We start from the raw sequence: 71,410 nt of genomic DNA on the forward strand, positions 1-71,410 counted from the left end.
AAGAGGAACACGATGGTTCCAAGAGATACAAGGCAAGATTGGTGGTCAAAGACTTTCAGCAAAAGTAAGGCATTGACCACATAGACATTTTTTCCCCCATTGTGAAACTGAGTACCATTCACTCAGTTCTTAGCATTATTGCAACAAAGGGGTTGCACCTTGAGCAGTTAGATGTCAAAACTGCTTTCCTCCATGGTGACCTTGAGGAGGAAATTTACATGCAACAATCGGAGGATTTCTTAATCAAAGGGAAAGAGAAACTAGTGTGCAAGTTGAAGAAAAGCTTATATGGTTTGAAGCAAGCCCCGAGGCAGTGGTACAAGAAGTTTGATGGTTTTTTGAAGCGACATGGCTACAACAAGTGCAATGCTGACCATTGCTGCTACTTTAAGAGGTTCAAGTCAAGTTTCATTATCCTTCTACTTTATGTTGACGACATGTTAGTGGCAGGTTCTGATTTTGAAGAAATTAGCAAATTGAAGAAGCAGTTGTCTAGTAAATTCGAGATGAAGGATCTTGGTGCAGCGAAGCAGATTCTTGGGATGAGGATTAGCAGAGATAAACATAAAGGTATTTTGCAGTTGTCTCAGGTTGAGTACATTGAATGGGTTCTGACGAGGTTCAACATGAATAATGCTAAGGTAGTGAGTACTCCCTTAGCTAATCACTTCCGCTTATCTCAAGATCAGTGTCCGAAGACAGAAGATGAGAAAAATTTCATGGGTAAAATTCCATATGCCTCAGCCATTGGAAGTTTGATGTATGTCATGGTGTGCACAAGACCAGACATTGCATATGCAGTGGGAGTAATAAGCAGGTTCATGAAGGATCTGGGCAAGCTACATTGGGAAGCAGTAAAGTGGATATTGAGATATCTACGGGGTACCACGGACAAATGTTTATGTTTCAGAAGGGATGAAGTGAAGCTACATGGTTATGTAGATTCAGACTTTACTGGTGAGGTGGACCACAGAAGAAGTACTACCGGGTATGTGTTCATGGTGGGTACAACTGCAGTTAGTTGGGTTTAGCAAATATAGAGGATTGTAACGTTATCTACTACAGAGGCAGAGTATGTGGCGATGACAGAGGCCAGCAAGGAGATGATTTGGTTACAAGGTTTGTTAACAGAGTTGGGATTTGAATAAGTGAAAAATGTTTTGCGCAGTGATAGTCAGAATGCGATACATCTGGCAAAGAATTTAGTATTTCATTCAAGGACCAAACATATAGGACTTCGGTATCACTTTATCAGATCTTTGTTAGAAGATGGGGTGTTGATACTTGAGAAAAAACTTGACACCAAGAATCCAGCTGACATATTGACTAAGACAGTGACCATGGAGAAATTGAAGTTGTGCGCAACTTCAGTTGGTCTTCTAACTTGAAGACAGAAAGAAGCGCACCGACATGTATGGGACATGCATGAAAAGAAGATGGAATGAGTTTATAAGTGCTCTAGACTCAAAGTGGGAGATTGTTGTGGTTTTGTGGAGTCTGATTAGGTGGAAGATTTTTAGGAAGATTTAATTATATGGAAACTTCAAGAGTACTGAATTTTAGGGAAAATTCAGTTTCATAATCTGTTAGGGAAAATTCAGTTTCCTAATCTGATTTGACTTCCTTATTGGTTTAAGGAAAATTCCGTTTCCTGATCTGATTTAATTTCCTTATTAGTTTTGGATTCTACAAAAGGCAAGTTCTTGTAGGACAAGTTTTGGACTCTATAAATAGGGGTGAAAATTATAGATAAATTTGTGCCAATACAAGAGAGAGCAATTGAGAGAGATTGAGAAAGAACTCTCCTTGTAATTCTTCATCTTTTTCATAGTGATTTTGTTCGGTGTGCTCCATGGACGTAGCCCTAAGATTTTGGTGAACCATATATATCTTGTGTTCTTATGTGTGATTTTTTTTTTATTCTTCGTGATTGCTTGTTTATTTCTTGAATAATGTTGTTTATTTTGCGTTTCTGCCACAACAACTGATATCAAATCCGGTTGATTGTGTAGTGCAACTCTAACAATATGAACCAAGTTGGGTGTGCAGAGTTGGGTCTATGTCTCCCTCGGGCCACTTTGTTATTGTACATGTTTGGCCAAACCCAATGGATGGTATTCTGCATCAATTTCATATGGATCAACTTCGAATCTTCATATGCAGTGAGAAAAAATTTGTGTTTATTGTACTGTACAACTTTTGTTCTTTGTTCAGGATGCTTGTAATTTTGGTTATATGTAATATATAATCTTTTTATGATTGTCAGGGGGAAAAAAAAAAAACTCAGCCTTCTCCCGGAAATGCTTTATCATTGCTTTGAACTCATCAAGTCGAGTGACCATTGACTACAAGAGAGTGTATTCACTGATAGTATAACATTGCTTCGAGCTCGTCAAGTCGAGTGGCCATTGACTACAAGAGAGTGTATTCATTGACAGTATATCATCACTTTGAGCTCATCAAGTCGAGTGGCCATTGACTACAAGAAAGTGTATTCATTGATAGTCAAACATCGCTTTGAGTTCATCAAGTCGAGTGACAATGTGAGGCAAATGTTGTCAATTTTTTTTTTTTTTATTTTTTTTTAATAAGGTGGAGGCAAATGTTGTCATTTATCTCACTGTTAATATAAAATATAATATTTAGACTCAGTTTGTTTTGATAATTTTTATTTTTTTATGCTTGATAGAGGTCTAAGTCGAGGTTGAAGTCAAGTCCTTCGGATGCCTCATATAAAATAACTTATGAAAAATTTGTTGGATAAGTTTATTTGTTAAGTTTTAAAATTTTACAACAATCAAACACCAAAAAATAAAAATATATTTTTAAATAAATATTTTACATCTAGACAAATGGATAATTATAAATTTTAGCACTTTGCTGAGGGTTCATAATTTTGGGATTATAGAAGCTTTGGTTCTAGAGGAATGCTAGTTACAGTTGCAACTGTAGAAGAACAATCGCACCTCTGATTGGTTGAAAAACCAATCATAAAAGGTATATTTAATGCATCTTTTTATTTTCATGGAACTTTAAAACTTAACATTTGATGACAAAATTAGCCTTTAAACTTAATATTTTCCTCTCATGCCATACACATATATAATGTTCCTTCTTTAATTTGTTACATATATATTATTACCTTCATTCTTGCATTTATTTATTTTTATTTATTTAATTTTTTTAATGGTTCTTAACTGTTTATTCATATTGGTAAAAAAACAAAAAAAAAAAACCGTCTATTCATACATACACATATACATATATATATATATATATATAAACTCATGTGAATGGATTATTTCCTTTCCTTTTTTTATTTTTATTTTTATTTCCTTTCCTTTGTTTATGTATGTAATATATATCTAAACACATATATAGTTAACGATATATTAAACCATTCTCATTTCTCTTGTACACATTAACTAAAACTCAAATTTCACAACACTTCAATTAAAACTTAATAATAGTGAAAACTAAAGATACATATATGTAAATATATACAAACGGGAAAGAAAATAAAGACTAAGAATTTTAAAGGTTAATTTGGTCATCAAATGTTAAGTTTTAAAGTTTCGTGAAAAATAAGAAAGATTTATTAATTATACCTTTTTATGATTAATTTTTTAACCAATTAGATGCGCAACTGTCCTTCTACAATCACATGCACGACTGAAACTAACAGTCCTCTTGATTCTAATGAAGGGACTGAAATTGTTTCTTTAGTGAGATACTCCTCCGACCAATGTTGAAGGTAATTGGCAATGACCCATGGTTTTAGACCTCCCATCAATTTAGGAGTATCCCTTGTTAGGCATTAAAGTCTAAAGATGGTGGAGATTGTGAGGTGGAGATGTGGTCCACTTGGTTAATTCAATGTTAGTGTCACTATTTCATAAATAATAATAATATATCTTAGCACTTAAACAATCTTGTTTCTTATTTGTACTTTGAGAGTTTTTGTCTACATTGTACTTATATCCATACAAGGACACAATTTCACTTAATAACTTAAACTTTAAGTTAAACGATTAGCTTAACACGTCAAGTCCCGAATATAGTTACAAAAAAAAGAAAAAGAAAAAGAAAAGGCATGCAATATATCTATATTTTTTAAAAAGGTAAATTACACTCACACCCCCTTCAGGTTTGGGTCAACGCTACTCAGCGGACATTCAATGCACTAGTTTACATTGACATTCCCTGAGGTTTCAAAATCTTGAATGCACACCCCTTCCCAAGCTAAAAAAGACTTAAATACCCTTTAATTAGTGTCAACAATTCATTTTTAATTATAAAATTACCTTAATGCCCTTTACCCATTAATCACCCTTCTTTCGTCCCCTATTCCCAAACCCAGATCCCTATCATTTTCTCTCTTTGCACCCACCGCTCCATCTCCTCAACCATAACCGCCGCCATCATATCCCTCCTTAACCACATCCGCAGCCACCATCGACCTCGATCTGAATCTTTTGCAGGATATATATATGTATATATACGTGTATGCGTGTGTGTGTTTTGGGACCCCGATCTAAATCTTCAAAGCGCCGAGGACATCTCGATCACCACCGTCGTCGAAGAGAAGAAGATGTTGCCCTTGTAATTGATGGCGTCGAGCGATGGTAGTTGGTGACTGTTGTAGCGATGGCAGATTTGGCGATCTTGGCTTGGTCGGAGTTGGTGACTTCAACAATTGCTTCGCCGCGAAGTTGGGGTGGTGTGTGTATGGGTGTGGCGGTGGTTGCAGTGGGTATTGTGTGGCAGTGGTTGTGGCGGTGAGTGTTGTTGCGGCGACGGCTACAGTGGGTATGGCGATGCGCAGTTGAGGCAGTGGCAGTGGCGTTGGTGGTATGGTTTTCTTGGTGGTGGTTGTGGTGGTGTGTGAGGTCAGAGTTCGGTTCGCCATTATAGAGTTCTTGGTGGTTGTGGCGGTGTGTGTTTGTGTGTGGGTGTGGCGGTGGCCAAGAGGGGATGACTGTGGCGGTGCTTCAAAGGAGATAATAGGGTAATTTTTGTCAATTACAATGTCGAATATGTTTCTAGGGGTAAATATGACTTTTGAAACTTCAGAGGTGTCAATGTAAATTAGTGTGTTGATCGTCCGCTAAGTGACGTTGACCCCAACCTCAAGGGGTGTGAGTATAATTTACTGTTTAAAAAAAAAATGTATATATATAATGTAAATAGTTTCGTGCCACATGTTAAATTATCTTAATAGAACTATAATCAACTTCTCTCTCTTCTTCAAGAATTATAATTATATATTTTTCTATCATGTACAGAAATTCAAATTTGTACTCTGGATCTTCAATTTTATAAAATGAAAAAGTATCATTGGACCGTTGTTTTGTGAATTATTTGTCAAGTAAAAAAATAAATAAATAAAAAGAAAAAAAGATAAAACACGTGTTAAATGGATGAACCAGTGGTTCTCTTCGCTTGTGAACTGCGAACCGCGAGCTTTGGAAGGACTGGTTCACAGGTTTTTTGGTATTTCGGTTCAGTCAACGAAAAATGAAAAAAAATATATATACACACACATTACACACCGCTCATAAATGTAAATACTCGCACAGGTGAACAGGTTATCTTCGATGGCGTCACTTCCTAGTTCCTCTCTCACTCTTACTCCTCACGATAAGGTAAATTTATCAACCATCATCTTTGATATTGTTGATTTGTTATATATGATATAAAGATTAAAACTTTATTCTTTTTGGTAATAGAAAATTCAATCTTTTCTTTTGGGTATTGGAAAATTTTCAAACATATCTTTGAGTTGCCGATTGTTTGGAGATAGTACTGAGAAAGCTTAGTTGGATCATTTAGGCATTTCTATAGTGGCAAGAAACTGGGGTGAATAAAATAAAATAAACATTTGAATCTCATAATTTCTTAACCAAACAAAATAATTGTACGAAGCTCAACTAAGGTAATTTTGATGAAAATTTGAATTTGAAAACTAATATTAACACAGCAAAATAGCTGCTACTAGACTGAATATTTTACTTCTCTGCATGTTCCCAATAAATGAAGAGTTTCTTTTTATGGTCTATCTAATTGGAAGAAGATTAAATTGAGAACTTGGGTTTCAAATTTATAGAAATTTTTGTACTAGTATTTTTTCTTTCCCGAGATTAAGCATCAGTTCTATTAACCATTACTGTTTTGATATTTGACTGTTTTCATTTTTTTTTTTTTTTTTTTTTTTTTTTTTTGTGTGAAGAGAACAACTGGTGTAAGTGTGTATTGCTTAGAGTGCCTGCATTGATTAGAAATGCAAATATGATGGCCACCATGTTAACTTGCTAAATTTAAAATCCTATTCATTTGTGAGGCAATTCCAGAAAATCAATATGCCTTCTTGTCGTGAACAAGTGTGATCCTTCGTAGGGCTGGTGCAACCATAAGATCAAGAAGAAAACAAGCAGGAAAAGGAACCCAAAATGGTGCAGACATAAACAACACTACAAGTGAAAAGGGTGGAATTTTGATGGTTGGGATCTAGGATGTATAAACAACACTACAAGCCTACGTAGAATAAGAAAAAATGAGAGGAAAAAGACGAAGAGAAGCGAAATAGAGAGAGAACTTCAATGGTTTCCAGTTTAGCTTGTGCAGGATATAAAAATTAGAGGGTGAATTGATGTATTATCTTGTGATAAGGCTTATGATAGGAGAATGTGATAGCATACTTTGATTTCTTATTCTCTCTGTATTTTGTCCCATTGAAGTTATTAAATATAAGCAGTGTGTTTTTGTATTCTCAACTGGTTTTAGTGTTGTTAATATGTTTTGGATTTGATCTTCGTTAATGTTCCCTAGATGACTTTTGGCTGCTTTCTCTCTCAGGTGAATCGTGTTAGTGTTGGCACCATGGCTACAAATACACCACCAGCCAGAAATTTCCAGCCTATTGTGAGCAATGGTAGAAGTCATGGATATTATTTGCTGACAAGGGCTAAGATGTCTGTAGAAACAGACGTGCTTGTAAAAGATTCTATTCGTGTTGAAACTGTTGATAATGGTATTAATTCTTCTTCATTTCTTACTTTATTAGTCAGTATTTATCATGGACTAGTTTAGTAGGACGAATCATTAAAATTTTATGTGCCTCGTGGACAAGCACGTGCTCACATCGCGATTGGAGAGAGAAAGTAAGGGTGGGAGTTGATGAAGGAATAAAAGAGAGCGACATGGGAAAGAGAGTAGATAGAAAGAGCTATGAGTAGAGAGAAATGGGAGAGAAGTCAACTACTATAATCCACTTGTTTATGTAAACCCAAATTTATCATTTGACCAAGCTCTATTTTATTCTTATTTTCATTTAGAAGAGGGTGAGGCTGATTTGAACCCTTCACATAGAAATCCAGCTAGAGTGTAAATGGCCTCCTAGTAAAGTGTAACAGTATAGGTATATTTAATGATATATCTGCTGATATTGATACAGATTTTGGAGTTGTTAGCGTTCACCATGTGGGAATACTATGCGAAAATCTTGAAAGATCGCTTGATTTTTACCAGAATGTTCTCGGTATGTTACCTCTTCTGCTCTGAAGTTAATATATTATTATTTATTTCTCGAAAGAAGATTCTAACTCCCAAGCTTAAGATCAGGTCTCAAGATAAATGAAGCAAGACCAGATGATAAGCTCCCTTATAGAGGTGCTTGGCTGTGGGTGGGTTCTGAGATGATTCATTTGATGGAGCTCCCAAACCCTGACCCCTTAACTGGTCGGCCTGAGCATGGTGGCCGAGATCGTCATACTTGTGTTGCGATTCGAGATGTCTCTAAGCTGAAAGCTAGACTTGATAAAGCTGGTAATTCTTCTATCCTCAATCTGTGCTTTCCATTTCTTTACCTGTAAACACAGAAATATCATTAAGGCGCGGCAAAAAATTTTCCAGCTGTGTTGTTAATAGAAGGAAATGTGGGTTTCCTATGGTTCTTTTTTACTTCACAGGGATTCCCTACACCCTTAGCCGCTCCGGGAGGCCAGCGATCTTCACAAGAGATCCAGACACAAATGCACTAGAATTTACCCAAGTGGACTGCTGAATGGTTTGATATCTAGCGTACAATTGTAATTAATGTATTTATAGTTCTGTAATTTGTCAAGACTCCAAACAGTACATGTGTGTTGTATAAAATGGTGTATGAAATGGATTGTGCTTCTGTCAATCTGTTGAGTCTGATGTGTGATTGTCATACATAAATGCGTAAAAGGAGGATTTGATGTGCTGGAGTTGCCTTTTGTTTTGTTTATAATACTGATTAGTATTTCCCTTAGTGGGAAGTGCGTTAATAAACTAAGAAAAGTGAATACATGAAGGAACAACAATTGCATTTGGTTGACTATTTCTCACTGTGAGGCATTTCTTCACTCACAATTGACATTCGTTCGCTAGTGACCAGTTTTCCTAAGATATCTGCATCTATGTACACATCCTGGGATCGTCGTCCACATCCTCTTCTTCTTTAGATGCGTCTGGCTTGACGCAAATGGACTTTCCATTGCCCTAGCCCCCCATTCCATCCGGATCAAAATGTTTGATTATGTGAACAACATATCACATGCATTATCAACTAAGGCACTAGAATCCAACTTACACCACATTGACAAAAACCCAACCAGGGGGTCAAGGATACATTGAAATTCCATCTCTCAAAGAAACTTTGTACTTTGCGAAACTTCAAGTAAAAGCATAACAATTACAAGATTATACAAATTCCAACCAGGGTGAGAAGAAAATTTCTATCAACCAAAGAATCTGTCAACTATGCAGATTTTTATGACAAAAGCATAAGAATTACATATTACAAGTTGAATTACTGTTATACACAAGCAGATGAAGATACATTTTGCAATACAAAATGATCATTACAAGACTCTTTTCAGGGCATAATGTACATTGCAACAAATTAAATAAAAATTGTAAAGACGAGCACTGAAGTGAACTTTAGTTGTAGAATAAAATGCTTGCTTGAAGTTGTACAAGCAACCATATTTTATAAATCAGGTACTTGAGGCTGCACACGCGAACTCCACTCTTGTATGGCAGAACGTAAAGTGTGGTTTGGAGTCAGCATTGTATGCTGCAGTCTGAGCTTTGTTACTGGCGATACTTTGTGTCTCTCAAGCCATGCCTTTATTGCTCTATGCTCATATGTAAAACCATCAGCCGCAATGTGCGGATCATCCATTATATCCTGTATAAGCCGTGACCGGATGTGCAGAAAAAAAGAACATAAGATGCATGGCCCCATAAAAATCAAATGCTATTAATTTACAGATCATCACATGGAGTTAAAAAATTTCACCTGAAGGATTGGGCAGAAGTAGTGGCTAGGTGCATTAATATTGTTTCTTTCCAGCTTTATACTAGCATCTGCAATATCAGCGAGTTTCCTCAAAACTGGCAGAACTTCAGTTTCAAGATCTGGCCTATCCCTGCATCTAAGTCCGGAGCATTTCAGTGCCATCCCAGCCAGTTCCTCAGCCTCAGCAATTGGCCAATCTGTAACTGACCTATCCAGTATGTCTGAGAATGATCCATTGTTAATAGCATTTTCAACTTTCAATAAAAGCCCATTGGGATGGCAAGCAGCCAGCAATTGGAGGGTTATGATTCCAAAAGCATATAGATCAGATTTGGGCCGGAGGGTGCCAGTTCTTTGATACTCTGGATCCATGTAGTAGAGAGTACCAGCAAGAATGGAGTCTCTATATTCTGTGATGTTGTCAGGCACAACATCTGAAATGAGTTTTGCCAGCCCAACATCTCCGATTTTGCTCACATAATTTCTGTCTAGCAAGATATTTCCTGGTTTTAGATCCCGATGAACAATAGGCTCTGGCTTTGAGCTGTGTAAAAATGCAAGTCCACAAGCTACTTCAAACACTATCCGGAATCGAACAAACCAAGGAAGAGAAGGTCTACCGCTCCGGCGGAAAATTTGATCCTCCAGGCTCCCATTTTCCATATATTCATAAACCAGGCAACCACTCTCTGGACAGGCTCCAAGAAGTAAAACCATGTGTGGATGGCGTAGTTGGCTAAGAACTTCAACCTGCAAGGAACTGAAAGATGAAATCAGCAAGTATTGCAGCTTAGTTTAAATCTTATGTTACAACCCTTGAATTGGGCAGAACAAGTCAGTACTGGAATTAGTTCCGAATTTGGGAACAAAAGCAATATGCATTGTAATACCCCTAATTTTAAAAGGATAGTCTCGGTATTTATTTATTTGTTTTAATTGTATTTTTAATTATTTAATTGATTATTTGACTAATTGCTTATGTGTTTAATTGAATTAGGTATTACTTGATTATTTGATTATGTGTCTATGTATTATTTGTATTTGTCTATGTGTTAATTGTTTAATTAGATTATGTGCTTAAATGGTGTTTTGAGTAATTGTAAATTAAATGTTTTCTTTTCTTTTATTATTTTATTTTATTTTTCTTTTATGGTTTTAGTTAGTAGTAATGGGCCAATCAATTGGGTCCCATGGACTACTTGGATAGAAGGTTAGATTTGTATGGATTATTACTCATGGATAGTTGTGTATGTATATATATAGATATATATTATATACATATATAAAAAAGAAAGTAATTTATTAATTACTTTTATGGTAACTTGGGTAATAATATTTAATCTGATGTATATGTTTTATATTTAAATAATAAAAATATACATAGATTTGATACGTGTTATGTTTTAAGTTACTTTATAATATTATGGTAACTTAAGTATTATTGGATAATCCATTAATAAATATTGGAATGTGTATAATTTATTTATTTAATAAACATATACATAAATTATATACGTAACATATTTTACTTACCTTTTTTAATATTTTAATATATATATATTTTTTAAGTTGACTTGGATTGGGAAAAGGATTAGGGTTATTTTATTTAGCCTATAAATATATAGCTATAGGTTGTAAAAAGGGGCTAGAAATATTCACGTGATATACTTTAGAGAGAGAAAGAGTTAGAGAGGGAAGGAAGAAAAGAAAGGAAGGAGGAAAAAAAACCCTGTAGAGAGAAGATCAAGGAAGCAGAAGTTTAACTTTCGATCCGAAAGTTTAAGGCAAATTCTTCTTCTATCTCTTTCCCTTTAATTCATGTTTCTATGCATGCCTAGGAAATTCCAGGATTCATTAAACACATAAAATTAAATAATTATGCATGTTTAATTGGATTAGAACATAGGTTTAATGAAATTGGTTCATATCTGTTCTTGTGTTATGAATTGATAAATGCATGATTTTGATTTGATTTCCAGCGTGAATTTTTATATGTTTACATTATGTATTTTTCATATATGTGGAATGATGGAACGTAGAAACATACCTAGGATTCCTGAACATTAAATAGGAACTAGGTTTGGGTTTAAATAAATTTAAATAAACTCAATCATAATGATGCTTGCTATTTGAATGTTTTAAACAAACGAATGGATTTAATTTTTTAAAATGTTTTAGCAATTAAGATTAAATGTGTAGGATGAATTGGATATGGAGAATGCTTATTTGACGGTATAATAAAATATCATCATGTATAAGATTCAGTTTGTGTAGGACATATGATATAGGAAGCTTAAATAAATAATTAGTTATTCCTATTTTGTGATAACTTGATATCATATTATCATAGTTATTTCTGGATTGTTTGATGTATTTCCTTAATCGTTACATTAATTGCTGGATTGTGTGGTTTAATGCACTGGTATGGGACGGTGGCATTCTAAGGACGGATTAACTTATCAGTTAAGTCCAACCTATTCTATATAAGGGAATGGATTAACTAAAATGTTAAGTCCTACTTATATTTAAGTCAGGTCAGCTGAACAAGTTGAATGACTTATGAAGGGTTAATTTATTATATAAGGGAATGGATTAACTAAAATGTTAAATCCTACTTATATTCAAGTCAGGTTAGCTGAACAAGTTGAATGACTTATGGAGGATTAATTTATACTGAATAGGATGGTTACTAGATTTTATATATATAAGTATGGTGCCATGATATGAGTTTGAGTCTCAGGATCAGTGGTTAGGGTGCGTATACCGCCAGGGATGTGTAGCTAGATATAGTGCAGTTGTGTACCCTGGTAGGTCTAGGTACTCGTGCCCACTATATGTGTGTTTTGCATGTTGCCTACTATTCAGGTTGAGACAACCCTAAAATCTAGTGAGGTTCCTTTAGTGTGTGTATATATATATACGGACTACTAGTTACTGTTAGATTGACTAGGATGTATACGTGTATCGGATCTCTGTTTGGACTGTAGTACAGTAGAACTTGTTTGTGGGCCTGACCTACCATTATTTTTCAGGTGTTCGTCAGGAGTAGAGGTTGTTCGTGCTGAGCGGGGATCAGTCTACTTCATTCTTCCGATGCTACATAAGAGTTCCTTTATGATTCAGTTTCCTGATTTAGACAGTTATTGCTGTCATTTGCTTAATTTGGATTTTCTAGGGGTCCACACAGTATGGATTCCCAAGTTGTATTTTGGAGAATGAGTTGTATCAGAAGAGTTTATTAATTAATGGAAATATATTCTGAGATTTATTATTAGATTATCATTTTAGTTTCTTGTCAGCATTTTATTTATTCTTCTTTATTCTTTTGTACTCTGTGTTCGTTTATTATCAATTTGTTTTGATATCCTCGGGTATTCGGGCGTGGGCCTGGCCAACCCGCATTCGAAAATCCGGGGGTATCACATGCATCATGTGAAAAGTCAATCAGACATAGGTTATACTTCTTATGATAACAGTCAACTAAGATTTAACAAAGAGTGGCAAGATACAGTAATGTTGTGTTTGTGTGTGTGTGTCCGTTCATGACAAAAAGAGGGAGATTCTAGGATAATACTGAAGATTTCAGGAATAATAGTGAGTTATTAGGGAGTTGTTCGCAAACTTCACATATTTAGTAAAGGTTCTATAACTGTTAACCCAAGCATGATAAAGGCAGTTTATTACTCACTAGACAAAAGAATCACAAAGGCATGGAAACTTAAAACGAGAAAAAGCAATTATAAGATAAGGAAACACCTCTCTCAGAAACTCTTCTTTCTTGTCAGATGCATCGGGCCGAAGAACTTTGACAGCTACTGGGGTGTGATCAAGACTGCATCTGTAAACTTTTCCATATGCCCCTTCACCAACCATCTTAGTCTCAGAGAAGAAATCAGTAGCGATCTCTATTTCCTCCCTAGTGTACCTCTTGTACCGTCTATCATTTGATAAGAGTGCGTCGACGATTTTCTGTTTCTCCAAGGACTCTTTGAGGGCTTTCAGTTCGGCTATCTGCCTTTCATAAGCCTCTTTAGCAAGCAAATTTCTTGCCATCTCAACTTCCTTAACAGCTTCCAAATGCTTCTCTTTCTCTTCAGCAGCGTTTTTCCTGTGAGTTTCTTCTCTTTTCATGGCAGCATTGACTCTTCTTGCCTCATTGAGGTATTCAGAAGAAACCAAGTGGACCTGCAAAATGGAGCATTGATGCTCAAAGGGCTAGAGTTGGTATAATACATGCCCATCTAAAATTTTCAACCATGGATAGAACCATTATAAGATGCATCTTCACATTTTCAAGCCTCGTCTATCGTTCCTTACAACCTGTGCATCAGTCTCAAATTGATATCAAGTATTCAATTCATCTTCTAATTCTATATTGAACTTGATCATTACAAGAAAGCATGAAACTGCTTTTATTATTATTATTATTCTTATTTTTCATCATCATCATCCTTGCCTTTATTCCATATGGAACCGTTCATTACATGTGTTAATAATTTATAACCTTTAACATGAATCAAATGTTTTGGAACATTGTAAAGTGACCTTATCTGACCTTGTTTTGGGCAAGGACCAGGTCTTCACAAGCTCTATTGTACATGGCAACAGTGTTCTGTAATTCTAGGCGCAGTTGATCTACTTCAGCCTGTACATCGGACTGCACAAAAATAGCTTAATTAAACATAAGCACTGGTTGGTCATTTTCGTGCATCCATTACAATATGTAAAAAGCAATTAGTTAACAAGTGGCTCAAAATAGATTTGCCAAATAAGTGTATATATTAAATTCTTAAAACAAAACACGTGGCTGTATGCAAAGCGATCTTTTTCATACATTTTATTTCAATGTGTAAGAAACATAATTAACAAGTGTTGAAAATCCAACTTCACCTAACAATTGGATATATTTGTCAAAATTCTTACAGCAAAATATGCAACTTTAGGCAGAGTAGCTTAAAAAAATCATCCACCTGCTCTGTGGATATAGAAGCCACAGAAGGGCATCCCTTGATTGTCTGAATCTCCGAGATACTATCTCCCAAGCTCCGATGATTTATTTCCTGGACTGCACTAGAATGAACGGGAGAACTCTTATGCTTTAAGGCTTGAGAATTTAGGAAACTAGGATTCGACATTGATGATGCACCAGAAGTGGTCTGAACTTTACATCCCGCAGAGGAAGAATAAAATTCAGGTTTTATATTCTTAATGCTTCGAGAACCACGTTCTCTTTGAGTAAACAACCAGTGTTTAGAGCTGTTCTCTGTAAAATATTGGCAGAAAAAAAAAAATAATAAAAAATAAAAATAAAAAAAAAAAGGAAAAAAAGAGTGGCATAAACGAACAATTAAGGACAAGAAAAATGTTGACTGCAAAAATTCTGTTCAATATACCACTAGTTGACAAGCAGTCAGCTAAATTTGTGATGAGCCTTTGTCTTGACAGTATGTAGATATCACACGCGTCAGGAGCATGTTTCATAACAGTTGATGGTACCTCGGGGCCCTTTAGCTTCCTAAAATTAGGTAGAAGTACAGGCAGATTATAAACATATGTAAGAACCTCGAGAAAGCCCATAAGAAGTCTAGTCACAGCTAAGAGACCACAATTACAGAAAAATGTAATATTATGTTTTAGCCAGATTTCTGAATTCTTTGCATAAACATGGAAACAACAGAAGAGAAGGATAGTAAAAACATTACCAATATGCATTGAAAGTCAAGCAACAAGTCATTAGTCATTACATAATATCATCTAAATGACAATATAATCATGAGGTGAGCTATAACTTACAAAGAGAAAAATAATACCAATATAAAAACCACTACTAGTAGTAATAAGAGAAATGAATTAAACAAATTATTGCTTAGATTGACACTTCATGCCGTACCTTGTAAAGCAATTGGACGAGCAAGAGCCTAATACTAAACTTCTTATGCCCGAGTCAGATATATATCTTAGAAGTGTTGCTGCAGGATTGTCACCTTCCAGGACCACAGTCTCCACCTAGGAAAAAGTTTAATTTAACTTTTATACTTTCAACACCAACTCGATTAGAGCGGAATTTAGCCACAGAGAGAACAACAAACTCACATTTCTTGGTCTGCACATTTTGATGAATGGTAAAAAGATCTCCTCAAGCTTTACTTTCACGTCCTCCACATACATCGACACCGCATTTGTATTCAGCTCCTCAATAGGGATACTATCTCCTGCTGTAGAATGCATGATGACCAACGGTAGACATCAAAAGTTACTCAAAAGTGGCATGATTTGGCAGAAATGACAACCAGGGACCAATGGGTGAATTTTGATCGAGCAGAGTTGTACACTCTGAACTCTAAGGAAGAGCCCAGAATAGATACTTTATAAAAAAAAGGTAAATTACAATCACTACCGCTGAGGTATAGTATAATTACACGGGCATTCCCCATTGATTCAAAATTATACCAACCTCTCCCGTTGTTAGTTCACAGTAACAAATTTCTTCCCTACTCTAATAGTCAACAAAATCAAAGGGTGGAAATTGGAATCTGCTTATGGCAGCAAAATTAAATTACTAGTACAAAACACCATATTTGCATTAGTCCTTTCACTTTAAATCCACTTTTCAACTAAAATAATATAATATTACATTGAGGGGGAAAAGGTGAAATCACACTCCCTCTTAACTTCACATAGGAGGTCAGTGTAATTTTTTAATCAACATGAGAGACTGTGAATTATGTTGGATTTCAGTGGAGCTGAGAGTAATTTACCCTTGGCAAAAGTTTTATCAACCAGATGGCAATAGAAATTTGTGAATTTTCTTTCGTATGAATTTTAACTTTCTTCAAATTGAGTTCTACATTGGTTGGGAATTTAGATTTCTGCATTTCTTGCCCTTTAAAAGTTCTCAAGTACCGAACATAAAATAATTTTAGTAAAATAGTTCTATCACAAGTTTGCCTATTTCTTTACAATAATTCGTAATTTAGCACCATTTGGGAGATGAAGATCGTATTCACCACACTCTCTAACAATATAAGAGAACTTTGATTGTTTGGCAGAAAACTAAGGAAAATTAAAAGAAACAATAATAACTTGAAATATCACAATTTCTGCTATTTATTTCCTAAAATAACGGAAATAGTCAAATTTCGTCAAATAATAGTACTAGCATACAGTCAATACAGATATATAAGCAGAGATGTGTAAAATTTGCTGACGAAAAAAAAAATTACATGGAGTTGGGATGGAGGTGATGGTGGGCATGACGTGAATTAGAACAAAACGATCGGCTTTAGGCATGAGATTTTGCACCGCCCACTGGACTGCTCGTCGGCTACCTGATCCCCCCAAACCGCCGCCTCCGCCTTTTACGGCCACCGCTACCGACTCCATCGCCGCCGGAGGACAATCGCCGTCGACGCTCATATTGATTCTCACATGTAGTATATAATTAAACTTAAATTTAAAGCTCTCTCTATATATGTCTAATGTCTATATAGAAAAATATAGATAGAGAGCAGAGGAAGGATTGTTTTGACTTGTACTTCGGAGGGGACGACGACTTGGAAGCTGAAGGTGGCCCCACAGGAATTTTCCGTATGAATTTGCATAGTTTGCCACAAGAATATACTTTGAGGCTTGGTTTGGTTACATGAAATTAACTTTAATTAACCTTCGGGGCTTAGCTGTGATGGTTGGAGCTTGACACTAAGTTTAAAATGGCCGGTGTTCGACTCTTTTCAAGCTATCTATTCCTCTCGATATTTACTGTTGCGCGTGTTGAGGGGCCGGTGCGCCTGGCACAGGTTTGTAACTTGGGGTGGGTCCCTAAGGGGCCCTACCCAGGAGAGTTCCTGTTTTTAAAAATTAAAAAAATAAAAATAAAAATAAAAATAAATAACTTTAATTAAAAGAAAGGAAAGAAAAAATTTTTAATTTTTTTTTGAGTTTGGATAGATGGACTACTTTCTTTCAAAACTTTTCTCACACAAAACACTGGAAATAATATTTTCTCGTGAAAACCAGTTCTTTTTATTTGAAGTTTCTATTTTAACCAACAACTGAATTATGTAAAATAATTAATTTCTTTATTTTCTAACTAAGTTTCTTTTCTACTAAAGGCAAGTTCTTTAACAATTTATATTTTAGTGGACTTCTAGAAGGCTCTCTAAACATGTTCTATTATAATACTATTTGGACATTTTTTTTTTTAAATATATACATTGTATCATATATATTATACACCTCTATTATATAGACAGAGAATAATTTATATATTTTTCTCTTTTTGTGTTCTCTGGTTGAAAGTCCATGAGCCCAATTTTTTTAATTTTTATTTTTAAGCTTCCTTATTTCTCTTAAATGAATAGATAGTTCTGCTTCTATGGTTTTACCTAAGATGTCTTGAAGTATTGTTTTAATTTAAACAATATAAATAATTATATTATTAAAATTTAATAATTCATCATTTTATTAAAACTTTGAATAAAATAAACATCATTAAACACAAATTTATTTATTTTTTTAGTATTGGAAATCATAAGGGTAATTTTGGTATGCATAATCACTTTTTTTTCATTTTCATGCTATCCAAACTAACAAACTAATATTTTCATACAATTTTTCTTAATAAATTTTCATGCTGACTAAATGCTTCATAGAAAATAACTTTTCTTTTCATTCACTTCTCTTTTCTTTCATTTTCCATTTCTTTTATTTTTTTGCTTATTTCTATCTAACCAAACGAAACCGGAATGAAAATGAGTAACTTCTCCCAAAAATTTGAAATACTATAATCCCAATAAATACCATGTTTAATATATATATATATATATATATATATATATATATGATAAATGCTTAAAACCAAAACCTTCTAAAACTTTTTATTTTCACATTAAATGGCCTTATACTATTTCGTTTTCCTTTCGTTAAGATAACGTTTATCATTCAAAAATGTCGTGCTAAACATTTTTTTTTTTGGGTAAAATGCCAAAAAAAAAAAAAAAAAAAAAAAAAAAAAAAAAAAAACCCTCAACTATGGGGGTTTTGCAATAAACCCCAAAACTACAAGAAATCCCCACGAACTTTCAAATTGTTACAATTTGCTCACTCAAGCCACCAGAAAAAAGACGAAGTTGCCCTTCCAATAAAACGATGCAGTTTGCTTATAATCTCAATTTCACTTATTGACGTGGCAAACAACATCTAATCAACCAATAGGATTGCCACAAGAGATGAGGATTACCACACAACAACCAAACCCTAACCTACCTTCATTTATTTAAGGCAAACACAGAGAGCAGAAAGGAAGCCACTTTGATGCTGCTTTGAACACTTCATTCATGGTGATGTACAGTTCTGAACACTTCGATCGCGATGGAGTTCTCGATGCTTGGAGCTCACCAATATGAGCTGTGTAGCCGACGCTTGGAGCTCACCAGTGTGAGCTTGGTGTTGTCGATGGGTTTCAAAATGAATAGCACTAGTGATGAAGAAGAATATCGAAGTTATTGGGTTTGAAGTTGGCTTGCCGAAGTTGATGGTTGCCAAAGCTCAATGGGTCTCGCCGGAATTTGTTTAGCCGATAAGTTCAGTTATAACGCTGCCAACCTTTTTGTTCATCACCAGTGAGGTTCATTTTGAGTCATGTGTGCTCATCGTTGTATCCTTGCTTCCCTACCATTTCGAGCTCATTGTAAGCCTTCTTTGCTGCCTTATTGGGCATCCTTACGAGCTTACCGACATTCTCGCCGTCATTGTGGTCGCTAGTCCATTTTTTGTGGCTCATTCATGCCGTCCTCTCCACTGTGCTTACTGGACAGTCATTTCATCAAGTTCCCTGCCATCGCCGGCCATACCTAGCGAGCGTGCTCATTGGTAAATCCTTGTGCTACCGTCTTCTGTCCTCGTCGATGCTGTTTCTGGGTTCGTCGGCAGCAAAACGGGAATTGAATTTAAGGAAATGGATATGATCGACCAATAAAAAATTGAGTTATGTGATTTGGGAAAATTTGGTTAAAGCCATGTTTGGGGTTAAGGGCACTCTTGTCATTTCATGCTTCTAAGGGCAGTATGGTCTTTTAAAATAATTCAACAAAATTTAACGGCTAATTCTCACCGGACCTTACTCGAATGGGGTGATTTGAAACTTTTTTGCATAGTTCAAGGGGTTTCTTGCATTTTTTGTAGTTTAGGGAGTTAGTTGCAGGTTTCCCATAGCTCAGGATTTTTTATTTTTATTTTTATTTTTTTATTTTTTTATTTGCATTTTACCCTTTTTTATATATTTAAAAATGCCTATTAATTCATCACGTGACAGTCACGTAACTTTACAAATGACAAAATAAAATTTTTTTAATTTAATTTTTATTTTGGGAAAAAAGTTTTAAACATGGTATATATAATAAGTTTTATTTTAATTAGTGAAATTTATATAATTTGTTGATCATTTTAGAAAATTGTTAAGTTTGGTAGCAGTCAAAAACTTATAACTACATATTTTATTTTCATTGTAATATAATAATAAATTGACCAAATATAAAATTAATTAGAGGAAAAGATATAATTAATATTTTTTATAAGAGAAGGATACTAATTAAAGTTCTATTAACAAGAAAGGGCAAAATTGAAAAAATATTAATAGTAGAGTTGTAAACATTTATAAGAAGTAGATAAAATTACAATAATAATAATAATAAATAAATAAATAAATAAATAACCCTCTTGACTATTTCAAATTGGCAAAAATATAAAATAAAATAAAATAAAAATAATTCTAAAGTTTGACCTAAAACCTCCATTGTTGCAACTTTGAGAACATAGATCTTTGGAAACTTTAGTAATATTATAATGACAAATATGCCCTAAAATAGATTTTTATTTTTATTTTTCCTTTCATGATGGCAATAATGTTTAGGCTTTAGGGGTTATAACTTAGAGGGAGGGTGTAAGGCTCGGGCTCTCGGGTCACAGAGAGCAACTCAACCACTGGGGCAACACCGTACTTGCTCACAAAATAGAAATTTAAGAAAGAGTAAATTGCATAAACCGCTTTTGATTAATAAATTTTTGCACAAAATCAATATATGTTATCTTTAAAATGATTTTGATTTTAGTTTTTCTTTTTCTTTTTAATTTCCAAAAAAAATAGAAATTTAAGAAAATTTTAAAAATTGTTCCAATGTATATTGGTCTTCCTATAGATGCATTTGATATATATATATATATATATTAAAAAAAGGGAAATTTATAATCCATTTAAATATTTTTTCAGAAATAATTTTTAACAATACTATACTGAAGTCATAACTTATAATTAAGCTACTCTAGTGACTTAAAATGTACATTGATTAAGGTATTTTCATTCAAAGATTCAATCTTTACACAATAAAACACTTTTGTGATTTTAAAGGGAATTCGAATAAGTTTCCTTAAAACTCTTATTTTCATTCAAAGATTCTATTATGATTATATGTGATCGCTGTTTCATGATCTTTATATATAATTTGATGATAAAACCTCCAAATTTATATACTCCCTCCATTTCAAAATGCATGATCGATTTGGGAACTGTGACTCATATCATTATATATAATTTGATGATAAAACCTTTAAATCTATATATATACTTTTTTCTTCCCAAAATACATGATTACTTTGGGAACTATGACTACGTCCTCCATCTCAAAGTGATAATGTACATATTTTGGGATAAAAGAAGTATATAGATTTAAAGGTTTTATCATCAAATTATATATAATGATGTGAGTCACAGTTTCTAAAGCGGTAATATATTTTGAGAGAGAGAGAGAGAGAGAGAGAGAGGAAAGAAGCATTTTTCTTGCATAGATTGTGCACTTGAACTTCATGGAGAGGATTTACATATGTCCGCTGAAGTGACTAAAGAAGCATTTTTCTTGCATAGATTGTGCACTTGAACTTCATGGAGGGGATTCACATATGTCCGCTGAAGTGACTAAAGTCACCTTGACCTTTTTCTTGCATAGATTGTGCACTTGAACTCCATGGAAAGGATTCACATATGTCGGCTGAAGTGACTGAAGTCACCTTGACCAATTAATTCCTGTGGCAATTGATGGACTTGAACCTATTGGATCATACACGTAGTATATACGTGTGAGGATGGCATGGGTCCTCATGTGTGCGGATGGGACGCACGCCCTCTGGCCATATAGCAACTATTGGCATCCTATGCTGGATGTATCAGCTAACATATATATTCATCTTAAAACCAGCTGAAAGAAATATATAGAAATATTGGCACATATCATGTGTAACTGTAGTATATATTTATATATATATGTATGTCATGCGACTCATGCACCGTAGGTGACAGATAGAGAGAAAGCACGCAGTCTTTCAAGCACGGCCTCCATGCAAGATCAAACCATGTGTGCTCACTATCTTCTGTCACGTACGTACGTACCTTCCTTACCACCTGTATGTTGTACCAGATCATAAACATTCTTCAAACTGTATGCACCCAGAAAGGGTTAAGACTGTATCTTACATGCAAAGACAAACTTGATTTGATTATGAAGAAGTGGTGGTTTCTCGGAGCTTAATTTATAGAACTAGACCTGAAATGGTGGTGGCCACAGTACACATATGTGGAATATTATGTGGCAATTTAAACACTCATTGGACCTTTATATGCTAGTTCAGTTTTGTTTGCAATAGCACAACCAACCAGGTGCACCAGTAGAACGGCGACAATTACTATGCCACTAATAATATTCTTCTCATCTGAGTTCGTGTTTAAGTCCACCTCCCCTAATTTGTTAGGATTAGAACAAAATAATACAAAACTATACTTATATAGACTTGAACATAATTTATTTGAAAATATTAATTAATTAAGCATTCATCATCCTTTATATGTCCCATTTGGATTGGGTCAGCCCACATGTATGTGTGTGTACATATATATATATATATATATATATTGCTTTTCATTTTTTAATTAATTAAGCATTATCTTGTATTAATTACTAATGTTTAGATTCAAGATACCTACCCAAGAAAATGTATATATATAAACCTATCTAAAAAAATCTGTAAAATCAAATATTAGGTCAATGTTATGTAGAACACCTTAGATTTACTGGGAAAAATAGTGGGGAATCTATAAAATTTATCAAGTCAAAACATTAGGTCAACGTTTTATAGAACACCTTAGATTTGCCGGCAAAAAATGTTTATTATGATTCTTAATTTCTAGAATACAATCAACAAAAAAATTATATAGAACACCGTAGATTTGCCAGGAAGCTTGAACTGAATTGAGCAGTGTGTCTTTTCTCTCCAACGTTGACAAGGAATACGTACTGTTTAATTTCCAATATGGCGGACCTTGCTTAATAGAAAAATTAATTGAACAAGAATAATCTCAAAAAAGAAATTCCTTTATATTGATTAGCTAGGTGGAAACCAACCAATGAGTGTTCCTGTGCTTGACAAAGTTCTGTTTTAAATTAATTTTGTGGACACACAAAAGATTGACTGTGTCATAAAGTAGCACAAAGTATATATGCTTTATATTGATTAAACACAGCAGAAACCATGGAAGATGTGTCTATATATACACACACACCAATCACAACAAAAGCTTGGTTACAAAGACGTCTTGCCTTTCAATTTCCACATTCCCTGTTTGTAGTATTATACGGAGTACTTCTTTTGTTATATAGCAGATATGATTCTCTCATAAAATGCAATTAAACTATATTTAATGTATTCCAATGGCCAAAGCATATCCATTCTCCGACGCATCCACAATGCTTGACCCATTAATCAAATATATTATTTTCAGTGGTTTTAGGAAGCTTCTTCAAATTTGATTCTTTTTGTTTATGGGTGGCAACTGAAACAGGTTGGACCGCTGGAAGTATAACTGAAGCTCACGCACCAACGCATGAACAAATAAATTCTAATTCAAGTCTGATTCCACTTTCAATCTTAATTATTTAATTCGAATCTAATTCATCTTTGAATATTTTAGATTTATTGAAATTTCAGACTAAAAAATTCAATTACTCACATGACCAATCTTTCATATTAAAAATTTAAAATATTTTTTAGTTAGTTATTATATTACTCCTCAAGTACAAAAAAAAAATTTAAAACTTAATGCAAAATTCTATTACCACCTACCCATTTCTCATTAAATTTCTCATTTTTATTTATTATTTTTATTATCTTTTTTCTTATCTAAATATTAATTATACTATTTATCTTTATTTTATTTTTAGTGTCAATTTATCATAAAAAATGAAAAAATAAAATAAAATAGAGATATAACAAGCTTGAAGCTGTGTCCTCCACTCTAAAGTCCACGAGCCCCAGGCCTTCGCCCAAGGCCCATGATCAAACTCTCCGTTTGGATCGGGCAAGCCAGCAAGTAGGCCCACAAGCCCTACTCGGGCAACCCGGCGATGGTGGTCCATTGTTTGAATTAGTCACTATGTGAGGTGGTCTGCTCTACTCCTCTGAGATTTTGTAGATTGAGATTTGTTTAGTTGATGGTTTGTTTTTGTTAAGGTTTGGGCTTCAGTTTATTCTTGTTGTGGTATTGTATTTAGTTTTCTTGTGTTGGTAAGTCAACCTAACCCCTCTTAGGTTTTAGAAAATTACTGTAATAATCAAACACGACATCGCTCTACCAACGCCGATTCGACGACAGTTTGATGTTACCTAATATCACTGGACTTTCCCAAGAAGGCAAGTAGACAAGAGAAGTAGATCCTGCGAATGGGCGGGGACTGTAGGAAGTGGGACGAAGACGCCTATAGATACAATATTTTGCAGGAGAGAGAAATTCAATCTCGAACCGTCTTCAGAACCGCATTCGCCCCCTCTCCCAATCCCAACCCTGACATCATCGTCGCCGCCTCCAGCGACGGTTCAATCGCTTCTTACTCCATTTCTCACTCTCTCTCCTCTCTCGTAACTCCCCTACTCTCTCTCTCTCTCTCTATATATATATATATATATAACATACACATATATATTTTGACTTCTTGTTTATTCTTCTGGCTGCAGCCATTGGATTATGCTAGGGCTCAGAAGTAAGTGTATTTAGTCATGATAGATTTCTTTAATTTTGTGTGGGGGTCGATTAGGGCTGATTATGCTCAACAATGTGGTGGAATTTGTGTAGCTTGTTGGTGGTGACCGAACCTAATTGCTTCATTCAGGGGCATGATGGACCTGCTTATGACGTTAAATTCTACGGAGACGGCGAAGATTCTTTGTTGCTGAGGTCCGATTTAATACTAACACATATCTCTCTCACACACACATTTGCATGTTAAATTTGTGTGCGTGTGCTTATTTTTTCTTTTTTAGGAGTTCATTTCATCCTTTCGTCTGGTCTTACTATTAGTTCATCATGTCGAGGTCAAATTACTTGTGCGAAATAATGTGGTATAGAATACACATGTTTAATTAATATTGAACTGACTATTACTTAGGAATTGATCCGGACAAAGCATAAGTTATTTATGGTGAAAGAGAAATCTTTGCTAACTTAGGCATGCATTATGTAGTTGTGGCGATGATGGTCGGATTCAAGGATGGAGATGGAAAGAAATTTTGAAGTCAGAGGTTCCTTTCCAAGGTAAAGACTATGGACTCTGTAATTTTTCTATGAAATGATATGCTTAATGAAACATTCAGCTGTTTTTTAATTACGTTTTAAAGCTTCAATTCTCATTCCTTTTGTTCTAATTGTTTTGCGCTTTTACTTGCAGGAGGCCATTTAAAGCCAGTACTTCACTTGGTGAATCCTCAACATAAGTTAGTCATCCCAAAACTTGAAACATAGTACTATCCATTAGTCATGACTGCAGAAATTCTTCAGTTTTCATGTTCTTCTTTTTGGATGAGAATCCTTTTTGCCTGCATCACTTTTATCGTCTATGGCTTGCAATTTAGATGCACTTTTTTTTTTGCATGTGTAGTTTCTAAGATTATTAGATGCATTCCCATTGCAGTTGCTCAAGTATATTGAAAAAACCTCAAGTGTGAAAAATTTGATACCATACGTAGTTCATATAAATGTGTATATTGGCAGTTAGTATGTTAAACACAAGTGTCCGCATGTGTCAGTTGAACACTTGCTATATATCACAAAATGAGCAAAAGAATCTGTGTATATTCCCTTTAAATTACAGGTCCTATAATTTTCTTTCTGGTTCTTTGGCATTGATGTCACCTCATCAGTCTCAATCTACCGAGATATGTGCAAAGCTAAATGTCTTCTCTTATTAAATTAGAGAGGAATCATAAAAAAGTCTATTACGCATAAAAAAAGTCTATTACGAAGGCCATACAATTGATGTCATGACTCACCACTCACCACTGATACAGATTTGTAAAATCTAAGTGGCTTCTCTGCTTAAGTTAGACTATAATTGTAAAAATTCTCTGAGTTTTAGTATTATGCATGTAGTACTCCATCCTAAAAAGTCGAGTATGATTATATTGAATCCAAAAATAATCTTGGACATTGTATGTGAATTCAGTTCATATGGTTTGGATGGTCGGATAGATGTGAGTTTCATACTTGGCCAATTGTGAAGATGCTAAATATTGGATATTTCCGGTCTATGCATCATGGTGTTAATTTTCATCACTCATTTAAGGGTTAAGTGCATAAAACACCCCTATAGTATGCTTATAGTGCATATCACACCCCTCACGTGCAAAAAACACCCCTAAAGTTTCAATTTGGTGCAAATAGGTCCCTCTGACAAATTGAAACCTTATTCATTGTACCATGGCTCGTGATTGTTGGGACTTGGTGATTGGTTTGTTTGGGATTCTCTGGGTTATGCCAGGAACCGTTAGAAGGTTTATTGAGGCTTGGAGAGGTAGCCATGTGGGGGCTCATATTCAGGATGCTTGGAGGGCTACGCTTCTGTGTGTGTGGTGGTGCTTATGGCTTGAGAGGAATAGGAGATATTTTGTGGGGAAGAAGATGTCGATTTCTATACTTAAGTTTTCTATTTTTTCTACTCTTTTTTGTTGGGTTTCAGGGAGAGATCATAGATCTTTAGAGGAGATTGTCGATTTTCTGGCCTCTCTGAAGGCTTAGTGGCCCTTTGTGGGTTTTTGTATTTCTTTTGGGTTCCGCTCCCCTTCTGAGTGCTTTTATTTAATTTTACTTATAAAAAAAAAAAAATTAAAAATAAACCTCAACTTGACTAAATTATCCTTACTGAACTATTTTATAAAATATATAAAAATAAACAATTTTGTAAAATGACCGAAAAGGACGCTATTGGAGGACACCCTCTCACATGCAAAAAAACACCCTTAAAATTTCAATTTGGTGCAAATAGGTCCCTCTGACAACTTTAAACCATAAGTTGACTAAATTACCCTTACTGAACCATTTAATAAAATATATAAAAGTAAATAATTTTGTAAAATGACACTCTTGGAGGACACCATTTCACATGCAAAAAACACTTCTAAAGTTTCAATTTGGTGCAAATAGGTCCTTCTGACAACTTTAAACCCTAAGTTGACTAAATTACCCTTACTGAACCATTTAATAAAATATATAAAAATAAATAATTTTGTAAAATGATCGAAAAGGACGCTATTGGAGGACGCCGACAATGGACAAGTAAAAATAAAAATAGAAAATAAATATAAAAGTATAAAAAAAAGTAAAGATAAAAATAGAAAAAAAAAAAAAAAAACAAAAATAAAGTGCAAACTAAAGAAAACAAATCTGTCCCAAACTCCAAAAATAGTGTACACTGATATTGAGATTTCTTTTATTTTTATTTTATTTTATTTTTTTTAACAGTATTGGTACGAAAAAAAATAAAATAAAGAAAAAAAAAATTAGTAGAAAACAATAAACTGAAATAAAAAAAAATTCAAATCTTTGTTCCACAAATTCTCAGAGTTTAAAAAAAAAAAAAAACAAAAAAAGTTTAGAGATATAGATAAAGATTTTTTTCTTTTTTTTTTAAAAAAAAAATATAAGGTAATGTGCACATAACACCCCTATACTATGAGATTAGTACTATATATAGTTATATACCCTCTTGGGCATTTTCGGAAGAGTAAAAGGGCAAAACGGACATTACAACACTAATTTATGTCAGATTTCTGATTGAGGGGTATTTTTGCACAATTTGAAAAGATTAGGAGTGTTTTTTGCACACTTTTTCAAATAGGAGGTAAAACTGCTACGCGGAGTATACTTTTGTAATACCTCTAATTTTAAAAGGATAGTGTCGGTATTTATTTATTTGTTTTAATTGTATTTTTAATTATTTAATTGATTATTTGATTAATTGTTTATGTGTTTAATTGAATTAGGTATTACTTGATTATTTAATTATGTGTCTATGTATTATTTGTATTTGTCTATGTATTAATTGTTTAATTAGATTATGTGCTTAAATGGTGTTTTGATTAATTGTAAATTAAATGTTTTCTTTTCTTTTATTATTTTATTTTATTTTTCTTTTATGGTTATGGTTAGTAGTAATAGGCCAACCAATTGGGTGCCATGGACTACTTGGATAGGAGGTTGGATGTGTATGGATTATTACCCATGGATAGTTGTGTATGTATATATATAGATATATATTATATACATATATAAAAAGGAAAGTAATTTATTAATTACTTTTATGGTAACTTGGGTAGTAATATTTAATCTGATGTATATGTTTTATATTTAAATAATAAAAATATACGTAGATTTGATACGTGTTATGTTTTAAGTTATTTTATAATATTATGTTAACTTAAGTATTATTGGATAATCCATTAATAAATAATGGAATGTGTATAATTTATTTATTTAATAAACATATACATAAATTATATACGTAATATATTTTACTTACCTTTTTAATATATATGAAAGGGAAAGTAATTTATTAATTACTTTTATGGTAACTTGAGTAGTAATATTTAATCTGATGTATATGTTTTATATTTGAATAATAAAAATATACGTAGATTTGATACGTGTTATGTTTTAAGTTACTTTATAATATTATGGTAACTTAAGTATTATTGGATAATCCATTAATAAATAATGGAATGTGTATAATTTATTTATTTAGTAAACATATACATAAATTATATACGTAACATATTTTACTTACCTTTTTAATATATATGAAAGGGAAAGTAATTTATTAATTACTTTTATGGTAACTTGAGTAGTAATATTTAATCTGATGTATATGTTTTATATTTGAATAATAAAAATATACATAGATTTGATACGTGTTATATTTTAAGTTACTTTATAATATTATGGTAACTTAAGTATTATTGGATAATCCATTAATTAATGGGATGTGTATAATTTATTTATTTAATAAAGATATACATAAATTATATACGTAACATATTTTACTTACCTTTTTAATATTTTAATATTAATATTTTTTTAAGTTGACTTGGATTGGGAAAAGGGTTAGGGTTGTTTTATTTAGCCTATAAATATATAGCTATAGGTTGCAAAAGGGGGTTAGAAATATTCACGCGATATATTCTAGAGAGAGAGAGAGAGTTAGAGAGGGAAGGAGGAAAAGGAAGGAAGGAGGAAACAATCCTGTAGAGAGAAGATCAAGGAAGAAGAAATTTAACTTTCGATCCGAAAGTTTAAGGCAAGTTCTTCTTCTATCTCTTTCCTTTTGATTCGTGTTTCTATGCATGCCTAGGAAATTTCAGGATTTATTAAACACATAAAATTAAATAATTATGCATGTTTAATTGGATTAGAACATAGGTTTTATGAAATTGGTTCATATCTGTTTTTGTGTTATGAATTGATAAATGCATGATTTTGATTTAATTTTCGGTGTGAATTTTTATATGTTTACATTATGTATTTTTCATATCTGTGGAATGATGGAACGTAGAAATATGCTTAGGATTACTGAACACTAAATAGGAACTTGGTTTGGGTTTAAATAAATTTAAATAGACTCAATCATAATGATGCTTGCTATTTGAATGTTTTAAACAAACGAAATGATTTAATCTTTTAAAATGTTCTAGCAATTAAGATTAAATGTGTAGGATGAATTGGATATGGATAATGCTTATTTGACGGTATAATAAAATATCATCATGTATAAGATTCAGTTTGTGTAGGACATATGATATAGGAAGCTTAAATAAATAATAAGTCATTCCTATTTTGTGATAACTTGATATCATATTATCATAGTTATTTCTGGATTGCTTGATGTATTTCCTTAATCATTACATCAATTGTTGGATTGTGTGGTTTAATGCACCGGTATGGGATGGTGGCATTCTAGGGATGGATTAACTTATCAGTTAAGTCCAACCTATTTTATATAAGGGAATTGATTAACTAAAATGTTAAGTCCTACTTATATTTAAGTCAGGTCAGCTGAACAAGTTGAATGACTTATGGAGGATTAATTTATACTGGATAGGATGGTTACTAGATTATATATATATAAGTATGGTGCCATGATATGAGCTTGAGTCTCAGGATCAGTGGTTAGGGCGCGTATATCGCTAGGGATGTGTAGCTAGATATAGTGTAGTTGTGTACCCTGGTAGGTCTAGGTACTCATGCCCACTATATGTGTGTTTTGCATGTTGCCTACTATTCAGGTTGAGACAACCCTATAGTCTAGTGAGGTTCCTTTAGTGTGTGTGTGTATATATATATATATATATACGGACTACTAGTTACTGTTAGATTGACTAGGATGTATACGTGTATCGGATCTCTGCTTGGACTGTAGTAGAATAGAACTTGTTTGTGGGCCTGACCCACCATTATTTTTCAGGTGTTCGTCAAGAGTAGAGGTTGTTCGTGCTGAGCGGGGATCAGTTTACTTTATTCTTCCGATGCTACATAGGAGTTCCTTTATGATTCAGTTTCCTGATTTAGACAGTTATTGTTGTCATTTGTTTAGTTTAGATTTTCTAGGGTCCACACAGTATGGATTCCCGAGTTGTATTTTGGAGGATTAGTTGTATCAGAAGAGTTTATTAATCAATGGAAATATATTCTGAGGTTTATTATTAGATTATCATTTTAGTTTCTTGTCAGCATTTTATTTATTCTTCTTTATTCTTTTGTACTCTGTGTTCGTTTATTATCAATTTGTTTTGATATCCTCGGGTATTCGGGCGTGGGCCTGGCCAACCCGCATTCGGAAATCTGGGGTATCACAACTTTAGGGGTGTTTTCTGCACTTGTCCCTTCATTTAATATTTGCTCTTTTTATAAACTCTAGTCTTTGCTTCACTAGTATGTAAGATTTATTAATTAACGAGAAGCTTGGTTTAGGTAGAAATTAGAATATCCCACCTCCTTCCCCAACCCCAACCTCCTCTTGTCATGGAAGGAGATGAAAAATCAAATTGGAGAAACTTGCTCTCTCTCTTTCTCCAAGAAAAAGTTTTCATGTGGGTTTTGTTAGGTTTGGATTTTAAAATCTAGCTCAATTTGATGGAATTGTTTGATCTTAAATGACATCTTCTATAATCTTGCACGTGATGGGATATTTTTTTGGTTTCGCCCAGTCAAATATGTATTTTTTGTAATGTGCTCCCTTCAAAATGGAAGCTCAAGTGCAAGATTGTTTATATTTGTTCATTCTTTTACATTTTCTATAGAAAAAAAATCTTATTGTTGATGATGGATTGGTTATATGGAAGAGAGTGATTTTTTTTATTTTTTATTTTTGAAAAAAAAAACTTCAATGATACTTTTATTTGCTATATGTCTGTCAAACACTTTCTTTTATACTTAGCCAAGGTTTCTTTATGTATTTCACTGTTCTTGTCTTTGTTTTTCATATTTTTGTTCTAAGTTCCTGTTACAGCTATTATGATATCCTTTACTTTATGTTACCCTAATTTGGGTATTCGTTTGCTTTGATATTTGGTCCATGCTTTCATATTCACCCTTTATCATCTTTCTTCTTACCCTAAATAAAATTTCATTTCTTGTTTGTCTCCCAGAGGTCCTTGGGGTGCTCTTTCTCCAATCCCTGAGAATAATGCCATTGCAGTTGATAATCAGGTTTGTAATTTGGTTTTCTTTTGGGTTTTCCATCATGTCTAGTCACTGAATATGGTTGTTCAGATCTAGATGCATTACTGTAGATACTCTAGTATTTCTTACATTTTATATTATTCTGCTGCTCCACCCTAGTTATAAGGTTTATCCTTTTCGTACTTCTATTAGTATTTTTCTTACTTTATGTTGTTCTGCTTCTCCACCCTAGTTATAAGGTTTATCCTATTCTTACTTTTATTATTATTTTTTTCTGCTTTTTGATTAATAATAGAACTCTCTGGTCTTTAATAAGTTTTGGTTCAGTTGGCAGCTTTGCGAACTGCACAACCGAAATCTGTAATTGAGTGTATGTGAGCGGGAACATTATCACTCGTAAATATAGAATTTGTCAAACCTTAATATCTGGTCGCAGTTCCCACTCACCTCAGCCAGATGAAATTTCAAGCGAAAACTTCTTCAGATCACAAAAGCAAACACCTCCACATCCTCATCTGATCTTAGAAGCCTTAGAGAAAATAAGAGTGTCATCTATTCACAGCACCTACTGGGTGATTCATGTAATTCCTATTTCCTACTGAAGCTTCTTAAATGGATGACCTAGAAGGTCTTTGTTTTGGATAAAGTGTAGTATGTCTATGTCCTGCAGGACGGCACTGAGAATGATGATTGTACAAATTAAAGATAGTTTTCCTGTATTATAATTGCATGCAAAATCATCTGTTTTACAGCTTCCAAGAAGTGTGGTTGTATTTGTATAATAAAAAAGAAGTATGATCGTGCCAAAAGAATCACATTTACAGTCTTATGACTCTTATCATCCTTACAAGGTTTTTCACATTAATCTTGTCACGATCAAGTTGATTTCCTGGCATAATCCATATAATTAATTGTCTAGAATTACTACTTTATATATTTCATTTCCAATATACTGAGTTTATAATTTTTCCTTTCTTCTACAATAGAGGGGATCCATATTTGCAGCTGCTGGCGATTCTTGTGCGTATTGCTGGGATGTGGTATGTATACATTATGTTGAATATATTACCTGTTGATGTTTTTGCTCCATAGAACTTCTTAGTTTTTCTTTTCCTCAACATATACATTTAATATTCTTTTTTCTTCTCTTGCTGATCTGATTCTTCACGACCCCTCTTCTCTTCTCTTTATGATGATGAAGTGCTCTGATTCAAAATATGTCTTTTGAAATTTTTAGGAGAAAAGTGAAATTAAAATGGTGTTCAAGGGACATTCAGACTATTTGCATAGTATTGTTGCTCGTAATTCCAGCAATCAGGTCTAGTCTTCTGGATACTCGTTATTCTTCTCTTTTATTGCTCACTAGGATCAATTTCAAATTGAGGTGTGGGAGTATATATATTCAATTTTTATTTTGTTTTTGTCACTTGCGACTATCGTTGTGATGTTTTAAATTGGTTGACTGGCTCTATATAAGTGGAATGTTTCTTCTCTTTGATATCCTCAGTTGATTTTAGTGAAGAAAGTGTGACAAATTTCAACAGCCTGTAGATTATAAGTGCTCATTATTTTACACTTCAAGCATGACCTGAAGTAGTCTGAACTTCTTTAAGAGTGACTTCTTTCCCCCCTATTGTGAAAATGTTGATATGGAAAACTGATGAATGTTTAATTTTGTCCAATTTCTCAAATGCATCGTACATATCTCTGGATAAATGTATTCCTACCCAAATATTTGTATAAATTTGTGGTCCTAGAAAAACATAAAATTGTATTTTTTAATTAATTTTCTGGGCCTATATGTTAAGAGGTGCTGTGTTATCTGGGTATTATATAGGGCCTTGACCACACTCCTGCAAGATTATCTTCATTATTTATGTTCTTAATATTTTTCCTCCTTTTTTGTCATTTTCAGATCATTACTGGTTCAGAGGATGGGACAGCACGGATATGGGGTAAATTTGATATATTGTTTTATGAGTCCAAAATTTAACTAGACAGCTGATCATCTTGTTTAATTCTTCTTGTTTCTTCTTCTTGTTTGTCATATTCTAATTGACACTCACTTCTTTATATATATATATATATGTATGTATGTATGTATGTATGTATAATTATACATGTATTCTGTGCTTTTACGTAGACTGTCGAAGTGGAAAGTGCATTCAGATAATAGACCCAGGGAAGGATAAGAAGAAAGAACTCTTTCCATGTGTCAGTTGCATTGCCCTTGATGCCAGTGAGAGCTGGTTGGTAAGGTTTCATTTAGTGAGGATGTTATTTTAATTTGGAGGAAATTTTGTCTGGTGTGTCTTATTTCTAAGTCACTCGCAATCGTTATTACATTTGAAAGCATGGCTAATTGCACTGGTAATCTACTGAACATTTGCCAAAAATGTGGCCACAAGAGATTTTCTTTTACGGATCAAGGTGTTCATTTAATACTTCAATTTGCTAATTAAACTTCTCAATCTCTCTTCCATTCCATAGTCGTTCGTTGCTTCTTTTCCTTTTTCCTTATTCTGCAAATTTTTACTTTTCCAATTTACTATCATAGGCTTGTGGTAGTGGTCGGACTTTATCAATTTGGAATCTACCTGCTTGTGAACGCATTTCGAGGATTTCCACTCGTGCTTCCATCCAAGATGTAGCATTTGATGACAATCAGGTAAGTTCTTGCATTTTCTTGATGCAAGTCAATTTTTGTCTCTCTACTTTGATTAAGATGTTATTTCACATGTAGTTTTCATCATTCTTGAATTGACTTTTGGAAGGTTGAAACCTCTAATTCTCCTCCTTGTCCTCGTCCTAATTTCACTTGGGTGATTCAATAATGCAATATATTGTCAACTTATTTCGGTAAATATTTATACCTTCTATTTGACCGCTTCGTCATTTTGCTGTCTAAGATTTAGTTTCCAACTACAAAGTTTAGTTTTTATTTATTTATTACTATTCAATCCATTGATAATCAAGCTTTCATTAACAAAGAAACCATGGATGCGTATCAACATCCACATTTCAGCTACGCTCATTGTATGATTTCTTAACTACATAACTTTAGGTTCTATAAAGTGATTCTTTTACATTTCAGAAGCATTCATCCTTCCATGTAAATCATCCTGATTTATTTTTATAAGCAGTGTCATCTTCTATCTCTCCTTCTCTTCCATTCGATCTCTATATAACATTAAAATGTTTTCAGATCCTCTTTTCACATATTTTCTAACTCATTTGAGAATTTCTAAGTTCCCAACCCCACCTTTTGTAGTTGTAAAAAAGATTTTTCGGAGCTGCTTTTTTTTTTTTTTTTTTCTTCCCCTGAATAAACCATGTCAATTAAGCACTTTCGAGATGACCAATCCATTAACTTTTAGTTCCATAGTTATTGAACTTTTCTATTTTAAATGATCTTTTTCTTTTTCTTTTTTTTTCTTCGGGAAGTTCAAGCAAACACTTGTTAATACTACCAAGGCTCGGACACTGAACCTCTCTCCATTTGGGGAAGAGAGCTTATACCAACTGGGCTAGTGCCTATTGGTCTATTATAAATGATCTTAGTATTGTATAAATGTGCTTTTTCCTGGCGGGCCTGCTTATTATGCCTCCCTCCGTGTCCCTTCCTTCAACAAATAAAAGACCTTGTTTTTGTTATTGGCACATTTCTCAATGTGGTGTTACTCTTCAGTTTTAAGTTTCGTTATTCTCTCTCTCTCTCTCTCTCTCTCTCTCTCTTTTATCCCTGCTTTCAAATTTTTTCTTTTTTGAAATATGTTTTATATGCTTTTCAGATTTTAGCAGTTGGAGCAGAACCATCACTCAGCCGATTTGACATGAACGGGGTCATTCTTTCACAAATACAATGTGCTCCTCAGTCGGCATTTTCTGTATCCTTACATCAGTCAGGCGTATGTTCTACTTTTATCTTTTGTCTATTCATTTTTTGATTTATAATTTTCTTTCAACTTGTTATGTTGTTCCAACATATCTGCTTAAGGATTTGATCACTTAATTCATCCATTTGTATGGCTATTGTCACTTATTATTTATGTGAAAATCTGAACTGAATTAAAATTAGCACATGTATTTCACTGAGATGGAACATCTTGTGCTGAACCTGAATCCTTAATAATTATTGGAGCATAAGAGCCTCACGTGGACGCATATTGACACTTGTTCTTACCTTAATTCCGAGGAGTCAGCTTCATCGATTTCCTCAACACATGCGCACAAACTGAAAAGGAAGAATTGATTTTGTAATAACATAAAAACTCAGCTATATTACAGGAGGCATTGTTTCAGTTTAGAACAATACTCTTATCTTGTTTGGATCATGTATTCTGTAATCATTAAGAACGCGATTACTTACTAATCAGTAGTGCTATACTGTGCTTCTCATGATGTTGAACTTTTTCAGGTTGTCGGAGTTGCTGGCTACGGAGGTCTAGTAGATGTTATCTCACAGTTCGGAAGTCACTTGTGCACATTCCGGTGCAATGAAGCTCACTGACCTTTCGGAGATATATATATATATATATATATAAGGGAAGTTCACTGAGCTTGTACTTGTAAATTAAGTTCATTTGAATGGAGTATGCAGTGTGACTGAGGGAACAGAAGAAAGGCATGCAAAGCAATTTACAAGTTAAGGGTGATGAATGTCCAACTAACTATTGCTATTTGGACTCTGTAGATTATGGAAGAACCCTTTCTTAATTTATGTGTAACATAATTTGTGATTGTGTACACAAGTTTTGGATGAACAAAAATTGTTAAATTATGTAAGACTGTGCAAGATTAATGAAAGATTGTTGTTATTGTAATACTTGAAATGCTGAAACATTTTCTATTCTTATTTTCCAGTACTTGGAAGGATTTTTTAAAAAGTGGAAGAATTCAGGGCACGATTTTATTATTATTTATTTACTATACATATTTATGAATTAAGGAGCTCTGGTATCAAATCTGTGCCAATTTTCAATAGTTTTGTGAAGAGGTTTGATTGCCTTTACTAAGCTTGTACCTGTTCTTTTGGCAAGCCCAACACTATTCATCATTAGCATTTTAGCTCTTATGGGTTGGAACTGTCATTATTTGAAAAATAAAGACCGATTGCCAATGATTTAAGTGTCAAAAATGAATGTATAGACAGTTATGTGCAATTAACCTAATTTTTTATTTATAGATATATTGTATATATGTTGTGCGATAAGAATAAATCTTCGCTAGAATTTTTTTTTTTTTTTTTTTTTTTTTTTTTTTTCTCGTTATTGGCAAGAAACTTACCTACTCACTTTGTTTATTTGGAGATTTGAATTCTTATTATCCACTTTGGGAGGTAAAGGTGATATCACTCGGCCTTAAAGTAATTTGACGCGTAGACATAATAATAATATATTTAAATGAAACTAATTTGAGTTAATAGTATTTTATTTAAATGAAACAGACTATTCACACATTCGGTTATCATTATCAATCAAGTTAATAGATTTTTTTCACAATTATATAATTTTTTTATTACTATTTTAAATGATTTAAAAATTAATTTCTACCATTATTAGTTAAAAATATAATAAAACCGTGGAAGAAGGGGAGTACAAAAAAAGAAAAAAAATAGAAAAGTATAAAATTAGGAATTTTGATAGTGAAATGAAAATTTCAGAATGAATGAAAATAAATAATATAAGAAAATAAAGAAGTCTAATAATATATGGTTGCGTTAAAAACAATAATATATGAAATACTTACGATAAGAGTGATTAGTTGTAGTCTAATAAAATAAGGAAATAAAAATGTTATGAAGATAAATAATATTAGTTTCAGAAGCCTTAGTAATATAAGGAAATAATTTTTTAAAAACGACAAATAAAATAAGGAAACAATAATTTTAGCAATTGGTTGATCTAATATAATAAGGAAATAAAAATTTTAGAAAATTGAAGTAATAATTTTAAGACCAATACAATAAGAAAGGGCAATTCCTAAGTCGGCCCTCATTGTAAAATTACTAATAACCCAAAATAATTGTGTCCGATTTAAAAGGGTGTTATTTTTTTGGCAACATAGAAGGCTATTAAAAGGCTTTGGGAAGGGACGTGTATCGAATACCTAGAGTTTTGATAAATAGAACCCCCACTCTCTTCGCATCTCTTTCTCAACTCCACGGCGAAGATCCGAGGAGTTTGGGAAAACCCTAACTTTCTCTGCATCGCTTCTCTCTCTTCATCCACAGTCTCGAACTCTTCATCATCACCAGGTATTTGTTCAAGCATTATGTTAATCGAACGGTGGCTTTTAATATAAAATCTGTGGAAATTTTTTATACCTTCTCGTTAATGTTACTTTATAGTTTGTGTGTATTTTTGAATATATATTTTTTTCCCGTATGGTGATTTTATAAAACAATTGAGCTTCACCAGTAACAAAGATCCCAGCCTCCAAAAGCGCGTTGAATTCAAAAAAGAACGTAAAAAAGCGCGTTTTGTGAATAGAGGTTTGATAAAAAAAAAAAAAAAAAAAAACGCACGTTAATCTAGGTCAAAAGCGTTTAACTAAACACAGCTAGGACTCTATCACCTATGACTCTTAATCGCGGACTGCCATTGTTACCATAATGTCTCTCTCTGAACAATTGATCGCTTGATCCAAAGTTATTGGATTTATATAATATATATATATATATAGTTGATCAAAAGTTATTGGATTTATATAATATTATATATATATATATAGTTTACTATTTGTTTGTTTGTTTATTTTGTATGAACGTAATATTTAATGTATTTTATTACTAAAAGAATCCCATATTAACTAGAAATTAATATTTTAATTATTTATATTTGAGTAATGTACATGTTTATTACTACTGTATGGATAATATTAGTAATAAAAGTGTTTTACTAAACAAATTTAAAATACTTTAAATATAAAGTGCTTTTACTAATAACTCTTTTATGACAGCTCTGTTAATAAAAACTCTGCTAATAAAATCGCTTTACCATTACAATAGCAACCCCAAACAGGTTAGTATATTAAATTTGTAAAAAAATGAGTTGAAGGTCAAGAATGAAAGAATATGAAGAACCTTTTATCAAGTTGTGTTGTGTTCTTGTTTTGAGACCCTCTCTCTCCCTAGAAACAGATACATCCATGTGATAGTTGAGTTATACTCATTGGAGGGAAAAAAGAAGAAGAAGATGTTTTGTGAGGTGTAATTGAAATTTTAGCTAAATATATTCACCCAAAATAGTTGGGATTACTTGTTAGGTATGGATAGTCATGAAATTGTTCACGCTTCGCTTATGAGTTTTGTTGGATTATTTGCAGCCATGGCGGATGTAGGACAAGAGCGAGGAGAGTACGATACTCGTCAGTTTGATGCCAAAATGGAGTTGTAAGAACTTATAACATTATTTTCTTGCTTTTTAAAATATTAATTGTCGAGATTTCAATTTAAATGTAGAACTATTTCACGGTTGTAGGCAGATGCTAATTGTCTTCCTTGATTTATGGATGCAGGCTTTCAGCTGATGGGCAAGATTTCTTTACATCATATGATGAGGTTTATGATAGTTTTGATGCTATGGGTTTGCTAGAGAACCTTCTGAGGGCCATTTATGCATACGGTAGATCTAATTATGCATCAACTCTTTACTTGCCACATACTTTGTATCATAATGTAGCATTGATTGAATTTTTAAGTTTCCATGACAAATTTATTGCCCCCAATTTTGTAGCCGCCTTTTCGTTGTTCACCTTATTACTTTTAATTGGATAAGATCTGGCCACAGAGGTTTTCCCATATGTTATGTATTCATCTAGTTTATCTTGTTTTGGTCGGAAAACGTGAAATATTGTATACTGATGTGTTCTGAAGTGTCACTTTGCCTCCTTGCTGTTGTTTTTCCCTCAAGTTACAATTATGATTTATTGACGAAGGATGGTTTCGTATATAGGTTTTGAAAAACCCTCTGCAATTCAGCAAAGGGGAATTGTTCCCTTCTGCAAGGGTCTTGATGTAATTCAACAGGCTCAGTCTGGAACTGGAAAGACGGCAACTTTCTGCTCTGGTGTCCTCCAACAACTTGACTATGGTTTAATGGAATGCCAGGCGTTGGTTTTGGCACCTACGCGTGAGCTAGCACAACAGATTGAGAAGGTTATGCGAGCACTTGGTGATTATCTTGGAGTGAAGGTACATGCTTGTGTTGGTGGAACCAGTGTTCGCGAGGACCAGCGGATTCTATCAAGTGGGGTTCATGTTGTTGTTGGCACTCCTGGGCGTGTATTTGACATGCTGCGAAGACGGTCGCTCCGTCATGATCGCATTAAGATGTTTGTACTGGATGAAGCGGATGAAATGCTCTCTCGAGGTTTCAAGGATCAGGTCTTTTAAATGTGTTCTCTACATTTTTTCTGTAGCTTAAATAGATTTAATTTAAAGGCAATATTTTATTTATAACCTAATAACCGAGCAAAACAGAAGCAATAAAATTTTAGAGTAGTATTAAATAGATAACTTGACTAGCTATTTGGGATCAGCTAGGATTGTTATCTGGTCATGTGCAAAAAGGCCTTGTTATTCAACTCTAAGGAGGATTGATTTGAATCAAGATGAAGTAATATTAGGACAAGATAATGTTAGAAAGATTATTGGTTGAGTCCATGAAATATTGTGGACTTTAAAAGAGAACTTTGTTTTTATTAGATCGGGTTTAAATAATTTCTTTTTCTTGCTATATTAGAATTTAAAATTGTTACTGATGGATTTACCTCATGCTATACATTGCCTGAACTTGAAAGAGGGTTATTCTTGGAAACAAAAGTTTATAGTATATGATGCAGTTATTATGAAAATCACAATTTCACATTGTTACAATCATTATTAGCCAAATCCGAAAAAGTTGGCTTTTCCTCAGTTCTTACATTCCTTTTCGGATGATGATCCTTTGTTGTTCTGACGATGGTTGTTTTGCTTCCAGATCTATGATATATTCCAGCTTCTGCCTTCAAAAATTCAGGTTGGGGTATTCTCTGCCACAATGCCCCCTGAGGCCCTTGAGATCACAAGGAAGTTTATGAGTAAACCAGTGAGGATACTTGTGAAGCGTGACGAGCTTACCCTGGAGGGTATTAAACAGTTTTATGTCAATTGTGAAAAGGAAGACTGGAAACTTGAGACTCTGTGTGATCTGTATGAAACCTTAACTATCACCCAGAGTGTAATATTCGTGAATACACGACGGAAGGTTGACTGGCTAACCGACAAGATGCGTAGCCGAGACCACACAGTGTCAGCCACCCATGGAGACATGGATCAGAACACGAGAGATATTATTATGCGTGAATTTCGTTCTGGTTCCTCTCGCGTTCTCATCACCACTGATCTTTTGGCCCGAGGTATTGATGTCCAACAAGTATCCCTTGTTATAAACTTTGATCTCCCTAGTCAGCCTGAGAACTATCTCCACCGTATTGGACGTAGCGGACGGTTTGGGAGGAAGGGTGTTTCCATCAACTTCGTAACGAAGGATGATGAGAGGATGCTGCAAGACATCCAGAAGTTTTATAATGTGGTTGTCAAGGAGCTGCCATCAAATGTTGCGGATCTCTTCTAATGCAATTTTGTTATTATATCATTAGTTAGAAAAGTAGGCAGATCTCTCCATATTTCCTGAGGATAATTTTCCTAATTTAAGATGTTTGAATTTATCTAATCATCAAGTAATATGAGTGATGCACAGTGTCAATTTTTAAGCATCATTTCCAGATTGGTTGTTGTTGATATCCGTTGAATTTATCTAATCATTCAGAAGTTTTGAATGCCTTTTTGTTGATGAGATGTTGAGTTGGTGTTGTTTTGAGTATAAATTTATTATCAAGATTTTATGCTCTTTATGTATATAAAGAGCTTGAAATATAATAATCATGATCTACCCACAATTTACGCTGAACTTTATTAATTTACTTTCGTTCAAATTGTTTTATTATTATTATTTCATTTTTTTATATACTTTTTTAACAATGTTGCATTGAAGCAACTTTGTGACCATGATCCCATATAATTTTATTGGTTAATTATCAGTGAAACATTATCTTTATCATATAAGATTCATGTTCTGTCTATTGTATGAATAATTTGTTTGCAGATTTCAATCCATCATCTACTAGTATCAATGTTTTGACTATTTTGTTCTACTTTAACCAAGTATTCTCTAATCCATAGTGCTTTTAGTGTTCAAGACTGATTTGCAGACCAAGAGAATTCAACATTTTTGTTTCTTGCAAGAAAATAAGAACCTTCGACCTTCAACTCTGAAAGATTTGAAGGTAAGACAAATACCACTAACAGCCTGCATTCTTTGATGAACTTTATTCTTATATTCTTTCTTTTTTCCTAATGTGGACTGCATTTTTTTTTTTCCAATGAAAATGACACGAGAAATATGACAATAAAGATGGAGAGAGAATAGTGAAAATGAGAAAATGAAAGTAATAACAGTTTAGAGCAGCATATTCAACTTTTGGGTCCTATTCTCATTTAAAAAAAAAAAAAAAAAAAAAAAAAAAAAAAAAAAAAAACCAACCAACCTTTTGGGTGCTATTTACGATTGCGCTACTTATCAGTATATAATTAGTTGATGAAATATCTAGCATTTCTTGTTTTGTAATTTTAAGGATTTAGAGAATAAAAAATTATTTAAAAAAATAATTATATAAAAATAAGTCTTTTTATAATTTAATTTTCAAAAAATTTGAACAAAGTAAAAATTAAAAAAATAATTATATAAAAATAAGTCTTTTTATAATTTAATTTTCAAAAAATTTGAACAAAGTAAAAAATTTTGAACTGTAATTATTGTGTAACAAACCAAGTGACAAAAAACTATTCTCGGGGGCACACAATGATTGGGAAGTTGGTGGAAAGATGTGGTAGCAGCGTACCGAATCCAAACCCACTTCTAAAATACCACCGACGCGGACAAACTGTTGACGTCAAACAGTTCACAGAATAACATGAAACTGATCGGTGAAAACGCCACAAACCCAGATATCATCGAAGCCCAAACCCCATTCTTAAAAAAATAAGTATTTTCTAGAGAGAGAAACTGCATTTCTTCATTTCCAATGGAAGATTTCAGATCCAAGTCATGTGGTGATGGAAGGATGCAAACAGAGAGCTACAACTACAATGGACACAAACCCACACCTTCCAATGTCCAAGATTTCAGATGTTACAGTGCCTCACATGCATCATCATCTTCTTATGCACAACCACCACAGACCCAGATGGAGATTGTCAAAGATGTGAAGCTCAAGAAAGGCAAGTCCATGAATGGGTCATCAAAAAATTGGAGCTTCAATGACCCTGAGTTGCAGAGGAAGAAAAGGGTGGTCAGCTACAAGGCCTATACTGTTGAAGGGAAGGTCAAAGGGTCTTTCAGGAAGAGCTTTAGGTGGATCAAGGACAGGTACAATCAGATGGTGTATGGTTGGCGGTGATCACCCTTTGGTATCATTTTCATTACCATCTTGATTTTTTTTTTTTTTTTTTTTTTTTTTTTTTTTTTGTGTTCTTCTTATTTTGTACTAATTTGGGTTGTATAAGTTATTGACAATTAAGTTAGGATTATGTGTTGTATTTGGTTATTAAAGGCTTATTGATTGATTATGGGCAAGCTTTATTTATGAAGTTTGATTTACTTGTTTTGTACTATTGAGATTGCTGTTTGATCTTCTTAAGATGTGAGCTATTTGGAGGCATATTGATATTTTTGGTTCCTAATTGTGGTTTTTGCTTGAATTTTTATTGTTCGTTTGAAATTTGGGTTCTTTAGATAATTTTGTCGAATTAATGAAATGCATATTACTTTGGTAGTCTAATTAAGCATGTTTTGCTTCAGTAGTTCAGTGTATCCTTCAATTTAGTGTTATGAATGTATATGTTCTGATCTGTCAATGTGGTTACTACTTCCAGGCTCATTTGTAGATTTCAGGTCTATAGATTGGACTGTTTTGGTTGTTTCTTATGCGAGTTTATGGCTCTCTTTGTCATCCCGCAGCTCATATTGTTTTTCCCAGTAAAGTCAATACTTGTGACAGTCTAGAGAAGCAAAAACCCATATTTTCAGTTCTATGCATGATGCCCAAAACCTCAAGCAGGTATGTTGATGAACTTTTTTTTAGTTGGTACTCACACACACATGCCTCCACTGAGACTTGAACCCCTAACCTCCCTTTGAGAGGTAGGAGTCTAATACCGTTAGGTCACTGACCTGTTATTTAATGAACTTGCTCTCGCCACATTGACCTTTTTTATGTGGTTTGGAGGTACATCTGCCAATTTGAAAATGCATGTTCCTCAACATTTCATTTGGGAGGAAAAGGATACCAGATTGGGATCTTTGTATTACCTTTTAAACAAAACCGAAGTCTCATTTCCTATAAAGTTTCTGTATATGGATTTTTGAGGCATTCCTGTCCTCTCTTGTTCTTGGAGACTGTTGGAGACCAAAAAGGGTGGCTTCAGCTTCAGTTTTCCCTCATGCTTTTCCTTCTTCATTTCACTCCTAAATCTTCTGTTTGGTTCAGCATTGCTAGGAGTTTCATTGGTTATTATTCTTAAACACATTATTAAGTTGTAGAATCTGATGATTCATAATTGAACTTCATACCTTTCTTTTCAACTCCAGCTCTATATGCTCTACTCAGTAAAGAACTTATCTGACTTCTTTCAAGATGTAAGGAACAAACTTGCAAATTGATCCCAATGATATTTAGAAGTCCCATTTTTTAGAAATTCAGCCTGGTGACCATCAACACTGTTTTCCCACTCATAAATCTTAATATCCACTATTGGGGCGACTATCACTTTTCCCATTTGATTTTTGAGGATACCATTACATTTCAGAACATCTACCATTACATTTCAGAACAACCGGTGTCCTTGAAAAATGAATGTCCAGGTAAAAAAATAAAAAATAAAATAAAATAAAATAAAAAAATACTGAGGTTCTTGCATTCCTCTTTTAAAATAGAGCATATGAAATTGGTCCCTCTTACATAGTTAATCAAGGAAATCGGCTCCATTTACTGCGCCGATTTTTCCACTATGCTGGTGCGAAATTGGAATCGCCTGAGCTTGAATTTGTATTATTTCTGTGTCTGAGTTCTGGTTTGCAAAGTTCTTGGCTGTAATTGCAAAGTTCTTGGCTGTAAGTCCAAGAGAGGTGGTATTGGTCTTCAAAGCAGTTCTAACATGCTTTGGTTTGTGCTTAACTAGCAGCAGTCTGGAGTTCTTTGTTGTGGCTGAATTTATGTTTGTTGGTTTGTTATATAGTTTGGAGATCCCTTCTCTGTTGTTTGCTTTGTTCGCTTCGTAGTACCTGTTATTAAGCCCCATTGTGCTGGATTAAGAGTTTCTACATTTAATTTTTAGCATGTTTTGTCCATTCAATGCATTGTCTTTAGGTGGCTTTCAACAGAACAACTAGTTTTTAATATTCTGAGGACCCATATTTGCTTATTGAGTTGGGTGGTCTAGGGTTTATCTAAAGCTTTCTTTCTTTTCTTCCCCGCACCCCCCAGGCACCACAAGATAGTAGAATGTGACGCTCTGTTCTAATCCAATCTTTAGTTGCAGGAACTGTATTTCATTTTGTGTGAGAGTACTACTTGCCTTAAAAAAAAAAAAAAAAAAAAAAAAAAAAAAAAAAAATTGCTCTTAGTCTGATTATATGTGTGTAGAAGAGTATGAATTTGGTTTTTAAAATGTTCAAACTGCTCTGAAGCTACTCAACAAATTTTAAATTCTAATATCATTTCCTACTTTGGTTTTATAAAAAAATCAAAATTATTAATTTAAAATGTCCAAACACTGCAATATATGTCAATTAAAGACAGCAGAGATAATATAAGCTGAAAGCCTTTACATAGCTGCTTACATAAATACCATACTCTTAGCTAAAACATCAACTACCCTATCAAACATTCATATTCTCTAGAGGAAATAACAAATAACTGCATCCATATATATATATATATATAGAGAGAGAGAGAGAGAGAGATGGGGTGCTGCTAATGCTATGTGATGTTTTAAGTGCAGCAAAGCATTTATGGGTTGAAGAAAGCAGTGCCACATTTGCATTTCCATCCCTCAGGTTCATAATTAGCATAATGGACGCCCACATGGTCAGTGGTTGTGGGCACTTGAATGGCATTACACGGTACACAATTTCCACACTTGTGCTCACAGTTTGGTGGCCTTGACCCAAGTGCGCTCAACATTTTATATGCTTCTTCATCTCTATTTACTCTTTCCATCCTCTCACCTCCCTTCACAATACAAAAAGCAAACCAATAAATATTGTATATATATATATATACACACATTTGGGGAGAGGAAAAATAAAGGAAAATACCTGTTTGGACACAAAGACAACCTGTGGCTGTGGGGAGAGTAAGATTTGGCCCTTGTCTGATCAAACCATAAAAGGTCAGTACAGTGGCAGTGACACATCTTGAAAGAGATCAAAAACAGAAGCAAAAATGTTTCCAGGAAAAAAGTTGGGAAATTAAAAACATTTGGGGATCAAAACATACTTTTTAAGGAAAGGTTATATGAAAAACTTATTTCTACTGAACAGGTTAAAAACACATTGTGAGTGAAATTGACTTGCTAAGAAAATGAATGATTGAGAGTCCAAATAGTGGAAAAACTAAGGAAGAAGAAAAAAGTGTCCACATGTATCTAACCTTGGTGGTGAACACTGTTGTCATATGGTGTAAAAAGCCTGCTTGCTGCAGACACCCATCTCATTACATGCAGAATAATTAGTAGAAAAGTGCAAATTCTTCTCTTCATTTCTAACACAAGGCCAACTGATAATAAGAGAGGGAGGTCTTAAGCTTTTTATCACTCAAACTTGCTAGTGGCCAAGAATAGTGAAAAGAGCTACAAAACAACGAACTTGGGACCCTTCAAGTTATACCTTCAAAATAGACACACTTGCACACACATATATATATATATACAAACACACACATCCATATAACGATGTATTGATTCTTGGGAAATCTCTCTGAGTCTCACCCTCTCTGTATCTGTGGTCTGGTAGAGATGCCAGTCTCTCTATCTCTCTGAGTTGTCCTGGTGGAGAGATTAGCTTACCAGACACAAGTGATTCTGCCTTCTTGACAAAACAGTCTATGTTTGACAATTCACTAATTCCTTTTGACAATTCACGAGTAAATAGTTATCATAGAAAATGAAAATTTCTCTTTAAACAAATAAATTAATAATTAATTTACACCTTGAATTTTGTAGCAGTCTGTGTTTAGCGTGAATATTAGCTAGATTCTGAATTTGAATCTCACAATTCAAGTTAGTAACATTTCGAATCATTTCTCTTTTATGAAACCTTCCCGCTAAGTAACAGTTGCAACTATTGAAAAGTCAAAAGTTTAGTAAAAGTCTGAAACACTACTAAACAGCCAGATCCTACCATCCAACTTTTAAGTCTAGTAAATACATCTCCAATATAATAGGTTAATTGTTTAATTCTCCATATGAGACAATATGGGATGTGTGTGAATTTCTTTTTTGTCAAAAAATTAAATAAAATACCTTGTTATATAGATCACTAACATAAGTGAAAGAATTGGGGGTGATAAAAAAGCAGTGCATGGATCATTTTTCAATGGGTTTGGAGACTGAAGTCTGCTCTGGAATAGAGAGGGTAGGGCTGTGATGGGTGCAGTTTACAGAACAGAGGCACACAAGAACCAAAGAGAAAGAGGTCCCGTATACAGACACGTTAGACTAGAAAGAGTTTTTTGAGGAACGCCAGAGATTTATTCAGAAATTATTTGATCTCATTGCCAGTACATTTATGAAGTTCAATGGTACAAATTGGTATGGTCCCCTATAGAGCCTATAATGCAACATAGCTCCACCAGCTGTACACACACACACACACACATATAGTGAGAGAGAGAGTGGAGTATTACTACTATAGTAGTACGTAGAAGAGCACTGCCATGCCATTCATCACTTTCTCTCTCTTTGTTGTTCAGCTCTCTCTAGCTGACACTGGGACTGGCAGGGTCTATGAAATGAAGTGATGCATATAGCAGAGCAGGGAATGGTCAGCAAGAAAACAGACTAGGCATTATTGCCCTTAAAGAAGAAATGATTTGATAATAAGGATGGGTTTTATTCTCATTTTAGGTATGTGCCTAAGACTCAGAGAGTCTCACTCTGTGTGATTTGATTATAATTTAATGATTTGATGATACACTGATGCTAGTCCCCCACACATTTCTATATCTCAACTGTGTTTATTTATGCTACAGCGCATATGAATTCCCAATTTGTTTACCGGAATTGTGGTTTAGATAACCTCTATTAGCAGTTTGTAGCCGTTAATTTGTTCTCCTGGGCTGTGTTTGTCATTGGGTTTGGGCCTTTTTGTTTGGGCTCCTTGTCTTGTTTGGCCAATGGCCTTCTTTCTTTTGTAATTATTTTATTTATAATATCAGTTGCTTAAAAATCCAAAAAAAAAAAAACTGTGTTTATTTATTTAATCTTTTACACAATGAATAAAAAGTAAATTTATTTTTTGGTTACTAGTAAAAGAATTGATAATGTAAGTCAATCCCAATCCAAAACCCTAAACCTTTGTCACTATAACTAATCACACTGTCCTAACTGCCAAGTTCACCAGTTTACTGATGCATTTATATCTCTCCGTGGCATCGCCTACACCATTAACAATGCTCTAAAAAGATAACATAGGGGAACTTTGGATGAGGAGTCAGTCATTTCAGTCCCTAACTCACTACCACAAAAGTTATAGAATATATATTAACTTTGTTTACAATAAAAAAATAAATTAAATTCAAATTTCAATCTCCATCAAGAAAGGCTGTCAGAACTCAACACAACCTGATTTTGTTATGTTATGCCATCTGCAACAACAAATTATTATTATTATTATTATTATTATTATTATTATTATTATTTTTCAATAAAAATATACTTACAAAACAAAAGAGGCATCACAAACAAAGCTTTCAAAATATTCAGGGAAAACGAAGTCGAGCACGGAGCCACTTCACAAGCTTCATGAGTGATTGATTTCCATAATCAAAATACAAGTAAACAAAAACAATTAATGAAAAAATGGAATTAGTTCCTCCCCTTCTGTAGGTGCAAAATTCCGCTCAACCAATAATGATTGAGAAAAATCAAACAACTCACTCAAAAACAATAAGAATAAATAAGAACAGTGTTTAGAGAAGCGTAGAATTGCTTGATCCCTTTATTGGAGGTCTAAGCCTCTATTTATATACAAAAGATTGTAAAATTATGGTAGGACTCGCGTTGCTTGCCCTCCAATTCTTTCTATATAAATATTCTTTACTAATAGAGTTCTTTCCATTGTCTAATTTTCTATACATAGAACTTGCCTTGTACAGAACTTCCTATCTCAGAATTTTCCTTCTACGGTAAATCCTTCAACTGGTAGGACTTGTGCATTCTTGAATAACTGGGCTGAACATATTTTGATCCGGCTGGGCTTGAGTAACGGACCGGATGTTAAATATTAACAAGTTGAGCTGATGACCTCTTGATTCGACCTTGATGGAGGTTGGAGGACAAATAACAATGGTCTTGGGCTATAAATACCCTCAATTTGGGCTTGAGCATGATGGGCCTTATATGTCCTTGGAATGTAGATATGTGTAGTGATGATGTGTGCGCTTTTTATTGGAGGGAGTTTTTTTCCCTCCACACTTTGCCCCAAATTTCATTTTTAATTGAGTGACGGCTCCTATTAAAGAGGGAATTGAAACCGGTTTTTTACTTTGTTTCAGAAACGGTTCGAGGTCTTTCGTTATTACTCCGTCATACAAGATTTTGCAAGAGTTACATTCGCCCTTGCTGCACTTTTGCGTTCTTCATTCCATCGCTTTGTCAGGTTAGTTTTTTTTCGCATCTTTCTCTTCAATCTTTCATTATGAGTACTTCATCCACTCCCGAACATATAGACATTGGGGATTCTGAATCCACACCTTCATCTTCCCCCGTTCGCATTAGGGCTCCCCCTCCTAGGGTTTCTACAAATCGTCTTTCGTTGAATCAATTAGGTACTTCCCCCCTTCCAGCCGAGACATCTACCTCAGGCTCTGATTATGTTCTTACTCATGAAGAGAGGAAAGCAATCATCTCTATTCGCCGCATCAAGTTCTCTATTGCTTCGGTAATGGAAGAATTTGATATTCCTGAGGGAGTAGAAATTGCAGAATATCCCGAGGGTGCCGATTTTACCTCCGGCGAGGGAATTGAAGAGAGTAAATTGCTTCTTTCGGTAGGGCATCTTAACGCCCTCCGGTTCCCTCTTCATCCCTTCTATCATTTAGTTTTCAACAAGTTAGGTCTTGCCCCCCTTCAGGTAAATCCTAATTTCTTTCGCATCCTTTCGGCACTGTTGGTGCGCCGAAAATTAGAGGCTCTGGATTTGACCTTTGCCGACCTTCTGCTTACTTACAATATATCTAAGCATGGGACCGAGCCTGGTCGCTTCTTTTTTACCTCTCCCCTTCATCAGAGGATATGCACGAACCTTCCTTCATCCGAAAAGAAGTGGAAAGAAAGGATGGTTATAGTTAAAGGAAAATGGTTCGTGCCCCAATCAATTACGCTCCCCATCCCGCGCAAGTTCGGGAAATTAGGTATAGAATACTTAACCTCCCTTCATACCAAGTGTTCTGGCTGTTTTCCTTGCCAAGTCTTAATGTTTCGCCGTACTTATGAGTTTCTTGGTGTTTTTTCAGCTACATTCCCATCCTCCGCAGCAAGGAACAGACTTTCTTTTCTTGAGGAACAAGTCTGGAGTGACCCCTCGCCTATCGAGGACCTGCTAACTTCTTCAAACCTCAAGGATATTACCTCCAGTGCTGTTGCTGCAAACCTCATGGATCTGTCTCTACCATCCTTTGACAGTTTCCCTATGACTAAGGAAGAGATACGGAGGGCTGAGGCTTTAAAAAAGAAAGCCTAAGATGCCCAACCCTTGGTCGTTATTAGATCTACTGAGGGTGAGGTGGAGGCTAAGGAACCACCAATGAAGAAATCTCGCCTCAACCCCCCATCATCTGGCAAGAGCAAGGTCTCTTCTAAAAGCAGAGGGAAAAGGGCTGGAGAGGCCGAACTTGAAGATGAAGTCAGGGCATTTGTTCTGGCTGAGACTGGGGCTCCTTGGACTCCTTCCTTCACCAGGGCTGACAAGTCAGTCCTGCATTCAGGGGATTTTGTGATCACAGACCCTTCAGCTGCACTGGCGGTGGCTCGAGGAATGTGGCTCCCAAAGGACGAGGAAGCCATCAGCCAAATAGGGTTGGAACAACTACTCCCCTCTGCCCCGGTCCGGGCCATAGAGGTTCGCATTGCTCCTTCAGAATTATGTTACTCTTGCTTGCTTATGTTTCCATTTATGCTCATATTTATTCTTCTGTTATACAGAGTCTATACCACACCATGGCCCTCTGCGCCACTGCTGAAGCCCAATCCTTCTCCATCAAGAAGCTGGAAAAGGATCTTGACAATGCAGAGAAGAGAGCCACCACTGCCTCTACCAATCTGAAAATAGCTTCTGAAGCCAAGGATGTGTATAAGAGGCAGTTGGCTGCCTTTGAGGCTAAGGTGGATTCTCTTTAGGCCGAAGTTCAACGCCTGACCGAGGCTCTTACTACTTGCTTCAAGGCGGGGAAGCAAATGCAGGGGCGTTACTCCTGTTTGGCACACCTGGCTAGTGCTAAAGCGTTCCGGTCTGGCTATAATCAGGGCTCAGGCCCTAGGACGATGGATCCGGACGCTTTTGACAAGCAGGTGGGGGTGCACTTCCCATATGATGAAGGGCCAGAGGCTTTGGAAGCTGAAATCCGCTTTGCCGAGATGGTGAAGGCGCACCTGAAGGGTACTCCTAGCTCTTCTGCCCCTGCGGCTTCAATTCCTCCTACCCCAAGTCCTACTGTAGTGGATGCTTTTGAATCTACTCCCTTCGATCCGAAGAGGAAGTAGAACCATGTATTTTGTTTTTATTGACAGTATGTTTGGGATAATGAATATAATTTTTTGCTTTAGGCTTTCAATACTTGATTTGTTTTTGCTGTATGCTTTTGATACTGTTCATATTTTTCTGACTGGTAATGTTTTTATGACAAACAAAACACATTGTCTTTATGCTTCGGATTTATGCTATCCAAGTAAAAGCAAGGATGGTGGGAAGAAGGAGATCCTTTTAACAGTTGAGTTGATATCTCAGGATGATTCATATGGACAATGATTTAACTGTTAAGTGAACTCTCCTTGCCTTTTTCTTGCCTGCAGTAGACGTATACATACTCTTTCCTTCTCGTGTGTTCCTGATGTGGGGTGGATCATGATGAACTTATGATATATCCACATCCACAAGGTATTAAACACTTGGAGTCCGGAGGAAAGAGTTCTGATCCGGGCACCAGAGGTCTAAAGCGGATTATTCCTCGGCACTGAGTGTGGAGGAATATTGCTGAATAGGACACTTAGGGTCCGAAGCTGTCTCGGATACTTAGGATTCGAGGCGAATTGTCCCTCGGCACTGAGTCGTGGAGGAATAGTGCTGAATAGGACACTTAGGGTCTGAAGCTGTCTCAGACACTTAGGATCCGAGGCGAATTGTCCCTCGGCACTGAGTCGTGGAGGAATAGTGCTGAATAGGACACTTAGGGTCCGAACCTGTCTCGGACACTTAGGATCCGAGGCGAATTAAACACTCCCTGGCGTGGAGCCGGAGGGGAGGTTTTGCCGAGCCGGACACTTAGGATCCGAGGCGAGGTTTTGCCGAGCCGAACACTTAGGGTCCGAGGCGAGATTTTTGCAGAGCCGAACACTTAGGGTCCGAGGCGAGATTTTTGCGGAGCCAAACACCTAGGGTCTGAGGCGAATGACCTACTCTCCGGCGCTGAGCCTGAGGGGAGGTTTAAATGAATTACTCCCCGGCGCTGAGCCAGAGGGGAGGTTTTGCCAAGCCGGACACTCAAGGTCCGAGGCGAATGAACTACTCCACGGCGCTGAGCCTGAGGGGAAGTTTGTTTATGTTTTTTCTCAAACAACTTATCATGAGGCCGATGATTCAAAAATGATAAGAGGCCAAGAAAGCGAGTAACAGTGGCTGTGAAGTTTCCTATTTGTTGACTTTGGAGACTTTCCTCCTCCACTGATACTCCCTTCTTGGCAACCAAATGTTGTGGACCACGCATATATGAACCGCATTTCTTTTCTATTTCTACCCGATGTGGGAATTTTGTCAAAAAGGTCGGTGTAAGGAATGCCTCTGGTATCGAGCTTGACAGCCTTAAATACCAGTGGGCCCTCCTTACACCGTAATTAACTATTTGAATATTCCCATATATAACAGAATGTAGCACATACTTTTTTGTCGATGTGGGATAGAAAGTTTTAAACATAGGCCATAATTCATGTTTATTTTTTTCCTTAAAAATCATTATGACGAATGTTTTTTAGCAGCTTGCTTCTAATTGCATAAAAATTGCATAGTGCGACTTGGCATGCATAAAAATTGCCTAATGCGACGCATGCATAAAAGTTGCATAATCATAGAGTATAGAAAGAAATAAATGGAGTAGAGTTGTACTGAATATAGAAGCAAAATAAAGAAAAGTTTGGCTGACTGCAGATATACTCAGCCTTATTTGTGAAGAATTGGCAGCAAAATTGACAAACTTAACTAATAGAATACCTTTTAAGGTATATTGCGTTCCAAGGACGCGCAATGGGACGTCCGCCAGCTTCGGCCAAACGATATGCTCCTTTCCCCACTACATCGGTAACCCTGTAGGGTCCGGTCCAATTAGGTTCCAATTTCTTTACATGAGCCGTCTCTTGCTTCAAAACCCAATCGCCTACCACAAAGCTCCTGAATCTGACGCGTTTGTTATAACTGTTACACACGTGCTGTTGGTATGCCGCGAGCCGAATTGCTACTGCATCTCTCCTTTCGTCCACAAGATCAAGGCTATGTTCGAGTTGTTGCTCATTGTTCCCTTCAAGTACCAAGGATGTCCGAAGGGTTGGGATTATGGACTCGGTAGGAATGACAGCTTCGGATCCATATGCCATAGCAAATGGGCTTTCTCCCGTGGGTCGTCTTGGAGTGGTTCGATATGCCCAGAGCACTTGAGGGAGATTCTCGTACCATTTTGTCTTCAATTTCTCCAATTTTTTCTTTAAGCACCCAAATATCGTGCGATTAGTTATTTCAGCTTGCCAATTGCCTTATGGATGACTAATTGTAGCCAATTTTTACAGGATTCCATGTTCGCTAAAGAACTTTCATATACTTCTGTTATCGAGGTTCTTACCATTGTCCATTACGATGACTTTTGGTACCCCAAACCGGCAAATAATGTTGCTCCAAATGAAATGCTTTACTTCTTCATGGGTGACGCTAGAGAAGGCTTCAGCTTCCACCAACTTGATGAAGTAATCCGTAGCCAGAAGCACATACTCCTTTTTTTCCATGGTTTTGGGTAACGGTCCTACTACATCAATCCCCCATTGGGCGAACGGCCATGGATTAGCCATGGCGTGCAAACCTTCTGCAGGTTGATGCTTTATTGGACCATGGCGCTGACACTTGTCACATCTTCTTGAGTATTCTTCGGCATTCTGAGCCAAGTATGGCCAAAAATAACCTTGGGTTAGAATTTTGTGTGCAAGGGATCTTCCTCCCGAGTGATTTCCACAATCTCCTTCATGAATTTGTTTTAGAATTGTGAGAGCCTCAGTGGGGGTTAAACACTTGAGATAAGGACCGGAGAATGACCTTCGGTACAACTGGTTATTGATGATTGAGTACTTAGCCGCGGTAAGCCTAAGCTTCCTTGCCTCAGCTTTTTGATTTGGGAGAACTCCCTCCTTGAGGTAGGCCTCAATTGGATCAATCCAGCATGGCTCGCGTGGAACTTCCAGGATCACCATCACCTCTTGCCGGGGATTAATGCTGGGCTCTTCGAGAACATCGATTGGAACAAGCCGAATCAACTCTTCGTCTGAAGATGATGCGGCTGCAGCCAATCGATCTGTTTCGGCATTTTCATCTCGTGGTACCTGATGGAATTTGATTTGATCGAACTCCTGGATGGCACTCTCTACAGTATCTTTGTATGACTTCATACGTTCCTCCTTGGGATAATAGTGCCCTGTCACTTGATTGATCATAAGCTGTGAGTCACTAAAAACTTTTAAACACCGTACCTGTAGCTGTTTAGCTAGTCGAAGTCCGGCAAGTAACGCCTCATACTCGGCCTCGTTATTAGTAGCTGGGAAATCTAGCAAAATTGACTGCTGCAGCTTGGTACCCTCGGGTGTTGTGATGTCAATCCCGGCCCCTGCCCTTTTTTGGTTGGAAGAGCCATCAACCCATAACTCCCAGTACGGCTCTTGAAGTGTCGGTTCCTCAGATTGATCTTCATACTCTAGTAGGAAATCCGCTACTGACTGCCCCTTGTGAGATACCTTCGGTGCATAGGTGATATCAAAAGAGCTAAGTTTAATAGCCCATTTTGTAATTCGACCAGACAAGTCTGGTTTAGCTAGGATAGCCCGTATAGGGTGATTTGTAAGTACCACTATGCTGTGAGACTCGAAGTAATGTCGAAGTTTCCTCTTGGCATAAATTAACACCAGGATTACCTTTTCCGTCTTGCTGTACCGTGGCTCGGCATCCGTCATTGTTTTGCTTGTGTAAAAGATTGGGTGCTGAACCTTGCCTCATTCTTTGATCAACACTGCGCTTGTTGCTACAGCTGATACTGCCAAGTACAGGATGAGAGTGTCTCCGGGCGTTGGAGCAGAAAGGATTGGGGGTTTTGTCATGTAGCTTTTCAATTGATTGAGAGCTTCCTGCTGCTGAGGTCCCCATATATCTTTGTTTTTGGATCGAATAGCATCAAAGAAAGGTTTATACTTATCAGATAATCGGGATATGAACCGGCTGAGAGCCGCAATTCGGCAGGTTAGAACTTGCACTTCCCTGCGGGTTTTTGGCTCTTGGTTCTGTATGAGTGCCTTTGCCTGAGCTGGGCTTACTTCTATTCCTCTTTTATTTACGATGTGCCCGAGGAATTGTCCTGACGAGACGGCGAAGGAGCACTTGGTGGGGTTCAGCTTCATATTGTACCTCTTGAGAGTATCAAAGACCTCCTGGAGGTGCTTCGGGTGGTCCTCTTTCCGTATACTTTTGACCACCATATCATCGATATAGGCTTTAACTGTATTCCCCAGTAGATTATTGAAAATTTTATTGACAAGTCGCTGGTAGGTGGCTCCGGCATTCTTTAGACCGAAGGGCATCACTCTGTAGCAGTAAGTGCCCGTCTATGTGATGAAAGCGGTTTTCTCCTCATCTTCAGGATTCATGGGAATCTGATTATAGCCGGAGTATGCATCGAGGAATGTGAGCCTCTCATAACCTGTCGTAGCATCCACCATTTGATCAATCTTGGGCAGAGGGAAGCTATCTTTTGGGGCAAGCTTTGTTAAAGTTGGTATAATCTACGCATACCCTCCATTTCCCATTCTTCTTTTGAACGACTACTACATTTGAGAGCCATTGTGGGTATTGCACCTCTCGAATGAATCCTGCTTGTAATAGTTTATTTACTTCCTCGGCTATTATGCAATTCCGTTCAGGTGTGAACCGTCGGTGCCTCTGCTTGATTGGCCTGAATTCTGGGTTAACCCTCAAACTATGGCATGAGACCGTAGGATCGATCCCCACCATGTCCGAGTGATCCCAGGCAAAGACATCCGAATTGCACCGAATGACTCTGATCAATACTTCCTTCTCTTCGGCTGTGCAAGATGAGCCAATGTAGGTGACTTTCTGAGGGTCTCCGAGGACTACCTCTATAGCTTCGAGGGACTCCTCGGTAGGTGCTTCAGCCTCAGCCTCTTCCTTTGCCTTGAGATACTTGGGCAGAGGATACTGTAACTGCTATTTGATTGCGTCTTTGGGATTCGCCTCTAACAGAGGTGATTTCGACGCCTTCTTTGCTTCATGTAGCGTTAGCATATAACATTCTTTTGCAGTCACCTGGTCTCCCCAGAGGTCGATGACTTCCCTGCCATATGGGGATAAACACCTCATTACTTGATGAAGGGTAGATGGGACTCCGTTCATACGATGGATCCAACCTCTCCCCATAATGAGGTTATAAGATGGATGAATCTCCGTCACGACAAAGTTCTCCTTCAGAGTCCTCTTTGCTGCAGTAACGGATAGATCGATCAACCCAAGCGGATTCACCTTAGTACCATCAAATCCCATTAGGGGGCTGGAAGTTGGCCTGATGGACGATGGTGAAACCCCCAACTGATCAAAAGCTGCTTTTGTAATGATGTTGGCACTACTTCTCGGATCTATCAGCACCCTCCTGATCATATAATTCGCTACCAGGAGGCTAATGACCAAGGGGTCCTCATGCGGGCGCTGGACTCTAGACAGATCATTGTTATCGAATCCAATGTTGATGCTGCCTGGTGCAACCGTGTTTACCGAAGACAATCTTCGTAACTTATGAGCATCTCTCAGCCTGGATCTGTACAACTCTTCAGACTCTTCATCATCCTCTAACCTTCTGTGTATGGCATGGATAACCTTTACCTGACCGCCCTTTACCCGTCGAGGGTTAACCTCCCGAGGTTTTACGTACTCCTTCGTGGCGAGATACTCCACCAACTTTCCTCTCGCTATCATGCTTTCTACCTGTCGCTGAAGGGACCTGCAGTCATTGGTGGTATGCCCATAGTCTCTATGGTAGGCACAATGTTTGCTTTTGTCCCTCTGCTCTAAGGGTTGTTTCATGGGCTGAGGAGTTGCGAACCTCGTCTTATTCTCTTGGAATAGGCGCGCTAAGGTAGTACGGAGAGGGGTAAGCCTGTCCTCTGTCCTTCGCCTCTTCTCAGGCGCTTGGGTGACTTGTGTGGCGATATGATGAACCTTCTGCATCCTTGTGCTTGCAGCTTTCTCTCGAGACTTGTTTTCTACTGTGACGAGGGTAGCGTGCTGTGCACGGTGGGCTACGTTTTCCTCCAACCGAATGTAGATTTGTGCCCTAGCGTTCAAAGTCTGCATATCCGGGGGGGGGGGGGGAATATTTGATCAAGGATGTGTGAAACTTGGTTCCCTGGATCATTGCCAACTTAAATGTTTCGATTGCCGTGGCAAGGTGGCAATCTGCTATCTCCGAGGCTTCCATGTTAAACCTGGATAAGAAATCTTGTAAAGTTTCTCCCTTCCTTTGCCTTATGGTGAAAAGGCTGGCGATACTTTTCTTCTGCTTCTTATTTCCGCAATACTGGGCTAAGAATATAGTGCACAAGGTCTCATAACCAGGGATAGACTTGTGTGGCCTATTCCTGAACCATTCTAACGCTGCTCCGGTTAAACTGGTAGGAAAAACCTTACACATCCACGGATCGTTATGATCGTCCAGTGCCATCTTTTGCGCATAATGATCGAGATGCCGAGAGGGATCTCCTGCCCCATCGAACTGGGTGAAGGATGGCATAGTGAACTTCTTTGGTCTCTCCACAAGGTACACATCGTCAGTAAAGGGGGTCTTGACCAATGAGTTCTTGTGCTCTCTAGCCATCTCGGCTGGTGTCTGAACTCTTAATAGCTTCTTTTCGTCGAAGACATCTTGTACGCCTGCGCCATCTGGAACGCCATTGGACCATACCGTGAGCCTATGGCTGGACTCGGCCTGTTCGTCCTGTGTGCGACGCGGGAGATTGTCCGAAGCAACCGCCTCGGTCCTCGTCCCTTGCTGTTGCTGAACCTCATTAGGTCGAGCCCCGTTAGGTGGTGTCCCGTTAGCCGGAGGCTCGTGAACTGGAGGTAAATTCTGGGTGGGGGGTGGTGCTGCAGCATCGCCTGGTGGTGGTTGTGGCGTTAGCCCGGCCATCGCCGTGTGCAACGTATGAGTTTGCTGCTGAAACGCAGCTATCTGGGCGACACTCGTATCGTTTGCTTGCCGGAGTGTCTCGAATTGGTGCAAGAACTCCTCTCGCATCTTCTGCATCAATTCTATTTGTTGATTCATTGCTGACTCTCCGTTTGACATTCCAGATATGACTAAGGATTTGATTTGAAGAACAAGTGGGAGTATATTTTTATACGTTTCCCACAGACGGCGCCAAAGTGTAGGTGCAAAATTTCGCTCAACCAATAATGATTGAGAAAAATTAAACAACTCACTAAAAAACAATAAGAATAAATAAGAACAGTGTCTAGAGAAGCGTAGAATTGCTTGATCCCTTTATTGGAGGTCTAAGCCTCTATTTATATACAAAAGATTATAAAATTATGGTAGGACTCGCGTTGTTTGCCCTCCAATTCTTTCTATATAAACATTCTTTACTAATAGAGTTCTTTTCATTGTCTAATTTTCCATACATAGAACTTGCCTTGTACAGAATTTCCTATCTCAGAATTTTCCTTCTACGGTAAATCCTTCAACTGGTAGGACTTGTGCATTCTTGAATAACTGGGCTGAACATATTTTGATCCGGCTGGGCTTGAGTAACGGACCGGATATTAAATATTAACAAGTTGGGCTGATGACCTCTTGATTCGGCCTTGATGGAGGTTGGAGGACAAATAACAATGGTCTTGGGCTATAAATACCCTCAATTTGGGCTTGAGCATGATGGGCCTTATATGTCCTTGGAATGTAGATATGTGTAGTGATGACGTGTGCGCTTTTTATTGGAGAGAGTTTTTTTCCCTCCACAGTCTCGAATTGGTGCAAGAACTCCTCTCGCATCTTCTGCATCAATTCTATTTGTTGATTCATTGCTGACTCTCCGTTTGACATTCCACATACGACTAAGGATTTGATTTGAAGAACAAGTGGGAGTATATTTTTATACGTTTCCCACAGACGGCGCCAAAGTGTAGGTGCAAAATTCCGCTCAACCAATAATGATTGAGAAAAATCAAACAACTCACTCAAAAACAATAAGAATAAATAAGAACAGTGTCTAGAGAAGCATAGAATTGCTTGATCCCTTTATTGGAGGTCTAAGCCTCTATTTATATACAAAAAATTATAAAATTATGGTAGGACTCGCGTTGCTTGCCCTCCAATTCTTTCTATATAAACATTCTTTACTAATAGAGTTATTTCCATTGTCTAATTTTCCATACATAGAACTTGCCTTGTACAGAATTTCCTATCTCAGAATTTTCATTTTACGGTAAATGCTTCAACTGGTAGGACTTGTGCATTCTTGAATAACTGGGCTGAACATATTTTGATCCGGCTGGGCTTGAGTAACGGACCGGATATTAAATATTAACAAGTTGGGCTGATGACCTCTTGATTCGGCCTTGATGGAGGTTGGAGGACAAATAACAATGGTCATGGGCTATAAATACCCTCAATTTAGGCTTGAGCATGATGGGCCTTATATGTCCTTGGAATGTAGATATGTGTAGTGATGACGTGTGCGCTTTTTATTGGAGGGAGTTTTTTTCCCTCCACAGTCTCGAATTGGTGCAAGAACTCTTCTCGCATCTTCTGCATCAATTCTATTTGTTGATTCATTGCTGACTCTCCGTTTGACATTCCAGATACGACTAAGGATTTGATTTGAAGAACAAGTGGGAGTATATTTTTATACGTTTCCCACAGATGGCGCCAAAGTGTAGGTGCAAAATTCCGCTCAACCAATAATGATTGAGAAAAATCAAACAACTCACTCAAAAATAATAAGAATAAATAAGAACAGTGTCTAGAGAAGCGTAGAATTGCTTGATCCCTTTATTGGAGGTTTAAGCCTCTATTTATATACAAAAGATTGTAAAATTATGGTAGGACTCGCGTTACTTGCCCTCCAATTCTTTCTATATAAACATTCTTTACTAATAGAGTTATTTCCATTGTCTAATTTTCCATATATAGAACTTGCCTTGTACAGAACTTCCTATCTCAGAATTTTCCTTCTACGGTAAATCCTTCAACTGGTAGGATTTGTGTATTCTTGAATAACTGGGCTGAACATATTTTGATCCGGCTGGGCTTGAGTAACGGACCGGATGTTAAATATTAACAAGTTAGGCTGATGACCTCTTGATTCGGCCTTGATGGAGGTTGGAGGACAAATAATAATGGTCTTGGGTTATAAATTCCCTCAATTTGGATTTGAGCATGATGGACCTTATATGTCCTTGGAATGTAAATATGTATAGTGATGACGTGTGCGCTTTTTATTGGAGGGAATTTTTTTCCCTCCACACCTTCATTAGGTGCCACTAATGTTGAACCAATTTTAGGCTCAATTAATTGCAAAATAAGAACAGCGCGGCTGAAGCCTTAGGCAGTGCCTAATGCCCAACCAATAAAAAAATTTATTTCTTTGTGTATTTTTACTGGTGTCATTACAGTCCCTAACTTACTACCACAAAAGTTATGGAATATATATCAACTTTGTTTACAATAAAAAAATAAATTAAATTCAAATTTCAATCTCCATCAAGAAAAATAAATAAATAAATGTGTTCGCAGTTGCTGAAAGAACCCTTCTTTTCTTTTCTTTTCTTTTCTTTTCTTTTTAACTCGAGTTTTATCCATGTGCACAACACGTGCCTCATTGAAGATTGTGGGCCTATGGGCCATTGTCATGGTTGATGACGTCTTTTTTTATTTCACAGGCTGACGAATTTAACGGGTTGCTTTCTCGAAAGTCCCGAGGCCCAATCCATATGTAGGAGACCCATTACTTTGGCCCACCTTACCAACAGAGCATGCCACATCAACAAAGAATCAGCTAACTAGAGAATTTCTGAATAGAGACGAACGGAGCCCCATTCCTCGCAAGTGTCCCAACCTAGTCTTTTCAAATCTGGCATGCGTCAAACGTATGATTCCATATATTCTCTGTGTGCGCGTCTGCGTACGTTGAGCGGTTGATCTAACACCAAACCCTTAAACTACATCTGACCAAATCGTACAATTCATAGAAACTCCAATGGCTGAATCCAAGCCAGACCCATCAAACTCTCTCTCAGGTACGATTTTTCTTGTTCGTCTAATCATATAGATATATGTGTAAATATATATATATGTGTGTGTCAAATTTGATCTTATACCCATATCACTTTTCCCAATTAATTGGACAAAGTAAAGATCAATTAACAGAAAATGCTGACCTCCCAGATTTGTAATTTTAATCAAGAAGCAACCCTTTTGTGTAATTTAATCATCTCTCTCTATATACACATATATACATGTTTGTACGTAACTCTGTATCTGAATCTGAAATACTCCCCTTGTTTTTTTCCTGCTTTTTATAGTTATCCAATTGAAGAACACAAAGTCAAACTAAATATATTTGTGTATATTATTTACTTGTATAACATATGTTTGTAGTTGTATGTGTATGTGTATATGGGCTGTGTATGCCGTATGTTATGTATGCAAATGTGGAAATGATATGTGCGTGATTGATTGGCAGGTGAAGATGTAAAAGCACCCCATGTATTTGAAAGAGCGAAGGAAGAGATTGAAGCAATAATGCATCATAATCATGAATCAAACCACCATCATAAGGAAACTCATGGATTACGTAGTGACATTGACGAGAACACCCCAATTAGTGATGTCAAAGCCCCAAATGTATTTGAGAGAGCAAAGGAAGAGATCCAAGCTCTTGTTCAAACAATTCATCCAAATAAAGAACCCGAAAATCACGGTTCATCCCCAAATGGTGAAAAAAGGTTTGATAACACATGTTTTCTGATGAATAACAAAATGAGATGAAAAGTAGATTTTTTTAGACATTAATTGGTTTTTAATTGCTTTGCGCTAATATAATCACAGACATGAAAGTGTAAAAGAGGAATTGAAACCAGAGAAATCGGATTCTCATGCAGGTATGACTTCTAACTACCCCAAATATGCCACATTCATTCTAGTCTTGAACAATTATTACTCTTGAATATAATGGTAGTCATGGCCTATGATTGCAGTTTTTCTAGTGTTCTAGAAATAGTTTTCCATAACTTTAACCAAAAAATAAGAAAGGAATGATTTTCTATACATATAAAATGGCATAAACAGACCGAGGCTATGGTCTTAAATAGAGCGGAATAGTAATGTAGGGTTCATCTAGCCAGGAAAAAAGCTTAGTTGTTGTTGTATAAAATGGCTTAAACAACCACCCTCGTTTACCTAGAATAACCACTCTTAGATAATTCTATGTTCTATCATTACTTGTCTTTAGAACTTGTTTGAGGACATACTTAAATTTCTGCACCCAGCAAAAATGGGGAAAACAAAATATTCAATGCATATATATTTGGGAGACTCTAGTATTTCTATTATTTAGATGGCTAATAAACTATCTAGTATTGCAATCGTAGCTCATGCCATTCTTCTGTCTAAAATTTTGCATTCATCACGCGTTGGCTTCGAGTGCTTGAATGGATTAGAATTGAAGCTTCTCTTTCTTCTATCCATAATATGATTTCATCTTGGCAGGAAAAGATGCGAAGGCACACAATTTAATAGAAAGAGCTAAGGAAGAATTTAAAGAAATTTTGCACAAAGAGAAGTCACCGCATCATCATCATAAAGAAACTCATGGGATGAGTAATGACATTGATGAGAACACCCCAATTCATGAAGTTAAAGGTCCAAGTGTGTTTGAACGTGCAAAGGAAGAAGTTGAGGCACTTGTTCAAACAATTCATCCGAAAAAAGAACCGAGGAATGTTGTTTCCTCGCCAAAGGAGGAAGGCGGATTCCGTGTGTCTGTTGGCAGAGCTTTGGAAAAGGTATGCACCGCATGCTCTCCTCGGGCCAGTAAGAAGGACTAATGATTGTAAGATTTTGTGGAGCGTTGACTGTTTTTTATTGTTCGTCTTGTGAGAATGAAATTACATATTTGAAAATTCAACATGATCGACTTCCTCACAACGTATTGGTATTATTGAAAGATTTGAATTCATTGGTTTGTTTTTACCTTCACATTGTTGGTTTTGTTTGGTTGACAGAGTTGTATCAATTTGTGGTTTAAATTGAGTATTGGATTGAAATGGTTATGAGAAAGTGTATTGAGCTTTTCTGCATTTGTGTTGTGATATAGTAATGACATGTTCTCTGATTTGGTACTATGCTTATTTCATCTAAATCCACAATAAATCAACTTCCATACTCTTTTTTTTGATAAGTAAATCAACTTCCATATTATAATGAACAATGAACAAGGTTTGTAGTCTCAAATAATGCAAATTTATCAGCTTCACAAGTCTGCTTGATAAAATAACCTAATGTTCTGTTTGGGAGTATCGAATCAGTGCCTTGGGTTTAGAATTGGAGGAAGTTTAGCTCTAATGTTTTGTTTGGGAGTATCGAATCAGTGCCTTGGATTTAGAATTGGAGGAAGTTTAGCTCAAAATTTTTACTAAATTTTTTCCTATATCCAAGGCGCCAATTCTGTGGTGCCAAACAAAACATAAATTCTTTGGAATTGGATTTCAAAAATGTTCTCTTTCGAAATCCAACCTGCTTCTGGTGAACCTATTCCTTTGATTACTTACTTTGAAACATTCAATTTCTTAATAAAAAATTCTAGTCAAAACGTATGACTTTTTTTTTTTGCACGAAAGTATATGTATGACAAGTTATTTTCTTATGAATAGTACTAGAATATTACACCCACACACACACCCACACACCCACACAATGTTCTTTCTTGTTTTCATTTTTCCATTCTTGACAAGAATTAATACAGATAGGTACATCAGAAGATATACATTTGAACAACATGAGAAAAACACTGTATGTGAAAACAGATTGTCACTGGTTATCTTTAAAGACAATTGAATTGAAGCTTGTGTTTTGAGTCAGAAAAGATATTGTTTCCTTCGATATCGTATGTAAAGATGCTAGCTAGCATTTAGCATGAAATTCTTGAGATTTGAGAATCTGGGAGCGATGACTAATTGATGTTGAATAAGTTGATTTCCATGGAAAAAATATATAGTTGACACTTGACAGTGAGCAGCTGTTTTCCACTTATACGACGTAAGAAGAAATTGATGGCACAATACACACGACATAAACATAGAAAACATGACATGAGCAAAGTAGTGTTAACACCTTGACAGCTACAAAACAGCTTGAAAGAAACATAACAGTGTAACAGAGCCTCGGTGGATGAATGAAACCGCACTCAATAAGAGAATTTTTTTAATGGGTAAATTACCCTCACAGTTTGAGCAAATTACACACATATATAGATCATTAAATCTAAACTCATTTGCGGCTGATATTAAAGTAACTCATTTGAGTGTGAAAAGTCAATACTATCTTTATATTTTAATAAGGATAAATTACAATTATCTCCTTTAAAATTTGAACAAATTACACGCACATAAAACGTTTGACCTTTATTACTTTGACATTCCTTAAAAATGTGAAATGTCTTTAATACCCTTATCTAATTTAATAATAGTTCAATAAAAAAATTCTATTAAACCACCAGACTCTATTACCCTTTTATTGATTTATTTTTTCCATCTTATAAACACTATATTACTCTACCTAAATTTTATTTTTTATTTTTTAAAAAATAAAACTTAATCAAACCTTAAAAAGAAACCTAATCAAATGTCATTAACAAAAAAATAATATTTTTGAAAAATTTAATAATATAAAATTGATATTTTTCATTTCAATTACATTTCATGTATTTTTGTAATTTTATGTCAAAATAAAAGGGTTTTGAAGTCTTTTAACACAAGAAAAGGGGCAATTTTGTTATTTTTTTTTTAATTTTTATTAATGACATGGGGTGTCGTTAAGTACACGTGGCAGATCTCAGGAGAAATCAAAATAATAAAGGTCAAACGTTCTATCCGTGTATGATTTGTTTAAACTTTGAGAGAAGTCGGTATAATTTACTATGTTAATAATATATTATATTGCATTTTATTTCAAAAAGGATAAAAATATAATTTTATAAAATCTGATTAACAGATCTACCGAAAAAAAAATGCTAGGAGTTTTATTGAGCCCAAACATCAAATTTTTTTTTATAAAAAAATCAAAATAATAAATGCCTAATGATCATGTAATTTAAAGGTGATTAGTGTAATTTACCAAAATCTTTTATCTTTAATACTGCTATGGACTTGGGTACACCCCAAAACAGTGCACCAAATTGATGGGCAATACCAATCGAAAAAAATTGATGGGCAATAATTGAGACAGTGTTCATTGCAATTGATATATATTTTAGCTTTTTCAAGTGGATTTGCATCAAAAGCATTGCGGATATCATCATTTGACTTCAAGCGAGCAGTCGCTTTCAAATTAATGCCTTGTCAAATTTCACAAAATTTCTTCAACCAAATTATTTTAAAATATGGGGTATAATAGAACTCTTTTACAACGCATACCTTTCTGGAAAATGGCAAATATAAGAACCTAATATTGACCACGAAAAAAAAGGTATCACTTTCAATTATTAATGGCACCCCATAAATCTGGAAGTATTTTATTTTGGTGGCAATTTAAAATTCATAATATTAATATAAACGAAATATATTTAAGTAAGCAACATATAGTACAGAAATAGTAGCTTCAGATATAAAGTCTTATATAGAAATAGATACAGGAAGTGACAGTTCAATGGATTTAAAAATAGAAAATGTGTACTGTTGTAAGGTTTTCTTTCATGGTTCAATGGTTATAAATTTTTTGTGGATGGTTCAATTCACCTGGACCACGGGGAAGGACGAAGGAGGACAAGTTTGTTGTCTTTTAGCCAATTAGCCAAATCTTATCACTCTGTGATTAGTAATGAACTTTTAAATAATCATATGGACGGTGGGTAATGTGGGACCTTATCAAATATCTAAAATTAAATTTAAATATCAACTTGAAATGACAATGTGAACCATGTAGTTACCTAGTACCTACCACCCCAGCTCCACTTTAAAATTTTCTAACTTCATTTAAAATATCCCCTTTTTTCTGTTTTTTTTTTAAATTCCAACATAAATTAATTATAAATCTATGAAAATCAGTCCTCAAATTTTTATTTTAAAAAATCTAACAATTTTCTGGTATGATTTTGTAATTCATAATTTTTTATGGTGGTCACATACCCATCTACTATCAAATATAATTTATGGCTCAATAATCTTTAGAAATTTCTATTACTATAAAAATTTACATTCACTTTATAAAAATAAAAAAATGAAAAAAACACTCTTACACACTTATCTGATTTTGAATATGACTACCAACATACGAAATGTACGAATATTGTACAATTTTCTCTTCAAATCTATGATTAAAAAAAAGTTAAATTGTAAAACAAAAATATATATTTAAAAATATATAGAATTATTATAGTGTAAATATTTTATTTCTATTACTGATATATGCATGTGAAATGACCACTGCTATTTGCCCATGCCTAAGCATTTTTACTGACTATACTTTTCATATTATATGGTGTGAAAAGCTTTTCTATAGTGTAAATATTATTATTCTTATAAAATAACATAGTTAGGCTGGTTGTATTAAACCGAAAAAACAAATCTTATCCATTCGTATGTGTGTATTATTATATAGAAAATGTACGAGGAAGGCACTCATCTTTATCCGTTAGATTGAATGTCGTGCTTTTAATCGACGGATGAGAACGCGAGCTCAAAATGAGATCAGTGATCACCTTCTCCGTATCGCTGCTCTACACATGTTAGTGTCAGGCAGCTTTGGTCCGCCTGATGAAGGGCGTGTAGGCCCTGATCTTACAAGTTTCTGTTACAACTGAAAGTATCTTAGTATTATTGTTTTCTTTCACTTCTCCGCTTCAGTCGTCGCGTTTGTCCACAGCTGATCCACTGCATCCTATCCTCCCCTCCCCTCTCTCTCTAAAGCTTTCTCTCTCTAAAACTCTCCCTCTTCTGACTTCATTTTCCGTCTAATTCAATGTCTATCTCCTCCTCCAACACATCCATGTATGGTGATATTATCTTCTCTGCAACTTCATGGCGTCTTCTTATGTATGGTGATATTATATTTTTTTTCATATAATTTCTAGCTCTTTCCACGGTTCCCCTCTCTATACATACATATATATATATATATATATATCAGACTTTCTCTCTTTTAACAGTCTATGTGATGGATAGTCGGACAGCTTTATCAGATTCAATGGATTTCAGTGGAAGCAGTAGCATATGCTGTGCTGCCAACACCTCCGAAACAATATCCCCTGAAATTTCAGCTCCAGAGATAGCTGCTCTGAATCGGCTCTCTGTAAATCTCGAATCAATCTTCGAATCGTCGCAGGACTTGGACTTCTTCGCCGACGCAAAGATTGGAGTCTCTGACGGCCGAGAAGTCGCGGTCCATCGGTGCGTTTTATCGGCGCGGAGTCCTTTTTTCAAGAATGTGTTTGCCTGTAAAGAGAGAGGAGTGAACTTAGAGTTGAAGGAATTGGCGAAAGAGTTTGATGTTAGCTTCGATGCGTTGGTTTCGGTTTTGGCCTATTTGTATAGCGGGAAGGTCAAACCATTGCCGGAAGGTGTTTGTGTTTGTGTGGATGAGGAGTGTCGGCATGTCGCGTGCCGGCCGGCGGTGGATTTTATGGTTGAGGTGCTCTATGCATCTTTTGTATTCGAGATATCTGAATTGGTTTCTCTATATGAGGTAAAAACTTTGCTTAATTTAATAACTTCTGATTAAACACTCTGTTCTTCATTTAATGGTATATGTGGACTATTACTCCGTAATTAGTAGTTAAAAGTCATTTTTAAGTATGAGCTCAAGGCATTGAATTAAGGTGTTTGTGTTTGTGTTTGTGTAGATGTGGAGTAATTGTTTCTTTGCAACAAATTGATGTAAAAGATATTTGCATGATGATTCATTATATTCAGTTAAGGCATTGTTTTACAATTTCATAAATAGAGTAATGCTCTCAAAAGAGCTCTCTCCTGAGGAGAGCCATGAGCACTCCATATTTAACCACTCGATTAAGACAAGATATTGAGATCTGGGAAAATTCAAACGAATCATTTATATACTTTTCCTGCTTTTGGAAGCAAAAATTGTGTTGATTTTTATACTAATAGAGTAACTCAAAAAATATTATCAGATTGTTACAACCTTCGAATCAAGTGAATTTTAAACTTGGATCTGTTCTATGTAAATGATAAGCCCAAAATTATTAACAAGGATCCCGATTTTTCCTGGTTAAAATTATTAACGTTTAAGATGTATCGATGTATATGGTAAGAACAACTTTTCCTGTGAGATTCTTCATTCGCTAAACTTTTTATGTCGATCAAGTTAAAGCATGCTATAGAAGGAAGTTGAGCTTTACTATCTTGGAATACTAATATATAATGCTTGATTCATCAGAAAACCCTGTAACTTTTTATCTTCATACTTAGGCTGCCAGATTGTCTTGTGATCTTCAAAGATTATGTGCATGTATGCATAAGATAAGAAGCTGCTTCTCTGGACAACATCAAATTAGGAAAGCACAGTAAATAAGCATGCATGCCCATGACTGTTGTATCATTAACTTGGGATCTAATAGTTAAACTTATCTGCCCAACTGGCTCAACGATTATGTGGGAGTCCTATTTACTATGAAGAGCTCAGAAAGCTGAGCTCCAGTTCGGCTCGAATTACTCATGCTCAGGCTCAGCCCATGAGTTTGTGAAATTGGCAAGTTCTTGCGCCTATACGAACATATAAGAACTGCTAGTTCATGAGCCTATATGAGTTGAGCCAAACATTGTTTGGACTCCACTCGTTTAAATAAGTCAGTAAGTCATGATCTCAAGCTATATGATTAATAGACAAACATGAGCTGAGCTTTAAACAACCTGTGCACAAGCTGTTCATGACCATATTGCTTCATTTGCAAAACCTAATTACGGCTTATAGAGTGAACAACATCTGTTTCAGTTCCTGCATTGCCACTGGTTCTTTTTAAAATATCTAATTGACTCTTATGTTTCCTTGCAGAGGCATCTACTAGACATTCTCAACAACATTGCAGCAGATGACATTTTGGTGGTTTTATCTGTTGCAAATACGTGCAGTAAAGTGTGTGAGAGATTGCTTGTGAGGTGCATTGAGAATATAGTCAGATCTGATATTGACGTGGTAACTATGGATAAAGCATTGCCCCAGCATATTGTAAAACAAATTGTGGATTCACGTATGCAAATTGGCTTGCACGAGCCTGAAAGCAACAGCTTTCCTGACAAGCACGTGAAAAGAATACATAGGGCCCTGGATTCTGACGACGTTAAATTAGTTGAAATGCTTCTAGAAGAGGGACATACTACTCTTGATGATGCACATGCACTCCATTATGCTGTGGCTTATTGTGATGCAAAGACAACAACAGAGCTTCTTGATCTCTCACTAGCCGATGTTAACCGCAGAAATCCAAGGGGCTACACTGTGCTTCATGTTGCTGCATTACGGAAAGAGCCTAATATTCTAGTATCCCTTCTAACAAAGGGAGCCCAACCATCTGATCTCACAACAGATGGCAGAAAAGCACTTCATATCTCAAAGAGGCTAACAAGGGCTGTTGATTATTTTAAGTCCATTGGGGAAGGAGAAGATTCCCCCAAGGAGCGCTTGTGCATTGAAGTTTTGGAGCAAGCAGAAAGAGATCCACTTCTAGGAGAAGCTGCTTTTTCTCTTGCTGTGGCAGGGGAGGATTTGCGTATGAAGCTGTTGTACCTTGAAAATAGAGGTGTGTTATCCAGTTGAAACCAAATTTCTTTACTTTTCTATGGCTATGTGTATTTCCTTTCCTTCTTCTGCACAGTATGGTTTATTACTGTTCAATCACTTTGGGATTTCTAATTACTTACATTTGATCGTCCACTTTTGACTTGCACTAATTTGTTCTGTTATAAGAAACTTCATCCCTCACTTCCCTTTGTTCACTTACTTTTGATAATAGTAAATACTTGTGATTGATATTACTGCATTTTATTTTTTTAATTTCTATGTAATATATTTCTCTATTTTTCTAATTTCCATACTTTCTGTGATGCAAAAAGCAATACCCAAATAATCAACGTAATGTCCCTAGTGTGACCATATTTAAGACTAACATGGAAAAAGATCTAATGTATAATATTTTTTTGTTTTAGCATGATTGTCCTATCAACCACTCATTCACATTGAAATTCATTCACAGGGCCATACACAATGGATTACTATTTCTTCGTTTCCAGTTGAAGAGCTGACACTGGATAAAATAAGAACATGGAGTTTCCCTTAGAATGAATTGATTTCACAATTCCTTTTGAAAGGGCTACTATAATTCTAATCCTATTGGCTTAGTGAGAATTATATGTTCCGGTACTCGGACACGGTCCATTTGATTGACCTAGAAAGCCCTTTTATGCAGTTCTGATTAGTTTTCAAGTTGATGTTTACAGACATATTTGCTTAATATCTTTGAGTTTACTTATGTTTTTGCCCATATCTATCCAGTGCAAATCGCCACGTGAGATTTTCTTCCACTTTAGACCACCCATAAGGTCTGGGAGATTTATTCCAATTCTTTTACACCATTATGGTCTCTAATGTTTTTGTTCATATCCAAGTGATAATATGATTATATAAGTGGAGCGTCATGGCATCTAGTGTAACTTCTTCCACATAGTGTCGCATCTTATTACGTCCTATTGATTTTAATATCTCAGTGGTCAACATGTGCCTGCTGCTTACACCGACAAGTTCCCTTAAGAACACAAAGGTCACAGGCTGACTCATATGTAATGCATAAGTTTGCATATATTCAACTGCCCTGTTCTATACCAAACATTAAACAAGGACAATTAATTTCTCTCTCCAGCTGGTTGCAACAGAATGGAGCAACTGTGCATGTGTAGCTACTGTTCATTTCT

At 35.6% G+C, this 71,410-nt stretch overlaps 7 protein-coding genes across 7 annotated transcripts in view; 5 read left to right on the forward strand and 2 right to left on the reverse strand.

The window, feature by feature from the left end:
* The first annotated feature begins 5,486 nt into the window (after positions 1 to 5,486).
* LOC132277090 (glyoxylase I 4) lies at positions 5,487 to 8,185 on the forward strand. Its single transcript, XM_059778824.1, has 5 exons — positions 5,487 to 5,645; positions 6,856 to 7,030; positions 7,454 to 7,537; positions 7,621 to 7,824; positions 7,968 to 8,185. Exons 1-5 carry the CDS (start codon positions 5,598 to 5,600, stop codon positions 8,060 to 8,062), a joined length of 606 nt encoding a protein of 201 aa, XP_059634807.1. The 5' UTR covers positions 5,487 to 5,597; the 3' UTR covers positions 8,063 to 8,185.
* Positions 8,186 to 8,745: 560 nt separating this feature from the next.
* LOC132277089 (U-box domain-containing protein 34) lies at positions 8,746 to 16,843 on the reverse strand. Its single transcript, XM_059778823.1, has 9 exons — positions 16,549 to 16,843; positions 15,419 to 15,540; positions 15,216 to 15,331; positions 14,719 to 14,840; positions 14,296 to 14,588; positions 13,881 to 13,982; positions 13,082 to 13,510; positions 9,326 to 10,075; positions 8,746 to 9,214 (listed from the first exon to the last, which is right to left on the reverse strand). The coding sequence occupies exons 1-9, from the start codon at positions 16,739 to 16,741 to the stop codon at positions 9,014 to 9,016; spliced, it is 2,328 nt and encodes a 775-aa protein (XP_059634806.1). The 5' UTR covers positions 16,742 to 16,843; the 3' UTR covers positions 8,746 to 9,013.
* Positions 16,844 to 23,844: 7,001 nt separating this feature from the next.
* On the forward strand, positions 23,845 to 41,138 carry LOC132278394 (uncharacterized). The gene is made up of 18 exons (XM_059780185.1): positions 23,845 to 24,283; positions 24,380 to 24,405; positions 24,498 to 24,599; positions 24,886 to 24,956; positions 25,090 to 25,135; positions 31,337 to 31,397; positions 32,357 to 32,410; positions 32,608 to 32,688; positions 33,286 to 33,325; positions 33,514 to 33,623; positions 33,928 to 34,038; positions 35,162 to 35,278; positions 35,788 to 35,877; positions 37,494 to 37,626; positions 38,697 to 38,763; positions 38,889 to 38,995; positions 39,326 to 39,756; positions 40,352 to 41,138. Exons 1-18 carry the CDS (start codon positions 24,089 to 24,091, stop codon positions 40,985 to 40,987), a joined length of 2,478 nt encoding a protein of 825 aa, XP_059636168.1. The 5' UTR covers positions 23,845 to 24,088; the 3' UTR covers positions 40,988 to 41,138.
* A 1,217-nt stretch (positions 41,139 to 42,355) lies between these two features.
* LOC132277091 (uncharacterized) lies at positions 42,356 to 43,072 on the forward strand. The gene has a single exon (XM_059778825.1). The coding sequence runs from the start codon at positions 42,498 to 42,500 to the stop codon at positions 42,870 to 42,872; it is 375 nt and encodes a 124-aa protein (XP_059634808.1). The 5' UTR covers positions 42,356 to 42,497; the 3' UTR covers positions 42,873 to 43,072.
* Positions 43,073 to 45,482: 2,410 nt separating this feature from the next.
* Positions 45,483 to 46,188, reverse strand: LOC132278395 (EPIDERMAL PATTERNING FACTOR-like protein 6). Its single transcript, XM_059780186.1, has 3 exons — positions 46,125 to 46,188; positions 45,791 to 45,846; positions 45,483 to 45,704 (listed from the first exon to the last, which is right to left on the reverse strand). The coding sequence occupies exons 1-3, from the start codon at positions 46,186 to 46,188 to the stop codon at positions 45,483 to 45,485; spliced, it is 342 nt and encodes a 113-aa protein (XP_059636169.1).
* A 15,102-nt stretch (positions 46,189 to 61,290) lies between these two features.
* LOC132277092 (uncharacterized) lies at positions 61,291 to 63,551 on the forward strand. The gene is made up of 4 exons (XM_059778827.1): positions 61,291 to 61,510; positions 61,957 to 62,218; positions 62,322 to 62,374; positions 62,982 to 63,551. The coding sequence occupies exons 1-4, from the start codon at positions 61,471 to 61,473 to the stop codon at positions 63,317 to 63,319; spliced, it is 693 nt and encodes a 230-aa protein (XP_059634810.1). The 5' UTR covers positions 61,291 to 61,470; the 3' UTR covers positions 63,320 to 63,551.
* A 3,763-nt stretch (positions 63,552 to 67,314) lies between these two features.
* Positions 67,315 to 71,410, forward strand: part of LOC132277093 (BTB/POZ domain and ankyrin repeat-containing protein NPR1-like) — a 5,919-nt gene continuing 1,823 nt past the window's right edge. The window contains exons 1-2 of the mRNA XM_059778828.1: positions 67,315 to 68,171; positions 69,498 to 70,242. Coding sequence (XP_059634811.1) covers positions 67,644 to 68,171; positions 69,498 to 70,242 — 1,273 coding nt within the window. The 5' untranslated portion in view covers positions 67,315 to 67,643. The remainder of the gene's footprint in view (positions 68,172 to 69,497; positions 70,243 to 71,410) is intronic.

Source organism: Cornus florida, unplaced genomic scaffold, assembly GCF_030987335.1.
Source record: "Cornus florida cultivar Cherokee Brave unplaced genomic scaffold, ASM3098733v1 CherokeeBrave_3.0.0_Hap2_Chr10, whole genome shotgun sequence".
NCBI classification, from domain to species: Eukaryota; Viridiplantae; Streptophyta; class Magnoliopsida; order Cornales; family Cornaceae; genus Cornus; species Cornus florida.

Coding starts and splice junctions, on each gene's coding strand:
- LOC132277091 (XM_059778825.1), top strand. CDS start 42,498: ATGGAAGATTTCAGATCCAAGTCATGTGGTGATGGAAGGATGCAAACA.
- LOC132277092 (XM_059778827.1), top strand. CDS start 61,471: ATGGCTGAATCCAAGCCAGACCCATCAAACTCTCTCTCAG. Junction 61,511..61,956: donor CCCATCAAACTCTCTCTCAG/GTACGATTTTTC, acceptor ATTGATTGGCAG/GTGAAGATGTAAAAGCACCC. Junction 62,219..62,321: donor TCCCCAAATGGTGAAAAAAG/GTTTGATAACAC, acceptor ATATAATCACAG/ACATGAAAGTGTAAAAGAGG.
- LOC132278395 (XM_059780186.1), bottom strand. CDS start 46,188: ATGAGATGGGTGTCTGCAGCAAGCAGGCTTTTTACACCATATGACAAC. Junction 45,847..46,124: donor CAACAGTGTTCACCACCAAG/GTTAGATACATG, acceptor TGGTTTGATCAG/ACAAGGGCCAAATCTTACTC. Junction 45,705..45,790: donor TTGTCTTTGTGTCCAAACAG/GTATTTTCCTTT, acceptor TGTATTGTGAAG/GGAGGTGAGAGGATGGAAAG.
- LOC132278394 (XM_059780185.1), top strand. CDS start 24,089: ATGGGCGGGGACTGTAGGAAGTGGGACGAAGACGCCTATAGATACAAT. Junction 35,279..35,787: donor TATCCTTACATCAGTCAGGC/GTATGTTCTACT, acceptor GAACTTTTTCAG/GTTGTCGGAGTTGCTGGCTA. Junction 38,764..38,888: donor TTTGATGCCAAAATGGAGTT/GTAAGAACTTAT, acceptor TTATGGATGCAG/GCTTTCAGCTGATGGGCAAG.
- LOC132277090 (XM_059778824.1), top strand. CDS start 5,598: ATGGCGTCACTTCCTAGTTCCTCTCTCACTCTTACTCCTCACGATAAG. Junction 7,031..7,453: donor TGTTGAAACTGTTGATAATG/GTATTAATTCTT, acceptor ATATTGATACAG/ATTTTGGAGTTGTTAGCGTT. Junction 7,538..7,620: donor TTTTTACCAGAATGTTCTCG/GTATGTTACCTC, acceptor GCTTAAGATCAG/GTCTCAAGATAAATGAAGCA.
- LOC132277089 (XM_059778823.1), bottom strand. CDS start 16,741: ATGAGCGTCGACGGCGATTGTCCTCCGGCGGCGATGGAGTCGGTAGCG. Junction 15,541..16,548: donor CACCTCCATCCCAACTCCAT/GTAATTTTTTTT, acceptor TGCATTCTACAG/CAGGAGATAGTATCCCTATT. Junction 9,215..9,325: donor ACTTCTGCCCAATCCTTCAG/GTGAAATTTTTT, acceptor CGGCTTATACAG/GATATAATGGATGATCCGCA.